Raw genomic sequence first — 72,089 nt, 5'->3', positions numbered from 1 at the left:
TGTTTATCTTTGTTTTTAGTTCCATTTCTCTAGGAGGTGTGTCCAAAAGGATCTTGCTGTGATTTATGTCATAGAGTGTTCTACCTATGTTTTCCTCTAAGAGTTTGATAGTGTCTGGCCTTACATTTAGGTCTTTAATCCATTTTGAGCTTATTTTTGTGTATGGTGTTAGGGAATGATCTAATCTCATACTTTTACATGTCCCTGTCCAGTTTTCCCAGCACCAATTATTGAAGAGGCTGTCCTTTCTCCACTGTACATTCCTGCCTCCTTTATCAAAGATAAGTTGGCCATATGTGCGTGGGTTTATCTCTGGGCTTTCTATCCTGATCCACTGATCTATCTTTCTGTTTTTATGCCAGTACCACACTGTCTTAATTACTGTAGCTTTGTAGTATAGTCTGAAGTCAGGGAGCCTGATTCCTCCAGCTCCGTTTTTCGTTCTCAAGATTGCTTTGGCTATTCGGGGTCATTTGTTTTTCCAAACAAATTTTGAAATTTTTTTTTCTAGTTCTGTGAAAAATGCCAGTGGTAGTTTGATAGGGATTGCATTGAATCTGTAGATTGCTTTGGGTAGTAGAGTCACTTTCACAATATTGATTCTTCCAATCCAGGAGCATGGTATATCTCTCCATCTATTTGTATCCTCTTTAATTTCTTTCATCAGTGTCTTATAATTTTCTGCATACAGGTCTTTTGTCTCCTTAGGTAGGTTTATTCCTAGATATTTTATTCTTTTTGTTGCAATGGTAAATGGGAGTGTTTTCTTGATTTCATTTTCAGATTTTTCATCATTAGTGTACAGGAATGCCAGAGATTTCTGTGCATTAATTTTGTATCCTGCTACTTTACCAAATTCATTGATTAGCTCTAGTAGTTTTTCGGTAGCATCTTTAGGATTCTCTATGTATAGTATCATGTCATCTGCAAACAGTGACAGCTTTACTTCTTCTTATCCAATTTGGATTCCTTTTATTTCCTTTTCTTCTCTGATTGCTGTGGCTAAAACTTCCAAAACTATGTTGAATAAGAGTGGTGAGAGTGGGCAACCTTGTCTTGTTCCTGATCTTAGTGGAAATGGTTTCAGTTTTTCACCATTGAGGACAATGTTGGCTGTGGGTTTGTCATATATGGCCTTTATTATGTTGAGGAAAGTTCCCTCTATGCCTACTTTCTGCAGGGTTTTTATCATAAATGGGTGTTGAATTTTGTCGAAAACTTTCTCTGCATCTATTGAGATGATCATATGGTTTTTCTCCTTCAACTTGTTAATATGGTGTATCACATTGATTGATTTGCGTATATTGAAGAATCCTTGCATTCCTGGAATAAACCCCACTTGATCATGGTGTATGATCGTTTTAATGTGCTGTTGGATTCTGTTCGCTAGTATTTTGTGGAGGATTTTTGCATCTATGTTCATCAGTGATATTGGCCTGTAGTTTTCTTTCTTTGTGACATCCTTGCCTGGTTTTGGTATCATGGTGATGGTGGCCTCGTAGAATGAGTTTGGGAGTGTTCCTTCCTCTGATATTGTTTGGAAGAGTTTGAGAAGGATGGGTGTTAGCTCTTCTCTAAATGTTTGATAGAATTCGCCTGTGAAGCCATCTGGTCCTGGGCTTTTGTTTGATGGAAGATTTTTAATCACAGTTTCAATTTCAGTGCTTGTGATTGGTGTATTCATATTTTCTATTTCTTCCTGAGTCAGTCGTGGCAGGTCGTGCATTTCTAAGAATTTGTCCATTTCTTCCAGGTTGTCCATTTTATTGGCATAGAGTTGCTTGTAGTAATCTCTCATGATCTTTTGTATTTCTTCAGTGTCAGTTGATACTTCTCCTTTTTCATTTCTAATTCTATTGATTTGAGTCTTCTCCCTTCTTTTCTTGATGAGTCTGGCTAATGGTTTGTCAATTTTGTTTATCTTCTCAAAGAACCAGCTTTTAGTTTGGTTGATCTTTGCTATTGTTTCCTTCATTTCTTTTTCATTTATTTCTGATCTGATCTTTATGATTTCTTTCCTTCTGCTAACTTTGGGGGTTTTTTGTTCTTCTTTCTCTAATTGCTTTAGGTGCAGGGTCAGGTTGTTTACTCGAAATGTTTCCTGTTTCTTAATGTGGGATTGTATTGCTATAAACTTCCCCCTTAGAACTGCTTTTGCTGTGTCCCATAGGTTTTGGGTCATCGTGTCTCCATTTTCATTTGTTTCTAGGTATTTTTTAATTTCCTCTTTGATTTCTTTAGTGATCACTTCGTTATTGTGTAGTGTATTGTTTAGCCTCCATGTGTTTGTATTTTTTACAGATCTTTTCCTGTAATTGATGTCTAGTCTCCTAGCATTGTGGTCGGAAAAGATACTTGATACAATTTCAATTTTCTTAAATTTACCAAGGCTTGATTTGTGACCCAAGATATGATCTATCCTGGAGAATGTTCCATGAGCCCTTGAGAAAAATGTGTATTCTGTTGTTTTTGGATGGAATGTCCTATAAATATCAACTAAGTCCATCTTGTTTAATGTATCATTTAAAGCTTGTATTTCCTTATTTATTTTCATTTTGGATGATCTGTCCATTGGTGAAAGTGGGGTGTTAAAGTCCCCTACTATGATTGTGTTACTGTCGATTTCCCCTTTTATGGCTGTTAGTATTTGCCTTATGTATTGAGGTGCTCCTATGTTGGGTGCATAAATATTTACAATTGTTATATCTTCTTCTTGGATCGATCCCTTTATCGTTATGTAGTGTCCTTCTTGGTCTCTTCTAATAGTCTTTATTTTAATGTCTATTTTGTCTGATATAAGAATTGCTACTCCAGCTTTCTTTTGATTTCCATTTGCATGGAATATCTTTTTCCATCCCCTTACTTTCAATCTGTATGTGTCTCTAGGTCTGCAGTGGGTCTCTTGTAGACAGCATATATATGAGTCTTGTTTTTGTATCCATTCAGCCACTCTGTGTCTTTTGGTGGGAGCATTTAGTCCATTTACATTTAAGGTAATTATTGATATGTATGTTTCTATTCCCATTTCCTTAATTGCTTTGGGTTCATTATTGTAGGTCTTTTCCTTCTGTTGTGTTTCTTGCCTAGAGAAGTTCCTTTAGCATTTGTTGTAAAGCTGGTTTGGTGGTGCTGAACTCTCTCAGCTTTTGCTTGTCTGTAAACGTTTTAATTTCTCCATCAAATCTGAATGAGATCCTTGCTGGGTAGAGTAATCTTGGTTGCAGGTTTCTCTCCTTCATCACTTTAATTATGTCCTGCCACTCCCTTCTGGCTTGTAGAGTTTCTGCTGAGAGATCAGCTGTTAACCTGATGGGGATTCCCTTGTGTGTTATTTGTTGTTTTTCCCTTGCTGCTTTTAATATGATTTCTTTGTGTTTAATTTTTGACAGTTTGATTAATATGTGTCTTGGCGTATTTCTCCTTGGATTTATTCTGTATGGGACTCTCTGTGCCTCCTGGACTTGATTACCTATTTCCTTTCCCATATTAGGGACGTTTTCAACTATAATCTCTTCAAATATTTTCTCAGTCCCTTTCTTTTTCTCTTCTTCTTCTGGAACCCCTATAATTCGAATGTTGGTGCGTTTAATGTTGTCCCAGAGGTCTCTGAGACTGTCCTCTCTTCTTTTCAGTCTTTTTTCTTTATTTTTCTCTGCATCAGTTATTTCCACTATTTTATCTTCCACCTCACTTATCCGTTCTTCTGCCTCAGTTATTCTGCTATTGATCCCATCTAGAGTATTTTTCATTTCATTTATTGTGTTTTTAATCGATGCTTGATTCATCTTTAGTTCTTCTAGGTCCTTGTTAACTGTTTCTTGCATTTTGTCTATCCTATTTCCAAGATTTTGGATCATCTTTACTATTATTATTCTGAATTCTTTTTCAGGTAGACTGCCTATTACCTCTTCATTTGTTAGGTCTGTTAGTTTTTTATCTTGCTCCTTCACCTGCTGTGTGTTTTTCTGCTTTCTCATTTTGCTTATGTTACTGTGTTTAGGGTCTCCTTTTTGCAGGCTACAGATTCGTAGTTCCCGTTGTTTTTGGTATCTGTCCCCCGTGGCTAAGTTTGTTTCAGTAGGTTGTGTAGGCTTCCTGGTGGGGAGGACTAATGCCTGTGTTCTGGTGGTTGAGGCTCGATCTTGTCTTTCTGGTGGACAGGTCCACGTCTGGTGGTGTGTTTTGGGGTGCCTGTGGCCTTATTATGTTTTTAGGTAGCCTCTCTGCTAATGGGTGGGGTTGTGTTCCTGCCTTCCTAGTTGCTTGGCATAGGATGACCAGCACTGTAGCTTGCTGGTCGTTGACTGAAGCTGGGTGCTGGTGTTGAGATGGAGATCCCTGGGAGATTTTCGCTGCTTGATATTATGTGGAGCTGGGACGTCTCTTGTGGACCCGTGTCCTGAGGTTGGCTCTCCCACTTCAGAGGCACAGCACTGACTCCTGGCTGCAGCACCAAGAGCCTTTCATCCACCCGGCTCAGAATAACAGTGAGAAAAAGTAGAAAGAAAGAATTAGTAGAAGAAAGAAAGAGAGAGGGAAAGAAAGGAAGAAGGGAAGAAAGGAAGGAAGGAAGGACGAAAGAAAGAAAGGAGGGAGGGAGGGAGGAAGGATGGAAAGAAAGAAGGAAAGAAAGGAGAGAGGGAGGGAGGAATGAAAGCAAAAGGAAGAGTGAATGGAAGAAGGGAGGGAGGGAGGGAGGAAGGAAAGAAAGAAAGAAAGACAGGAGGGAGGGAGGGAGGAAGGAAAGAAAAAGAAAGTGGAAAGAAGAAGGGTGGGAGGGAGGGAGGGAGGAAAGAAAAAGAAAGAAGGAAAGGAGGAGCAGAGGGAGGGAGGGAGGAAAGGCAGGTAGGAAAAAAAGAAAGAGCAGGTAAAGTAAAATAGAATAAAGTATGAAATATAGTAGCGTTATTAAAATTAAAAAGTAATTATTGAAAAAAAAAACACGGACCGATAGAACCCTGGGACATATGGTGGAAGCAAAGCTATACAGAGAGAATCTTACACAGAAGATTACAAATACACATTCACAAAAAGAGAGCAGGGGGAAAAATCAAAAATCTTCCTATCCAAGTCCACCTCCTCGATTTGGGATAATTCGTTGTAAAAAGAGGAAAAGGGCGAAAAGTCTGAAATCTTGCTAAGTCCACCTCCTTAATTTGGGATAATTCGTTGTATAAAGGGGGGGAAAGTCTTAAATCTTGTCCTCAAAGTCCACTTCCTCAATTTGGGATGATTCGCTGTCCATTCATACACTCCACAGATGCAGGGCACATCAAATGGACCGTGGAGCTTTAATCAACTGCCTCCGAGGCTGCCCAGAGAGATTTCCCTGTCTCTGCTCTCACAACTCCCGGGTCTCAGCCTTGGACCTGGCCCCGCCTCTGCGCGTAGGTCGCCGGAAGGCGTCCGTTCTTCGCTCAGACAGGACGGGTTTAAAGGAGCCGCTGATTCGGGGGCTCTGGCTCACTCAGGCAGAGGGGAGGGAGGGGACTGCCCTCCCCACGCGCACCAGGCAACAAAAGGGAAAAAAGTCTCTTGCCTCTCCGGTAGCTCCAGACCCTTTCCCCGGACTCCCTCTGGGCTAGCACTAACCCCTTCAGGCTCTCTTCCTGCCGCCAGCCCCAGTCCTCTCCCTGCGCTCTGACTGAAAGCCGATACCCGAGCCTCAGCTCCAAGCTCCGCCCGCCCCGGCGGCGAGCAGACAAGCCTCTCGGGCTGGTGTGTGCCTGAGGGCACCGATCCTCTGTGCCAAAATCTCTCCGCTTTGCCCTCCGCACCCCTGTTGCTGTGCTCTCCTCCGCTACTCCGAAGCTTTCCCCCTCCGCCACCTGCAGTCTCCGCCCGCGAAGGGGCTTGTAGTGTGTAGAAACCTTCCCTCCTCACGGCTCCCTCCCACTGGTGCAGGTCCCGTCCATATCCTATTGTCTCTGTTTATTCTTTTTTCTTTTGACCTACCCAGGTATGTGGGTAGTTTCTTGCCTTTTGGGGGGTCTGAGGTCTTCTGTCAGCGTTCAGTAGGTGTTCTGTTGGAGTTGTTCCACGTGTAGATGAATTTCTGATGTATCTGTGGGGAGGAAGGTGATCTCCGCCTCTTACTCTTCCGCCATCTTCCTCCGGCTCCAGTCGCCAACTTTTTAAACTGAATAATGAACCTTGAAGCCCCAAAAACTCTCAGGCAAGGAGACTGCGGCTTCCGAGAGGCCCTGGTTTTAGGGTTCCGAGCCTGCCCCGAACGGAGGACCCCCGAGCCTCCCACAGTCAGCCTTAGGGCTCCCACACTGACCGCAGAGTCCTCGGATCCACAGCTATGCCCCCGAGTGCAGGGGTCGCCCCTTGATTTCATTTTCTGATTTTTCATCATTAGTGTACAGGAATGCTAGAGATTTCTCTACATTAATTTTGTATCCTGCTACTTTACTGAATTCATTGATTAGTTCTAGTAGTTTTCTGGTAGCAAGTTTAGGATTCTCTATGTATAGTATCATGTCATCTGCAAACAGTGACAGCTTTACTTCTTCTTTTCCAATTTGGATTCCTGTTATTTCCTTTTCTTCTCTGATTGCTGTAGCTAAAACTTCCAAAACTAAGTTGAATAAGAGTGGTGAGAGTGGGCAGCCTTGTCTTGTTCCTGATCTTAGTGGAAATGGTTTCAGTTTTCCACCATTGAGGATGATGTTGGCTTTGGTTTTGTCATATATGGCCTTTATTATGTTGAGGAAAGTTCCCTCTATACCTACTTTCTGCAGGGTTTTTACCATAAATTGGTGTTGAATTTTGTCGAAAGCTTTCTCTGTATCTATTGAGATGATCATATGGTTTTTCTTCTTCAATTTGTTAACATGGTGTATCACATTGATTGATTTGTGTAGATTGAAGAACCCTTGCATTCCTGGAACAAACCCCACTTCATCATGGTGTATGATCCTTTTAATCTGCTGTTGGATTCTGTTTGCTACTATTTTGTTGAGGATTTTTGCATCTATGTTCATCAGTGATATTGGCCTGTAGTTTTCTTTCTTTGTGACATCCTTGCCTTGTTTTGGTATCAACGTGATGGTGGCCTCTTAGAATGAGTTTGGGAGTGTTCCTCCCTCTGCTATATTTTGGAAGAGTTTGAGAAGGATGGGTGTTAGCTCTTCTCTAAATGTTTGATAGAATTCGCCTGTGAAGCCATCTGGTCCTGGGCTTTTGTTTGTTGGAAGATTTTTAATCACAGTTTCAATTTCAGTGCTTGTGATTGGTCTATTCATATTTTCTATTTCTTCCTGATTCAGTCTTGGCAGGTTGTGCATTTCTAAGAATTTATCCATTTCTTCCAGGTTGTCCATCTTTTTGGCATAGAGTTTCTTGTAGTAATCTCTCATGATCTTTTGTATTTCTGCAGTGTCAGTTGTTACTTCTCCTTTTTCATTTCTAATTCTATTGATTTGTGTCTTCTCCCTTTTTTTCTTGATGAGTCTGGCTAATGGTTTATCAGTTTTGTTTATCTTCTCAAAGAACCAGCCTTTAGTTTTATTGATCTTTGCTATCATTTCCTTCATTTCTTTTTCATTTATTTCTGATCTGATCTTTATGTTTTCTTTCCTTCTGCTAACTTTGGGGGTTTTTTGTTCTTCTTTCTCTAATTGCTTTAGGTGCAGGGTCAGGTTGTTTACTCGAGATGTTTCCTGTTTCTTAAGGTGGGATTGTATTGCTATAAACTTCCCCCTTAGAACTGCTTTTGCTGCGTCCCATAGGTTTTGTGTCATCATGTCTCCATTGTCATTTCTTTCTAGGTATTTTTTTATTTCCTCTTTGATTTCTTCAGTGATCACATCTTTATTGAGTAGTGTATTGTATAGCCTCCATGTGTTTGTATTTTTTACAGCTCTTTTCCTGTAATTGATATCTAGTCTCATAGCATTGTGGTCGGAAAAGATACTTGATACAATTTCAATTTTCTTAAATTTACCAAGGCTTGATTTGTGACCCAAGATATGATCTATCCTGGAGAATGTTCCATGAGCACTTGAGAAAAATGTGTATTCTGTTTTTTTTGGATGGAATGTCCTATAAATATCAATTAAGTCCATCTTGTTTAATGTATCATTTAAAGCTTGTGTTTCCTTATTTATTTTCATTTTGGATGATCTGTCCATTGGTGAAAGTGGGGTGTTAAAGTCCCCTAATATGAGTGTGTTACTGTCGATTTCCCCTTTTATGGCTGTTAGTATTTGCCTTATGTATTGAGGTGCTCCTATGTTTGGTGCATAAATATTTACAATTGTTATATCTTCTTCTTGGATCGAAACCTTGATCATTATGTAGTGTCCTTCTTTGTCTCTTCTAATAGTCTTTATTTTAAAGTCTATTTTGTCTAATATAAGAATTGCTACTCCAGCTTTCTTTTGATTTCCATTTGCATGGAATATCTTTTCCCATCCCCTCACTTTCAGGCTGTATGTGTCTCTAGGTCTGAAGTGGGTCTCTTGTAGACAGCATATATATGGGTCTTGTTTTTGAATCCATTCAGCCACTCTGTGTCTTTTGATGGGAGCATTTAGTCCATTTACATTTAAGGTAATTATTGATATGTATGTTCCTATTCCCATTTCCTCATTGTTTTGGGTTCTTTATTGTAGGTATTTTCCTCCTTTGTGTTTCTTGCCTAGAGAAGTTCCTTTAGCATTTGTTGTAAAGCTGGTTTGGTGGTGCTGAACTCTCTCAGCTTTTGCTTTTCTGTAAACGTTTTAATTTCTCCATCAAATCTCAATGAGATCCTTGCTGGGTAGAGTAATCTTGGTTGCAGGTTTTTCTCCTTCATCAATTTATTTATGTCCTGCCACTCCCTTCTGGCTTGTAGAGTTTCTGCTGAGAGATCAGCTGTTAACCTGATGGGGATTCCCTTGTGTGTTATTTGTTGTTTTTCCCTTGATGCTTTTAATATGATTTCTTTGTGTTTAATTTTGACAGTTTGATTAATATATGTCTTGGCGTATTTCTTCTTGGATTTATTCTGTATGGGACTCTCTGTGCCTCCTGGACTTGATTAACTATTTCCTTTCCTATATTAGGGAAGTTTTCAACTATAATCTCTTCAAATATTTTCTCAGTCCCTTTCTTTTTCTCTTCTTCTTCTGGAACCCCTATAATTCGAATGTTGGTGCGTTTAATGTTGCCCCAGCGGTCTCTGAGACTGTCCTCTGTTCTTTTCATTCTTTTTTCTTTATTTTGCTCTGCATCAGTTATTTCCACTATTTTATCTTCCACCTCACTTATCTGTTCTTCTGTCTCAATTATTCTGCTATTGATCCTATCTAGAGTATTTTTCGTTTCGTTTATTGTGTTTTTAATCGATGCTTGATTCATCTTTAGTTCTTCTAGGTCCTTGTTAACTGTTTCTTGCATTTTGTCTATTCTATTTCCAAGATTTTGGATCATGGAAATAGAATCTTGGATCATCTTTAGTATCATTATTCTGAATTCTTTTTCAGGTAGACTGCCTATTACCTCTTCATTTGTTAGATCTGGTAGGTTTTTATCTTGCTCCTTCACCTGCTCTGTGTTTTTCTGTCTTCTCATTTTGCTTATGTTACTGTGTTTGGGGTCTCCTTTTTGCAGGCTGCAGATTCGTAGTTCCCGTTGTTTTTGGTGTCTGTCCTCAGTGGCTAAGGTTGTTTCAGTAGGTTGTGTAGGCTTCCTGGTGGGGGGTACTAGTGCCTGTGTTCTGTGTTCTGGTGGTTGAGGCTCGATCTTGTCTTTCTGGTGGACAGGTCCACGTCTGGTGGTGTGTTTTGGGGTGCCTGTGGCCTTATTATGTTTTTAGGCAGCCTCTCTGCTAATGGCTGGGGTTGTGTTCCTGTCTTGCTAGTTGCTTGGCATAGGGTGACCAGCACTGTAGCTTGCTGGTCGTTGACTGAAGCTGGGTGCTGGTGTTGAGATGAAGATCTCTGGGAGATTTTCACTGCTTAATATTGTGTGGAGCTGGGAGGTCTCTTGTGGACCCGTGTCCTGAATTTGGTTCTCCCACCTCAGAGGCACAGCACTTACTCCTGGCTGCAGCACCAAGAGCCTTTCATCTACCTGGCCCAGAATAAAAGGGAGAAAATATAGAAAGAAGGAATTAGTAGAAGAAAGAAAGAGAGAGAGAAAGAAAGGAAGAAGGAAAGAAAGGAAGGAAGGAAGGAAGGAAGGAAGGAAGAAAGAAAGAAAGAAAGAGAGGGAGGGAGGTAGGGAGGGAGGACGGAAAGAAAGAAAAAAAGGGGAGGAGGGAGGGACGGAGGAAGGGAAGGTAGGAAAAAAGAAAGAGTAGATAAAGTAAAATAAAATAAACTATAAAATATAGTAGCGTTATTAAAAATATAAAAGTAATTAAAAAACGGACTGATAGAACTCTGCGACCTATGGTGGAAGCAAAGCTATACAGAGAAAATCTCACACAGAAACATACACATACACATTCACAAAAAGAGAACAGGGGGGAAAAATCGGAAATCTTGCTCTCAAAGTCCACCTCCTCAATTTGGGATAATTCGTTGTAAAAAGAGGAAAAAGGGGAAAAGTCTGAAATCTTGCTCTCAAAGTCCACCTCCTTAATTTGGGATAATTCGTTGTAAAAAGAGGAAAAGTGAGGAAAGTCTTAAATCTTGTCCTCAAAAGTCCACTTCCTCAATTTGGGATGATTTGCTGTCCATTCATGCACTCCACAGACGCAGGGCACATCAAGCCGACCGTGGAGCTTTAATCCACTGCCTCCGAGGCTGCACAGAGAGATTTCCTGTCTCTTCTCTGCTCTCACAGCTCCCGGGTCTCAGCCTTGGAACTGGCCCCGCCTCTGCGTGTAGGTCACTGGAGGGCATCCATTCTTTGCTCAGACAGGACGGGTTTAAAAGAGCCACTGATTCATGGGCTCTGGCTCACTCAGGCCGATGGGAGGGAGGGGCACGCAGTGCAGGTCGGGCCTGCGACGGCAAAGGCTGGCATGACGTTGCACCAGCCCAAGGCGCTCCGTGTGCTTTCCCGGGGAATCCGTCCCTGGGTCCCGGGACCCCGGCAGTGGCGGGCTGCACAGCCTCCTCGGAAGGGGCGGTGGAAAGTGACCTGCACTCGCACACAGGCCTGTGGCAGCGGCGGCAGCAGCAGCCCCAGCGTCCCACGCCTGTCTCCGGGGTCCGCACCTTCAGCCGCAACTCTCGCCCGTCTCCAGAGCTTCTTTAAGCAGTGCTCTTAATGCTCTCTCCTCGCACACCAGGAAACAAAAGGGAGGAAAAAGTCTCTTGCCTCTTCGGCAGCTCCAGACTTTTTCCCCGGACTCCCTCCGGGCTAGCTGAGGCGCACCAACCCCTTCAGGCCCTCTTCCCGCCACCAGCCCCAGTCCTCTCCCTGCGCTCTGACCAAAACCCAATACCCGAGCCTCAGCTCCCAGCCCCGCCCGCCCCGGCGTCCCGAGCAGACAAGCCTCTCGGGCTGGTGTGTGCCTGAGGGCACCGATCCTCTGTGCAGGAATATCTCCGCCTTGCCCTCCGCACCCCTGTTGCTGTGCTCTCCTCAACTACTCCAAAGATTTCCCCCTCCACTACCCGCAGTCTCCGCCTGTGAAGGGGCTTCTAGTGTGTGGAAACCTTTCCTCCTTGACGGCTCCCTCCCACTGGTGCAGGTCCCGTCCCTATCCTTTTGTGTCTGTTTATTCTTTTTTCTTTTGCCCTACCCATGTATGTGGGGAGTTTCTTGCCTTTTGTGGGGTTTGAGGTCTTCTGTCAGCGTTCAGTAGGTGTTCTGTAGGAATTGCTCCACGTGTAGATGAATTTCTGATGTATCTGTGGGGAGGAAGGTGATCTCCGCGTCTTACTCTTCCGCCATTTTCCTCCGGATCCTGTTGAACATTTCTTGCATCTTCTCAATCTTTGTCTCCATTCTTTTTCCGAGGTCCTGGATCAACTTCACTGTCATTATTTTGAAATCTTTTTCTGGATGGTTGCCTATCTACACTTCATTTAGTTGTTTTTCTGTGGTTTTACCTTGTTCCTTCATCTGGTACATAGCCCTCTGCTTTTTCATCTTTTCTATCTTTTTGTGAATGTGGTTTTTGTTCCATAAACTGCAAGATTGTAGTTCTTCTTGCTTCTGCTGTCTGCCCTCCAGTGGATGAGGCTATCTACGAGGTTTGTGTAAGTTTCCTAATGGAAGGATCTGGTGGTGGGTAGATTTGCCTGTTGCTATGGTGAGCAGAGCTCAGTAAAACTTTAATCCACTTGACTGCTGATGGGTGGGGTTGAGTTCCCTCCCTGTTGGTTGTTTGGCCTGTGGTAACCCAACATTGAATCCTACCTGGTCTCTTTGGTGGGGCTAATGACAGACTCTGTGAGGGCTCATGCCAAGGAGTATTTCCCATACTGCTGCTAGTGTCCTTGTCCCCATGGTGAGCCACAGTCTCCTCCACCCCACCTCTGTAGGGGACCCTCCAACACTCACAGGTAGGTCTGGTTCAGTCTCCCTTGGGGTCACTGCTCCTTCCCCTGGGTCCCGATGCACACCCCACTTTGTGTGTGCCCTCCAAGAGTGGAGTCTCTGTCTCCCCCAATTCTTTCAAAGTCCTGCAATCAATTCCCACTAGGCTTCAAAGTCTGTTTCTCTAGGAATTCCTCCTCCCGTTGCTGGGCCCCCAGGTTGGGAAGCCTGACATGGGGCTCTGAACCTTCACTCCAGTGTGTGGACTTCTGTCGTATAAGTGTTCTCCTGTCTGTGAGTCACCCACTCAGCAGTTATGAGATTTGATTTTACTGTGATTGTGCCCCTCGTACCCTCTCATTGTGGCTTCTCCTTTGTCTTTGGATGTGTGGTATCTTTTTTGGTGAGTTCCAGTGTCTTCCTGTTGATGATTGTCCAGCAGCTAGTTGTGACTCTGGTGTTCTTTCAAGAGGGACTGAGAGCATGTCCTTCTACACCACCATCTTGTTTCCTGGGAGTGACCAGTTTTTAAGGTGACCTGTGGATTGGGCTGACCCCGCAGCAGAGGATTTTTCAGGGAGGATGTGAGGGCTGCTATCGAAGAATGTTTCTTGTGATTCTGCCTCCAATCATTTCTATGTCCTATGGATCTCAGTATGGTCCTTCTGTAGAAGTAATTTTCTGGCCTGATTAAATTACTGCCTTTCCCCATAACATAATACAGCTACCATGAGGCTCCCTGGCACACAGGTGGAAAGACTACAACTTCTGTCTCTTTTCTCTGTTGTAACAGTCAAATGAAATTGGACTTCTGTTTGAAAACCACTTCTAAACTCGTCTCTTACTCTTTGGGACTTATAAGCAGTGAGTTCTCTAATTCAACATGATTTTGAATTTCTGGGCTGTATTTTTTTTCTTTTCATTGTTTTCATTTCTGGCCTGCCAACCAGAAAGTTTTTCCTGAACATATGTCTACTGACATACCCTGGGTAAATCAACAAATGACCAACCTTTGGTCTTCCTCTAAAGATACCATGGACAACAATTACTACACACGTTTTGCCATTGAATATCATGCAGCACCATATTTATGGTTTCCAATATCAGATTACTTTCCAACCACCTCCAGACCTATAAGCCAATGTCACAATATTAAAATTTTTTATAGGAGCAGTCCACCTCAAAGAACTAATTTCTCTTTGAGGTCAAATAACACTCGCTACAGTAGAGGCAACTCCCAAATATCAGTGTTGATTTTTCACACATGTCATAGTCTGATGAGGGTTGAGTGGTAATCTGGGCATCTTTTTCCTTCCACAGTTATAGCATCTTAGACTCCTTTACTTCTAGGACCACAAGAAGAGATATTCTTACATAACACATCCCTTTTCGTGGTTTATTGGACCAGTAAATTAACCACTTAGAAAACAGGCTGCATAACAACAGTCATATTGTAAATCAAGATAAACATTGTAATCCCCAGTGTACTTCAAAGTTGAGGTCAAAACAATGAAGAAAGTAATTTTAGAAGTGAAAAAAATGTAGTAAGACCTGAGGTTGTTTAGTTTTGGAGTAAGAAGTGCATGTTGTAAACATGTAGAGCAAGCAGCACTTTGCCTTGTAAGGACCCTTTAAACTTCCCTTTCTTTTGTACTAGCCATGTTTTCAGAACTACTATAGTTTTATGCAGAATATCCCAATAATATCCCAAGGCATTTGATGTGTTATATCACATTAAAAATACTGTTAAGTTGGAAAAGAAAAAGAACACAGAATATGAATGTGTAATAGTCTTTAAGAATTTCCTTGTTTGGTATGTCTGAGCCACGCTCCTGCTGAAGGAAACATGGTTGTGGTGATGCTGGTGGTGACAGTGATGATGATAGAGACAATGATGACTGGCCACATCACATAGTGCCAATTAAGTGCCCACATTTTCCCAACTGAATTACACACATTCATGTAATTTTATGCCTAAACAATTTGGCACTGTAAATGTGATTTTCGTCATATTTAGTAAAGGGATTGAAATCATGAGGAGTTAAATAATTTGTCCCTGAAATCAATCAAGCAATAATTAAGAAAATAATGTGGATCAGAAATTATATAGAAATAATCACCGATATGACTCAAAATTCAGATAACAGTGATTGTGTAAGCCTGGAACTTGGGATAGATGATGTATAGAAATCAACCAAAATTATGATATGATATTGCTAAAGGTGGGTTTTAAGAGAAAGAAAATATTCTTCCTATCACATAAAAAATTATATTTTATTCAGGAAGTGGAGGATAAGTAACAGTTGCTCAGCTGGTAGAAAACCCTGCCCAGGTGACAGACACAGCAGACAGCAAGAGAATCCTCAGAGGACACCCAGGAGGACAGTTGGGCACCCAAGAGCAGCCTCTTCTTTCTAAGGCTCTGTGATGCTTTCTCGGGTACCTCCCAGGGGGAAGCTGTATAGCAGCCTCAGATAGGAAACCTCTGGCTGTCAGGAATCACCACACACATGCTGCAGGCTGAAGTGTGGAGAATTTTCTTCTGTATCCATGATAGGATTTGAAGAGAAGGTGAAGGTGGAGCTGTGGAACTAGTTGAGCCAATTGTCCTTATCCTTTCCTAATGCAGATAAAAACTCAAGCTGTTACATGCTCTTGGGTGGGCACTTCTGCTAGCAATATTGGGGAGGTGGCACCGGAGGTCATTTCTGCTGCCACAGCTGAGGCAGGCATGGTTCAGGGTACTTTATAGGCTCTTGACATTTGGAAGGTGTGCAAGGCTCTGGATACTTGGGAGGTGGGCAAGGCTCAGCGTACTTAGCGTTACAAGGCTCAGGGCACTTAGGTACGCACATTGGAGGTGGCTGTCAGGGCTGCTTACACTGCTGCTGTTTAGAGAACAACATTCTGGAGTGTTAATATCTGAAAGAAAGTATATGACAGTGTTCACATGAAGGAATTCCTACAGAGGGAAGAGCAAAACCTTGTTAAGAAGAGATAGCATCTCGCCAGTCTCTTGCTTTAATCTCTTTAATACCTTTTAATGAATTTATGACTTCTCTCTCGCTCTTTAGAAATCGTTTCATCAGCCCATAGAAAACCTTCCCTTTTCTCATACAACTTTTCCAGTAAAAATATCTTTGTTTGAAAGAAACGACTGATGTTTTCTGTTTTGGTTTCGTTTTATCTTTTTTTTTTTATGAAAACAACATCTTCAAAAATGGCCATCACCAGTTCTGAATTCTGGGCAAGTTCACAAGCAATTCCTATGATCATTTTCTCTCATGAGGTCCCGACAAGATGACTCATGTACAGAGCAAAGGGCAATCAGGAAGAAGGTAAGGGCCTCACACCTTCTAAGATAAATGCCTCTGACATGACAGCAGTGTGACACCAAAAAGGTATCGAAAAAGGGAAAATACTTTGTACTTTATCTCTTCATGACAAAATTTCCTCTTAATTCCTTTTTCGATAGAGAAATTCAAACTAGGTAGCAGAAATCTATTAAATACAATATAACATTGTGCTCAAATGCCAAGCTCCCATCCACTAAGTACCATTAGATCCATGATCATAACTTTGAACCCATCAGATTTGCTGTCTCCAGCATAAACTCAACATTCAGGGGCCCGAGAACAAGGTTGAACAGAAGAATCAGGGTCTCCATACGCAATCGGGACTCAAGTAGCAGGAGGATGGCCGTCTTGCCAGAGAGGACCATAATATTTGGGCTTGCTGCCCCGCCCAGGGGTAAGTGGAGCTGCCAAAACTGGCCTGGTCCAAACATTTCCCAACCAAAATGCAAATCCATCCATAACTGGCTTGGCAGGGACTCTGAAACCAGGAAATGTCCTGCTCAGGATCCCCTCACTGGATTATGGTCTCATGACTCACAGAGTCCCTGCCTTGGCTCTCTGTTTCAATGGTTTATGGTAGTGGGAGGGTTTTAGGGCTCTCTAACTTGTAGTCAAAATCTCCCTTTCTTGATTGAGGAAGATGACCCTTTTTTATCTTTCACCATCCTAGACTTCTAAAACTGCCTGCCTAGTTGCACTTGATCTGGTGACTATTTTATTGTACATACTGGTTTGAAAAGGGCCTGGCTACCTGGTGAAACATGTCTCTTTACCTCAAGTCTTTCTTACAATGCATTTCCCCTTGATTCATGGTTTGCTAAGCAAAGTCTCCTTTCTTCTTTGAAAATGCAGTGAGGGAAATTTGAAGATCATGTCATATGACTTCTCTTCATGATACTTAGACACGGTTAGTAAAGTGTTGACCTCTAGGGTCACTGCTTTGTTCCTTCAAATAAAGAACATCCAGCAGTCAGATTCCTGTGACCTTTATAAATCTGTTTTACATTCGGCCACAGGAATTCACTAGTACCGTAGCAACACCTAACATAACTCAGATGACCTGGCAGCTCAGACCCTAGACTTACAACAGAAATGAAGCTTTTTGCTCATACCTCCCAAAAGTGACATACAACCTGCTCCTACCTAATTTCTCCCAACTAAGCTCTTTGGATTTCTTCAACTTTGAAGGAAACAAGATTGTTCAAATTTTCTGGCTTCCTGTTCCTTTGAAATTATTGGAAAACCCAATTTAATATGCAATGCCAATCAAGCAACTAATTTTATATGCATTTAATAATTATGAACTATTTAAACACATTTTGTTTCACATCAAATCTAGGGGTAAATTCAACAGAAAGTTGAGATCACTTTATTAAAAATGCAGCCACTGAAGTTCATTGTCATTCATATACAACTTCTTAATCATTAATAATAATTTTGTTATAATTTAAACGATTTTTTTCATTTCCCATTTGGGTCACAGCAGAACATATGTCAAATAAACCTATTTCCTGCTCTATTTTCTTCATACAATTTGTCAAGGTGCTGGAAGGAATGTGTGATGGATAATTTATGGGTAAGATTCACTGGCGCAGTGTCCCTGCTTATCTGGTCAAGCATTATTCTGGGTGTTTCTATAAGGATTCTTTTGGATGGGAGTATTATTTGAACCAGTGGCATGAGTAATGGCAGTTGCCCTCTATATGGTGGGAACCCCTCATCCAATACACTGACAGCCTAGAAAGAACAAGGCTGATGCTCTCCCGGTTAAAAGATCATTCCCCTGTCGGTTGGACTTCCAGTAGTGTTTCAGCTCTGCAGACTTTGAGTGTTCCAGGCTTTGTAATGTCTCTCTCTCTCTGTCCTAGTCCCTCTCTTTCTGTAATATATTTCTGTATGTATATATGTATATATATATATATATATAGTAATATATAATTTGAATATTTCATCTGTCATTTCATGTACATGATTACCTATAGCCAATTAAATTTAAAAATTTGAAAGTTATTAAGAAGTGAATTTAAAGTAAAACATTTAATGTTATATGACACATGTGATGTGGAATTATGACAAATATAATCAGCTTTTAGCGAATAACTGAAGTTCAGGAAACAGTGCCCTAACATGTTGTCCAAAGATTTCATTTTTGCCTTTTCAGAGATTTACCTGTCAAAAGTTCTTTGACAGTTCCTCTCTTCTATCGTGGACCTGAACACTACTCTTTTCTATGCTGTCCCCTTGGACACTGAAGCTTCTCGCTATGGGCCATGGCTGGTGAAGGGCCCTGTCTGGTTTAGGATTAATGTTGAGACTCTCACTTTATATTACTGTAGAATGTGGGAACACATGTTTAATGGAATTAAGATGTCCCATTTCACCTGACGTGAACACTTCCGTAGACTGCTGTCTTGTGCTTAAAATTCCTTTATCAGGAAATAAATCTCTTATATTCCATAAGTAAATATCAGGTTTCAATTGTGTGAAACCAAATATAGATATAAGATACTTATAAGACTCATAGCATCAAGTATAAGTGATTGGGCATGGGGTTGGTAGAGGAGAGAGGATCAGAGAACTAAAGGTCTGTAATCTAGATGAAATATGAAGTTAGGGCTCATCTGATATATTTGCTTTCTTCTACTGTTTCCAAACATATTTTTGGTCTTTGAAGACAGTAATTAAAAATTTTTTTCACTGTTTTTTCTCTATCTTCTTTCAACAGCCCACAATGCTCAACCTGCCATATTACCTCATTACCCAATATCTACCCCTTAACAGTCCAATTTAGTACTTTGACATGTTGCCTATGCATTTAGTAATAGTCCTTTCATATCTTTCATAACTCTTCCTGCAGTCAGAAGGAAGAAATGGCCTAGTAGCTTGTTTTGGTCAAATAATCAGGAAGTTTTTCAGGAATGTGGTTTTATAATGAGAAAGGAGGAAGAAGAGGAGAATGAGGAGGAGAGGAAGAGAAAGAGGAGATATTTGAAACCTGTGAAAGAGTCCCCAGCTAGGCATGTGCCAGAAGGCCAGGACATAACCTTTCCCTGAAGTGCAGCCACATCTTCACTCACTACTATATATTTTTAAAATATTATGATAAATTGTTATAAAAATGAAGTTACATCATATAATACATAATGGGGAAAACATAAAGATGTTCAAAAATGAGCACGTCTATTAAATTGCCAAAAATAATCAGTTTATATTTTGCTGTATTTAGTGTTAGGAGTTTTCAATTTTCATAAACCCACACACATGCATACATGCCTGTGAGGTTACTGATTTGAGATCTTTCGTCTATCGTAATATGTATACCTCTAGCCGTAAGTTGCTCTCTTTGAGCTGCACTACATTTATCCCTAAGGTTCTTTTATGTTTTTTTTCATTTTCATTCATCCCAAAGTCTTTTCTATTTACTTGTTATTTCTTCTTCACACCATTGGTTATTGAGGAATGTGTTGCAAAACTCCCAGTTGTCAGAGAAACAGAGAGTAGAATGGTGGTCAGCAGGGGTTGAAGGTTGGGGCAAAACTGGATATTTTGGGCAAATGGTACGAGCCTACAGTCATACAATGAATAAGCTCTAGGAGTCTATGGTACAGCATGGTGAGTCCAGTTAATAACACTCAGTTTTGTACTTAAAACTTGCTGAGAAAGTAGACCTTAAGCATTATCAACACACACACACACACACAAACACAAACACAGAGGCATAAACACATTTAAATGGTTACTGATGAAGTAATTAATGTATTAAGTGACCGATGGTCATAACCACTGTACAAAATAGACATCTGTGAAATCATCACATTATACACCACAAATAGGTACAATTTAGTTTGTCAATTATACCTCAATAAACCCGGAGGGGAAAGATGAAAGAATAACCATCATACAAAAGAGTAACAACATTTGAGAATCTCTGTGTTCCTTCACCTCCTAGCCTCTCTTAGGCTCTGATACTATTCTCTGAGACAGCTTTCCTTATCCTTTGTTCTCTGAGGGCCTTGTATACACCTCACAGTGGATAATCCCTTTTAGTCACCTGTACTGACCACTTATGCAGTGGGTAGGGTGGAAGTGGGGAAAATAGTGCTGGAAAGTTGTTACTATTCCTGAAAAATCATCCTTTTTTGTTATGGCACATAGTTTATTTAGTTCTCAATTCCCTCAAAAACTTATTAGGCACCTGGAATAATTCAGTCCTCTAATCATTTCTATGTCCTAGGGATCTCACTAAGGTCCTTTTCTAGTAGTAATTTTCTGGTGTGATTAAATTGCTGCCTTTCCATCTGAACATAATACAGCTACCATGAGCTTCCCTGACACACAGGTGGAAAGACTACAAGTTTTATCTCTTTTCTCTGTTGTAACAGTTAGCTGAAATTAGACTTCAAATTCAAAATTAGACTTCTAATCTCATCTCTTTCTCTTTAGGGCTTACAAATTGTGAGTTTTCTAATTCAACAAGGTTTTGAGTTTCTGGGCTGTATTTTTTTGTTTGTTTTCATTTTTTTCATTTCTGGCGTGCCAACCAGAAAGTTTTTCCTGAACATATGTCTACTGAAATACCTTGGTCAAATCAACAAATGACCAACATTCGGTCTGCCTCTAAAGATACCATGGACAAACATTACTGCAAATATTTTGCCATTGAATAAAATGTATCACCACATTTATGGCTTCCAATATCAGATTCCTTGCCAGACACCCCCAGACTCCTAAGCCAATGCCACAATTTTAAGTTTTGCTATAGGGGCATCCCACCTCAAATAACTAATTTCTGTGTCAGGTCAAATAACAGTAGCTACAGTAGAGACAACTCCCAAATATCAGTGTTGATTTCTCTCATTTCAATGTCTGATGAGGGTTGAGCAGTAATCTAGGCATCTTTTTGCTTCTGCAGTTGTAGCATCTTGGACTCCTTTAATTCTAGGACCAAAAGAAGAGATATGCCTAAAGAAAACATCCTTTTTCATGGCTTGCTGCATTAGCAAGCTATGCACTTAGATAACAAGCTACATAGCAACAGTCATTTTGTAAATCTAGATCAACAATGGAAACCCCAGTGTACCTCAAAGTTGGGTCAAAATAATCAAGAAAGCAATTTCAGAGGTGACAAAATGTAATAAGACCCTGAGGTTGTTGAGTTTTGGAGTAAGAAGAGCACGTTGTACACAAGGAGAGCAGGCAGCACTTTGCCTGGTTAGGACTGTTTAAAATTCCTTCTATTGGGCTTCCCTGGTGGCGCAGTGGTTGAGAGTCCGCCTTCCGATGCAGGAGACACGGGTTCGTACCCCGGTCTGGGAAGATCCCACATGCTGCGGAGCGGCTGGGCCCGTGAGCCATGGCCGCGGAGCCTGTGCTCCACAATGGGAGATGCCACAGCAGTGAGAGGCCCGCGTACCTCAAAAAAAAAAAATCCCTTTCTTTTGTATTACCCATGTTTTCAGAAGTAATATTATTTTATGCAGAATATCCCAATAAGTTCCCAAAGTGTTTTATCTGTGATGTCACATTAAAAATACTGTTAAATTGGGGAAGAAAAAGGACACAGAATATGAACGGGTAATAGAATTTAAGAATCTCCTTGTTTGCTGTACTAGGTATGTCTAGCTACTTTCCTGCTGGAGCAAACATGGTGGCGGTGGTGATGGTAACAATGGGAGAGACAATGATGATCAGCCACATCACAAAGTGCCAATTATGTGCCCGGCATTGTGGCAACTGAATCACACACATTCATGTAAATTTTATGCCTAAGAAATTTTCCACTGTAAATGTGATTTCCCCACATTTCAGCAAGGTATTGAAATCCTGAGGAGTTAAATAATGTGTTCCTCAAATCAACCAAGCAATTATTAAGAAAATAAACTGCATTTAAAATTATATAGAAATAATCATCGATATGACTCAAAATTAAGATAACACTGATTGTGAGAGTCTAAAACTTGGGATCAAAGAAGGAGAGAAGCCAACCAGAATTATGATATGATACTGCTAAAAGCAGGTTTTAAAAGACAGAAAAATTTTTTTCCCATCACACGAAAGAATTGTATTTTATTCAGGAAGTGGAAGATAAGTAGCAATTGCTCAGCTGGTAGCAACTCCTGCCCAGGTGACAGACAGACACAGAAGACAGTGAGAGAATCCTCAGAGGTTGTCAGGAGGAGAGCTGCTGCTCTTCCTTCTGAGGCTCTGTGATGCTTTCTCGGGCACTTCCCAGAGGGAATCAGTATAGCAGCCTCTGATAGGAAACTTCTGGCTGTCAGGAATCACCACACACATACTGCATGTTGAAAAGTGGAGAAGCTTCTTCTGTATCCATAATAGGCTTTGAAGCGAAGATGAAGGTGGAGCTCTGGAACTAGTTGAGCCAATTGCCCTTATCCTTTCCTGATTCAGATAAAAGCTCAAGCTCTTACATGCTCTTGGGTGGACACTTCTTCTAGCAATGATGGGGAAGTGGCACAGGAAGGCATTTCTGCTGGCACTGCTAAGGCAAGCATGGCTCAGGGAAGTTTATAAGTGGGCAAGGTTCTGGACACTTGGGAGGTGGGCAAGGCTCATGACATTTAGATGGGCAAGGCTCAGGGCACTTATGTGGGCACACTGGTAGTGGATGTTAAGGTTGCTTGCACTGCTGCTGTTGAGAAGACATCTTTCTGGAGTCTTAATATCTGAAAGAAAGTATATGACAGTTTTCACAAGAAGGAATTCCTACAGAGAGAAGAGCAAAAGTTTGTGTGATACCAACCGACAGTATCTCTCCAATCTGTGCTTTAATCTTTTTAATACCTTTTAATGAATTTCTCACTTCTCTCTTACTCTTTTGCAAATTGTTTCATCAGCCCAGAGAAATCTTCTCTTTTCTCATAACTTTTCCAATGAAAATATCTTCTTTGAAGTGATGTTTTTTGTTTTTGCTCTTTTTATTTATGAAAACAACATTTTCAAAGAGGCCGTCCCAAGTTCTAAAATCCTAAGCAAGCTCACAAGCAATTCCTATCTTCATTTTCTCTCATGAGTTCCCAACAGGATGACTTATGTACAGAGCATAGGGCAATCAGGAAGAATGCAAGGGCCTCACACCTTCTAAGACAAATACCTGTGACATAACAGTAGAGGGACATCAAAAAGGTATAGAAAAAAATAATACTTTTTTCTTTATCTCTTCATGTCAAAATTTCCTGTTAATTTCTTTTTCAGTAGAGGAATTCAAACTAGGTATCATAAGTCTAATAAATCAGTATACCAGTTTGCTCAAATGCCATGTTCCCATACATTAAGTAGCATTAAACCCATGATCATGACTTTGGACCCATAAAATTTGCTGTCCCCAACATAAATTCAACATTTTGGGCACAAAGAATAAAGCTGAACTGAAGAAGCTGAGTCACCAGCTTCTCCAAAGTCAATTGGGACTCAAGCATCAGGATGATGGCAGTCATGCAGCAGAGAACCTTTATATTGGGGCTTCTTGCCCCACTCAGGGGGAAGTGAAGCTGCCAAAACGGGCATGACCCAATCATTTCACAACCAAAATTCAAATCCATCCATAACTGGCTTGGCAGGGACTCTGAGAACAGGAAATGTCCTGTTCCAGTTTCTCCTCACTGGATTATGTTCTCATGACTCACAGAGTCCCTGCCTTAGCTCTCAGTTTTGGTGGTTTATGGCAGTGGGAGGATTTGTGGGGTTCTCTTACTTATAGTCAAAGGCTCCCTTTTTTTATTGGGAAGATGATCATTTTCTCTCTTTCACCTTCCTTGAATTCTAAAACAGCCTGCCTAGTTGCAATTGAACTGTTGGCCATTTTGTTGTACATATTGGTTTGAAAAAATCGTGACTACCTGGTGACACCTTTCTCTTTACCTCAAGTCCTTCTCATAATGCATTTCCCCTTGATCCACGGCTTGCTACTCTAAGTCTCCTTTATTCTTCTAAACTGGATCGAGGGCATGTTGCAGCTCAGCTTAGCTGCCTTCCCATCATGTAACTTAGATACCTTCAGAAAAGTGGTGGTCTCTAAGGTCCTTATATCATTTATTTGCTCCTTCAAATGAAGGACATCAAGCAGATTCCTATTACTCTCATAAACCTGTTTCTCTTCCAGCCACAGAGATTAACTAGTAGTGTAGCATCACCTACCATAATTTGATATTCTGGCAGCTCAGACCCTAGACCTACAACCGAAAGAAAGCTTTTTCTCATAACTCCCTAACATGACATATCACCTGCTCTTACATAATTTCTCCCGACTGACCTCTTTCTACTTCTTCACCTTTGAAGAAAGCTCAGAGGATTATTCAAATTTTCTGTCTTCCTGCTCCTGTGAAATTATTGGAAAACCCATTTAATAAGCAATGCCATTCAAACAACTATTTTTATATGAAAGTTGGAATCACTTTATTAACAATTCAGTCACTGAAGTTAAGTGCCATTCATACAGAACCTCTTAATCATTAATCATAATTTTATTACTATTTTAACACATTTTTTAGATTTTCCATATTGGTCACATGGAACATAAGTCAAGTAAACCTCTTTCCTTCTCTGCTTGCTTCATACAATTTGTCAGTGTGCTGGAAGGAAGGTTTGATGGTTAATTTATGGCTCAACTTGACTGGAACTGGATACCGAGATATCTGGTCAAACGTTATTCTGGATGAATTTCTAAGGATCTTTTCAGATCAGATTAATATTTAAATCAGTGGCGTGAGTAAAGGAAGTTGCCCTCGATATGGTGGGTTGTCCTCATCCAACCCTCTGAAGGCCTGAATGGAACAAAATTCTGACCGTCCCCTGGTTAAGAGATAACTCCCCTGCCTGATTGTCTTCCAGCAGTGTTTTGGCTTTGCAGATTTTGTATTTGCCAGACTTTATAATCTCTCTCTCTCTGTCTCTGTCTAATATATATATATATATATATATATATATATATACACTTATATATGTATTGTAATATATAATTTGAATATTTCATCTACCATTTCATGTACATGATTGCCTATGTCTAATTAAGTTAAAAATTCAGTTAGTATAAAGTGAAGGTAAAAAATATTAATCTTAAATGATACATGTGATGTGTAATTATGACAAATATAGTGAGCCTTTAGGGAAGAACTAAAGTTCTGGAAACAATGCCCTATTATGTTCTCCCACCCTGTCGAAAGATTTCACTTCTGCCTTTTCAGAGATTTGGCTCTCAACAGTTCTTCATAGTTCCTCTGTTCTTTCCTTTTCAGTTCTTATCCTTGGGTGCTGAAGCTTTTTGTTATGGACCATGGCTGGTGGGAGGTTATGCCTTGTTTAGGAATAAAGTTACAACTCTCACTTTATGTTACTCTAGGATGTGGGAACACACTTTTAATGGGATCAGGATGTCCATCTCACCTGACCCCAACACTTCTCTAGACTGCTGTCATGTGGTTAAAATTCTTTTATCAGGAAATAGATCCCTTTAATTCCATAAGTAAATATCAGGTTTAAATTGTATGAAACCAAAAATAAATATAAGATACAATTTAAGATTCACATCATCACATACAAGTGATCAAGGGTAAGTTTGGGAGGGGGAGAGGATCCGAGCACTAAATGTCTGAAATCTAGATGAAATATGAACTTAGGGCTGATATGGTATGTTTTCTTCTACATTATCCCAACATGTTTTAGGTCTTTAAAAGAGAGTAATTTAAAATTTTTATTTCAATGTTTATTCTCTGTCTTCTCCTTCAAACCTCCAGAACCCTCAACCTTCCATGTAACATTCACTCCCAATGTATGCCTCTTAACTGTTCAATTTGGTACATTGACATGTGTCAATGCATTTAGTAATAGCCCTTTCATATCTTTTTTAATTCTTCCTGTAGTCTGGAGGAAGAATTGGCCTAGTAACTTGTCTTGACCAAATAATCAGGAAGCTTTTCAGGAATGTGGTTTTATAATGGGAAAGGAGGAAGAAGAGGAGAATGAAGAGGAGAAGAAGAGAAATAGGAGACACTTGAAACTGTGAAACAGCCACCAGCTAGGCATTTGCCAGAAGTCCAGGACATAATCTTTCCCTGCAGCTCGGCCACATCTTCACTGACTACTATATATTTTTTTAAAATATTATAATAAATAGTTATAAAAATGAAATTATATTACATATAATAGGGAACATAAAGCTCTTAAAAATGAGCATCAATATTAAACTGCCGGAAATAATCATTGTTTATATTTTGCTGTATTTAGTGTTATGATTTTTTAAATGTTTTAATAAATCCACATGCATGCATGCATGTATATCAGTTTACTTATTAGAGATCTTTCAGCTTTTGTAATATAGATGTCTCCAGAAGTAAATTTCTCTCTAAACACTGCATTACATGTATTACTAAAGTTCTAGTATGTTGTTTTCGTTTTCATTCCTCCCAAAGTATTTTCTAATTTTATTTGTTATTTCTTGTTTGAGCCATCGGTTATTTAGGAAAGTATTGCTGAGCTCACAGATATCACAGAAACAAAGAATAGAATGGCGGTCAGCAGGGACTGAGGGGTGGGGCAAAAGTGGAGATTTTGGGCAAAGGTTACAAGCCTTCAGTCATAAGAGGAATAAGCTCTAGGAGACAATGTACAGCATAATGACTATAGGTAACAAAACTGTGTTGTTTGCTTGAAACTTACTAAGAGATTAGACCTTAAGCAGTCTCACCACATGCACACACACACACACACAAACACACAATTAAAGGGTTACTATTGAGGTGATTAATGTGCTAAGTAACCCGATGGTGGTAATCATTGCACAAAATATACATATATCAAGTCATCACATTATACACTGTAAATATATACAACTTAATTTGTCAATTATACCTCAATAAAGCTGGAGGGGAAAAGATGAAAGTATAACCATGATACAAAAGAGTAACAATGTTTGAGAATCTCTGTGTTCCTTCTCCTCCTTGCCTCCCTTAGGCTATGATAATATTCTCTGACAGAGCTTCCCTCATCCATTATTCCCTGTGGGCCTTGTATCCATCTCACAGTTGTTATTCCCTTTTAGTCACCTGTACTGACCACATATGAAGGAGGTAGTATGGAAAGTGGGGGAAATGAGGGCTAGAAAGTCATTTCTATTATTGAAAAATCAAGGTCTTTTTAGTATTGGCACACAGTTTATTTTGTCATCAATTCTCTCAAAAACTTATTAGGCACCTGATATATTTCATTCCTCCAATCATTTGTATGTTCTAGGATCCCCACTTAGGTCCTTTCCTAGAAGTGATTTTCTGGCCTGATTTATTTTGCTGCCTTTATCCCTGAACATAAGAGAGCTCACTGGCACACAGGTGGAAAGACTACAACTTCTGTCTCTTTTCTCTGCTGCTACATACAATTGAAAGTGGACATAAAGTTCAAAACCACTTCTAATCTCATCTCTTCCTCTTTGGGGCTTACAAGTGGTGAGTTTTCTAGTTTAACAAGGTTTTGAATTTCTAGACTACATTTTTTTTCTTTCATTTCTGGCTTGAAAATCAGACAGTAATTTCCTGAACATATGTTTATAGCTTGGTGAACACAACAAATAACCAATATTTGGTCTGCCTCCCAAGTTATATGGACAACCATTATATGAAACGTTTTGCCATTGAATAACATGTATCACAACATTTTTGGTTTCCAATATCAGTTTCCTTGCAAACTACCTCCAGACTCGTAAGACAAGGCCACAGTTTTCAGATTTGTTACAATAGCAACCCACTTGATGAACTAATTTCTGTGTTAAGTCAAATAACACTAGTTACAGTAGAGACAGCTCCCAAATGCCTGTGTTTATATCTCACTCATGTTATAGTCTGATGAAAGTTGAGCAGTAATCTGGGAATCTTTTTCCTTTTGCAGTTCTATCATCTTATATTCCTTTATTTCTAGCATTGTGAGTAAATAATGTAGTTAGAGAAACATCCTCTAAATCCTGTGTATGTTTATGTATAGTATGATTTAATATGAAGACTTTGTTGCTTTTAAAAATAATGCTATTTTAGTGTGTGTGTGTGTGTGTGTGTGTGTGTGTGTGTGTGTGTGGTTTGAATTAACTATTCTGTTTGTGGACACTTAGGACCTCAAGAAGAGGTATGCTTAATGATAAAAGAAATTACCTCAAGATGATGCAGTAGAAGGATGTTCTCTCACCCTTTCTTACGAGAACACTGGAATGACAACTGCTGAACAACCATTGACAAAAAAGTGCTGGAGCCTACCAAAAAAGATACCCTACATCCAAAGACAAAAAGAAGCCACAACAAGGTGGTAGGAAAGGTGCAATCACAATAAAATAAAATTCCATACCTACGACATGGGTGACCCACAAACTGGAAAACAATTATATCACAGAAGTTCTCCCACTGGAGTGAAAGTTCTGAGCCCCACATTAGGTTTCCCAGCCTGGGAGTCCAGCAATGGGAGAAGGAGTCCCCAGTGAATCTGGCTTTGAAGACCAGGAAGATTTGATTGCAGCACTTCCACAGGACTGGGGTAAAACAGAGTCTCCACTCTTGGAGGACATGCACAGAGACTTGTGTGCATCAGGACTCAGGGGTAAAAATCAGTGAACCAATAAGAGACTGGGCCAGATCTACTTGCTAGTATTGGAGCATCTCCTGCAGATGCGGAAGGTGGCTGTGGCTCACTCTAGGGACAAAGACACTGGTGGCAACAGTTCTAGGAAGTCCTCCTTGGTGTGAACCCTCCTGGAGACCACCATTAACCCCACCAAACAGCATGTAGACTCTAGTGCTGGGTCTCCTCATGCCAAAGAATGAACGGGGAGTGGAACACAGCCCCACCCATCAGCAGACAAGTGGATTAAAGTCTTACTGAGCAGAACTCTGCCCACCAGAGGGACAAGGTTCAGCTCTACCCACCACCAGTCCCTCCCATCAGGAAGCTTGTACAAGCCTCTTAAGTAGACTCATCCACCAGAGGACAGACAGCAGAAGAAAGAAGAACTACAGTACTGCAGCCTGCAGGATGGAAACCACATCACAAAAAATTAGACAAAATGAAATGTCAGAGGGATATATCCCAGATAAAGAAACAAGATAAAATCCCAGAAAAACAACGAAGTTGAGTGCAGATAGACAACTTTCTGGAAAAGGAAATTGGAATAATGATAGTGAAGATGATCCAGGATCTCAGAAAATGAATGGAGGCAAAGATCAAGAAGATGCAAGAAATGTTTAACAAAGACCTAGAAGAACTAAAAAACAGACAAACAGAGATGAATAATACAATAAGTGAGATGAAAAATACACTAGAAGTAATCATAGCAGAATAACTGAGGCAGAAGAACAGATAAGTGACCTGGAAGTCAAAATGATGGGAAATCTCTGCTGTGGAACAAAATAAAGAAAAAAGAATGAAAAGAAATAAAGATAGTCGCAGAGACCTCTGGGACAACATTAAACGCACCAATATTCACATTATAGGGGTCCCAGAAGGAGAAGAGAGAGAGAAAGGACCTGAGAAAATATTTGAAGATATAATAGCTGAAAACTTTCCTAACATGGGAAAGGAAACAGTCACCCAAGTCCAGGAAGTGCAGAGAGTCCCAGGCAGGATAAACCCAAGGAGGAACATGTCAAGGCACATAATAATCAAATTGACAAAAATTAAAGACAAAGAAAAAATATTAAAAGCAACAGGGAAAAGTGACAAATAACATACAAGGGAACTCCCATAAGGTTATCAGCTGACTGCTCACCTGAAACTCTGCAGGTCAGAAGGGAGAGGCACGGTATATTTAACGTGTTGAAAGGGAAGAATCTACAACCAAGAATAATCTACCCAGCAAGGCTCTCATTCAGATTTGACAGAGAAGTCAAAAGCTTTACAGACAATCAAAAGCTAAGAGAATTCAGCACCACCAGACCAGCTTTAAAACAAATGCTAAAGAACTTCTCTAGGCGGGAAAAAGAACAGGAAAGTAAAACAACCTTGTACATATATACACTGCTATATCAAAACCTCATGAGAACAGCAAACCCAAAACTACAATAGATACACACATAAAAGATAAAGCAATGCAAAAACAACACTAAAGATGATCATCAGGGAGGAGTTGAGGAAGATGGCGGAAGAGTAAGACACGGAGATCACCTTCCTCCCCACAGATACATCAGAAATACATTTACACGTGGAACTGCTCCTATAGAACACCCACTGAATGCTGGCAGAAGACCTCACACCTCCAAAAAGGCAAGAAAATCCCCCACGTACCTCGGTAGGGCAAAAGAAAAAAGAAAAAACAGAGACAAAACAATAGGGACGGGACCTGCACAAGTGGGAGGGAGCTGTGAAGGAGGAAAGGTTTCCACACACTAGAAAGGCCCATCGTGGGCAGACACTGTGGGTGGCGGAGGGGGGAAGTTTCAGAGCCACGGAGAAGAGCGCAGCAACAGAGGTGTAGAGGGCAAACCGGAGAGATTCCCGCACAGAGGATTGGTGCCGACCTGCACTCACCAGCCCGAGGGGCTTGTCTGCTCACATGCTGGGGCAGGCGGGGGCTGGGAGCTGAGGCTCGGGTTTCAGTTGGAGCACAGGGAGAGCACTGGGGTTGGCGGTGTGAACACAGCCTGAAGGGGTTAGTGCACCACGGCTGGCCAGGAGGGAGTCCGGGGAACAAGTCTGGACTTGCCGAAGACGCAAGAGAATTTTTCTTCCCTCTTTGTTTCCTGGTGCGCAAGGAGAGGGGATTAAGAGCGCTGCTTAAAGGAGCTCCAGAGACAGGCGTGAGCCACGGCTAACAGCGAGGACCCAGGGACAGACATGAGATGATAAAACTGCTGCTGCCACCACCAAGAAGCCTGAGTGCGAGCACAGATCACTATCCACACCTCCCCTCCTGGGAGCCTGTGTAGCCCGCCACTGCCAGGGTCCCAGGATCCAGGGCCAAATTCCCAAGGAGAACGCACGGCGCACCTCAGGCTGGTGGAACGGCACGCCGACCTCTGCCTCTGCAGGCTCGCCCTGCATCCGTATCCCTCCCACTCCCCAGCCTGAGTGAGCCAGAGCAGGTGAATCAGCTGCTCCTTTAACCCCGACCTGTCTGAGCAAAGAACAGACACCCTCAAGCGACATACATGCAGAGGCGGGGCCACATCCAAGCTGAAACCCGGGAGCTGTGCAAACAAAGAAAAGGGGAAATTTCTCACAGCAGCCTCAGGAGCAGCAGATTAAATATCCACAGTCAACCTGATGTACCCTGCAACTGTGGAATACCTGAATAGACAACGAATCAACCCAAACTGAGGAGGTGGACTTTGAGAGCAAGATATATTATTTTTTCCCCTTTTCCTCTTTTTGTGAGTGTGTATGTGTATGCTTCTGTGTGAGATTTGGTCTGTAAAGCTTTGCTTTCACCATTTGTCCTAAGGTTCTGTCCGTCGTTTTTTTTTTTTTTTTTTTTACTTAAAAATTTTTTTTCTTAATAATTATTTTTATTTTAATAACTTTATTTTACCTTTATTTTATTTTATCCTCTTTCTTTCATTCTTTCTATTGTTTGGCCCTTTTATTCTGAGCCGTGTGGATGAAAGGCTCTTGGTGCTCCAGCCAGGAGTCACTGCTGTGCCTCTGAGGTGGGAGAGCCAACTTCAGGACACTGGTCCACAAGAAACCTCACAGCTCCATGTAATATCAAATGGCGAAAATCTCCCAGAGATCTCCATATCAACGCCAACCCAGCTTTACTCAAGGACCAGCAAGCTACAGTGCTAGACACCCTATGCCAAACAACTAGCAAGACAGGAACACAACCCCACCCATTAGCAGAGAGGCTCCCTAAAATCATAAGAAGGCCACAGACACCCCAAAACACACCACCAGACATAGACCTGCCCACCAGAAAGACAAGATCCAGCCTCATCCACCAGAACACAGGCACTAGTCCCCCCACTAGGAACACTACACAACCCACTGAACCAACTTTAGCCACTGAGGACAGACACCAAAAACAAGGGGAACAACGAACCTGCTGCCTGCAAAAAGGAGACCCCAAACACAGTAACATAAGCAAAATGAGAAGACACAGAAACACACAGCAGATGAAGGAGTAAGGTAAAAACCCACCAGACCTAACAAATGAAGAGGAAATAGGCAGTCTACCTGAAAAACAAATCCGAATAATGATAGTAAAAATGATCAAAAATCTTGGAAATAGAATAGAGAAAATGCAAGAAACATTTAACAAGGACCTTGAAGAACTAAAGAGGAAACAAGCAACAATAAATAACACAATAAATGAAATTAAAAATACTCTAGAAGGGATCAGTAGCAGAATAACTGAGGCAGAAGAACGGATAAGTGAACTGGAAGATAAAATAGTGGAAATAAATACTGCAGAGCAAAATAAAGAAAAAAGAATGAAAAGAACAGAGGACAGTCTCAGAGACAACTGGGAAAACATTAAAAGCACCAACATTCGAATTATTGGGGTCCCAGAAGAAGAAGAGGAAAAGAAAGGGACTGAGAACATATTGGAAGAGATTACAGTGGAAAACGTCCATAATATGGGAAAGGAAATAGTTAATCAAGTCCAGGAAGCACAGAGAGTCCCATACAGGATAAATCCAAGGAGAAACATGCAAGACACATATCAATCAAACTATGAAAAATTAAATACAATGAAAACATATTAAAAGCAACAAGGGAAATACAACAAATAACACACAAGGGAATCCCCATAAGGTTAACAGCTGATCTTTCAGCAGAAACTCTGCAAGCCAGAAAGGACTGACAGGACATATTTCAAGTGATGAAGGAGAAGAAACTACAACCATGATTACTGTACCCCAGCAAGGAACTCATTCAGATTTGATGGAGAAATTAAAACCTTTAGAGACAAGGAAAAGCTGAGAGAGTTCAGCACCACAAAACCAGCTTTACAACAAATGCTAAAGGAACTTCTCTAGGCAAGAAACACAAGAGAATGGAAAGACCTGCAATAACGAACCCAAAACAATTAAGAAAATGGGAATAGTAACATAAATATCAATAATTACCTTCAATTTAAATGGATTAAATGCTTCCACCAAAAGACACAGACTGGCTGAATGGATACAAAGACAAGACCCACGTATATGCTGTCTACAAGAGACCCACTTCAGGCCTAGGGACACATACAGCCTGAAAGTGAGGGGATGGAAAAAGCTTTTCTATGGAAATGGAAATCAAAAGAAAGCTGGAATATCAATTCTCATGTCAGACAAAATAGACTTTAAAATAGAGACTATTAGAAGAGACAAAGAAGGACACTACATAATGATCAAGGGATCGATCCAAGAAGAAGATATAATAATTGTAAATATTTATGCACCCAACATAGGAGCACCTCAATACATAAGGCAAATACTAACAGCCATAAAAGGGGAAATCGAAAGTAACACAATCATATTAGGGGACTTTAAAACTGCACTTTCACCAATGGACACATCATCCAAAATGAAAATAAATAAGGAAACACAAGCTTTAAATGATACATTAAACAAGATGGACTTAATTGATATTTATAGGACATTCCATCCCAAAACAAGAGAACACACATTTTTCTCAAGTGCTCATAGAACATTCTCCAGGATAGATCCTATCTTGGGTCACAATTCAAGCCTTGGTAAACATAAGAAAATTGAAATTGTATCAAGTATCTTTTCAACCACAACACTATGAGACTAGCATACAATTAGAGGAAAAGATCTGTAAAAAATACAAACACATAGAGGCTGAACAATACAGTACTTATTAACGAAGTGATCACTGAAGAAATAAAAGAGGAAATCAAACTATACCTAGAAACAAAGACAATGGGGACAAGATGACCCAAAACCTATGGGATGCAGGAAAAGCAGTTCCATGAGGGAAGTTTATAGAAATACAATCCTACCTTAAAACAGGAAACCTCTCAAATAAACAACCTAACCTTGCACCTAGAGCAATTAGAGAAAGAAGAGCAAAGAAACCCCAAAGTTAGCAGAAGGAAAGAAATCATAAAAATCAGATCAGGAATAAATGAAAAAGAAATGAAGGAAATGATAGCAAAGATCAATAAAACTAAAAGCTGGTTCTTTGAGAAGATAAACAAAATTGATAAACCATTAGCCAGACTCATCAAGAAAAAAAGGGAGAAAGCTCATATCAATAGAATTAGAAATGAAAAAGGAGAAATAACAAATCATACTGCAGAAATACAAAGGATCATGAGAGATTATTACAAGCAACTCTATGCCAATAAAATGGAGAACCTGGAAGAAATGGACAAATTCTTAGAATTGAACAACGTGCTGGGACTGAACCAGGAAAAAGTAGAAAATATGAACAGACCAATGACGGGCACTGAATTTGAAACTGTGAGTAAAAATCTTCCAACAAACAAAAGCCCAGGATCAGATCGCTTCACGGGTGAATTCTATCAAACATTTAGGGAAGAGCTAATACCTATCCTTCTCAAACTCCTCCAAAATATAGCAGAGGGAGGAATACTCCAAAACTCATTCTATGAAGCGACCATCACCCTGATACCAAAACCAGACAAAGATGTCACAAAGAAAGAAAACTATAGGCCAATATCACTGATGACCATAAATGCAAATATCCTCAACAAAATACTAGCAAACAGAATCCAGCAGCACATTAAAAGGATCATACACCATGATCAAGTGGGGTTTATTCCAGGAATGCAAAGATTCTTTAATATATGCAAATCAATCAGTGTGATACACCATATAGACAAATTGAAGGAAAAAAAATATGATCATCTCAAACGTTTCACAGAAGTCTTTCAACAGAATTCAACACAAATTTATGATAAAAACAATGTAGGGCTTCCCTGATGGCACAGTGGTTGAGAGTCCGCCTGCCGATGCAGGGGATATGGGTTCGTGCCCTGGTCCAGGAAGATCCCACGTGCCGCAGAGTAGCTGGGCCCGTGAGCCATGGCCGCTGAGCCTGCGCTTCTGGAGCCTGTGCTCCGCAATAGGAGAGGCCACAAGAGTGAGAGGCCCGAGTACCGTAAAGGAAAAAAAAAAAGAAAAAGAAAAAAAAATGCAGAGAGTAGGCATAGAGGGAACTTTCCACAACACAAGAAAGGCCATATATGACAAAGCCAGCATCAGCCTCAATGGTGAAAAACTGAAACCGTTTCCACTAAGATCAGGAGGAAGGCAAGGTTGCTCACTCTCACTACTATTATTCAACACAGTTTTGGAAGTTTTATCCACAGCAATCACAGAAGAAAAAGAAATAAAACGAATCCAAATTGGAAAAGAAGTAAAGCTGTCACTGTTTGCAGATGACATGATACTATACATAGAGAATCCTAAAGATGCTACCAGAAAACTACTAGAACTAATCAATGAATTTGGTAAAGTAGAAGGATAAAAAGTTAATGCACAGAAATCTCTGGCATTCCTATACACTAATGATGAAAAATCTTAAAATGAAATTAAGAAAACACTCCCATTTACCACTGCAACAAAAAGAATAAAATATCTTGGAACAAACCTACTTAAGGAGACAAAAGACCTTTATGCGGAAAATTATAAGACACTGATGAAAGAAATTAAAGATGATACAAATAGATGGAGAAATATATCATGTTCTTGGATTGGAAAAATCAACATTGTGAAAATGACTCTATTACCCAAAGCAATCTACAGATTCAATGCAATCCCTCTCAAACTACCACTGGCATTTTTCACAGAACTAGAACAAAATATTTCACAATTTGTATGGAAACACAAAAGACCCTGAATAGCCAAAGCAATATTGAGAACATAAAATGGAACTGGAAGAATCATGCTCCCTGACTTCAGAACATACTACAAAGCTACAATAATCAAGAGAGTATGGTACTGGCACAGAAACAGAAATATAGATCAATGGAACAGGATAGAAATCCCAGAGATAAACCCATACACATATGGTCACCTTATCTTTGATAAAGGAGGCAAGAATATACAGTGGAGAAAAGACAGCCTGTTCAATAAGTGGTGCTGGGAAAACTGGACAGGTACATATAAAAGTATGAAATTAGAACACTCCCTAACACCATACACAAAAATAAACTCAAAATGGATTAAAGACCTAAATGTAAGGCCAGACACTATCAAACTCTTAGAGGAAAACTTAGGCAGAACATTCTGTGACATAAATCACAGAAAAATCCTTTTTGACACACCTCCTAGAGAAATGGAAATAAAAACAAAAATAAACAAATGAGACCTAATGAAACTTAAAAGCTTTTGTATAGCAAAGGAAGCCATAAACAAGACCAAAAGACAACTGTCAGAATGGGAGAAAATATTTGCCAATGAAGCAACTAACAAAGGATTAATCTCCAAGATTTACAAGCAGTTCATGCAGCTCAATAACAAAAAAACAAACAACCCAATCCAAAAATGGGCAAAGACCTAAATAGACATTTCTCCAAAGATGATATACAGATTGCCAACAAACACATGAAAGGATGCTCAACATCACTAATCATTAGAGAAATGCAAATCAAAACTACAATGAGGTATCATCTCAGAGTGGTCAGAATGGCCATCACCAAAAAATCTAGAAACAATAAATGTTGGAGAGTGGGTGGAGAAAAGGGAAACCTCTTGCAATGTTGGTGGGAATGTAAATTGATACAGCCACTATGGAGAACAGTATGGAGGTTCCTTAAAAAAACTGCAAATAGAACTCCCATATAACCCAGCAATACCACAACTGGGCATATACCCTGAGAAAACCATAATCCAAAAAGAGTCATGTACAAAAATGTTCATTGTGGCTCTATTTACAATAGCCAGGAGATGGAAGCAGCCTAAGTGTCCATCATTGGATGAATGGATAAAGAAGATGTGGCACATATATACAATGGAATATTACTCAACCATAGAAAGAAACGAAATTGAGATATTTGTAATGAGTTGGATGGACCTAGAGTCTCTCATACAGAGTGAAGTATGTCAGAAAGAAAAACAAATACTGTATGCTGACACATATATATGGAATCTAAGGGGGGAAAAAAGGTCATGAATAACCTAGGGGTAAGACACGAATAAAGACACAGACCTACTCTGGACTTGAGGATATGGGGAGGGGGAAGGGTAAGCTGTGACAAAGCGAAAGAGTGGCATGGACATATATACACTACCCAATGTAAAAGAGATAGCTAGTGGGAAGGAGCCACATAGCACTGGGAGATCAGCTCGGTGGTTTGTGAACACCTAGAGGGGTGGGATAGGGAGGATGGGAGGGAGGGAGACACTAGAGGGAAGAGATATGGGAACATATGTATATGTATAAGTGATTCACTTTGTTATAAAGCAGAAACTAACACACCATTATAAAGCAATTATACTCCAATAAAGATGTTTTAAAAAAAAAGAATCTTTCCGACCACAATGCTATGAGATTAGAAATAAACTGCAAGAAAAAAAGAATTGTAAACAACACTAACATGTGGAGGCTAAACCATATGTACTAAACAGCCAATGGATCACTGAAGAAATCAAGAAGAAATCAAAAAATACCTGGAGACAAAAGAAAATGAAAGCACAATGATCCAAACCTATGAAATGCAGCAGAAGCAGTTCTAAGTACAAGGTTTATAGTAATACAGTCCTAACTCAGGAAACAAGAAAAATCTCAAAAATAAAACCTAACCTTACACCTAAAGCAACTAGAGAAAGAAGAAGAAACAAAACCTAAAGTTAGTAGAAGGAAAGAAATCATAAAGATTAGAGCAGAAATGAATGAAATAGAGACAAAGAAAACAATAGCAAAGATAAATGAAACTAAAAGTTTGTTCTTTGAAAAGATAAACAAAATTGGTAGACCTTTATCCAGATACATCAAGAAAAAAATAGAGTGGACTCAAATTAATAAAATTAGAAGTGAGAAAGGAGAAGATACAAAAGACACCACAGAAATACAAACTATCATAAGACATAACTACAAGCAACTCTATGATAAAAAAAAAATGAGCAACCTGGAAGAAATGGACAAATTCTTAGAAACGTACAATCTTCCAAGATGGAACGAGGAAGAAATAGAAAATGTGAGCAGAAAAACCACAAGTACTGTAATTGAATCTGTGATTTTAAAAAGACTCCCAACAAACAAGAGTCCACAACCTGATGGCTTCACAGGCAAATTCTATCAAATATTTAGAGAAGAGCTAACTCTCATCCTTCTGAAACTGTTCCAAAAAATTGTAGAAGGGAGGCACGGAGGAAGATGGCAGAAGAGTAAGACGCAGAGATCACCTTCCTCCCCACAGATACATCAGAAATTCATCTACACGTGGAACAACTCCTACAGAACACATACTGAACGCTGACAGAAGACCTCAGACCCCACAAAAGGCAAGAAACTCCCCACATACCTGGGTAGGGCAAAAGAAAAAAGAATAAACAGACACAAAAGGATAGGGACGGGACCTGCACCAGTGGGAGGGAGCTGTGAAGGAGGAAAGGTTTCCACACACTAGAAGCCCCTTTGCAGGCGGAGACTGCGGGGGCCGGAGGGGGAAATCTTCGGAGCAGCAGAGGAGAGCACAGCAACAGGGGTGTGGAGGGCAAAGCGGAGAGATTCCAGCACAGAGGATCAGTGCCCTCAGGCACACACCAGCCCGAGAGGCTTGTCTGCTCGGGACGCCGGGGCGGGCGGGGCTGGGAGCTGAGGCTCGGGTATCGGGTTTCAGTCGGAGCACAGGGAGAGGACTGGGGCTGGCGGCAGGAAGAGACCCTGAAGGGGTTAGTGAACCACGGCTAGCCCGGAGGGAGTCCGGAGAAAAAGTCTGGAGCTGCCGAAGAGGCAAGAGACTTTTTCTTCCCTTTTGTTTCCTAGTGCGCAAGAAGAGGGCATTAAGAGCACTGCTTAAAGAAGCTCCAGAAATGAGCGTGAGCCGCGGCTGAAGGCGTGGACCCGGGAGACGGGCATGGGATGCTGGGGCTGCTGCTGCCGCCACCACAAGGCCTGTGTGCGAGCTCAGGTCACTGTCCACCGCCCCTTCCGGGGAGCCTGTGCACCCCGCCACTGCTGGGGTCCCGGGACCCAGGGACGGCTTTCCCGGGAAAGCGCACAGAGCGCCTCGGGCTGGTGCAATGTCACACCAGCCTCTGCCACCGCAGGCCCGCCCCACACTGCATTCCCCTCCCTCCCATCGGCCTGAGTGAGCCAGAGTCACCGAATCAGCGGCTCCTTTAAACCCGTCCTCTCTGAGCGAAGAACGGATGCCCTCCAGCGACATACACACAGAGGCGGGGCCAGGTCCAAGGCTGAGACCCGGGAGCTGTGAGAGCAGAGAAGAGACAGGGAAATCTCTCTGTGCAGCCTCGGAGGCAGCGGATTAAAGCTCCACGATCCGCTTGATGTGCCCTGCGTCTGTGGAGTGCATGAATAGACAGCGAATCATCCCAAATTGAGGAGGTGGACTTTGAGGACAAGATTTAAGGTTTTTTCCCCTTTTCCTCTTTTTACAACGAATTATCCCAAATTAAGGAGGTGGACTTTGAGAGCAAGTTTTCAGACTTTTTCCCCTTTTCCTCTTTTTACAATGAATTATCCCAAATTGAGGAGGTGGACTTTGAGAGCAAGATTTTCGATTTTTTCCGCCTGTTCTCTTTTAGTGAATGTGTATGTGTATGCTTCTGTGTGAGATTTTCTCTGTATAGCTTTGCTTCCACCATAGGTCGCAGGGTTCTATCCGTCTGTTTTTTTTTTTCAATACTTACTTTTTTATTTTTAATAACACCACTATATTTTATAGTTTATTCTATTTTACTTTATCTTCTCTCTTTCTTTTTTTTCCTACCTTCCCTTCCTCCCTCCCTCCCTCCACCCCTTTCTATCTTTCTTTCTTTCTTTCTGTCCTCCCTCCCTCCCTCCTTTCTTTCTTTCTTTCTTTCTTCCTTCCTTCCTTCCTTTCTTTCCTTATTCCTTTCTTTCTCCCTCTCCTTCTTTCTTCTACTAATTCTTTCTTTCTACATTTTCTCCCTTTTATTCTGGGCCAGGTAGATGAAAGGCTCTTGGTGCTGCAGCCAGGAATCAGTGCTGTGCCTCTGAAGTGGGAGAGCCAACTTCAGGACACGGGTCCACAAAAGACCTCCCAGCTCCACATAATATCAAGCGGTGAAAATCTCCCAGAGATCTCCATCTCAACACCAGCACCCAGCTTCAGTCAACGACCAGCAAGCTACAGTGCTGGTCACCCTATGCCAAGCAACTAGCAAGACAGGAACACAACCCCAGCCATTAGCAGAGACGCTGCCTAAAAACATAATAAGGCCACAGGCACCCCAAAACACACCACCAGACGTGGACCTGTCCACCAGAAAGACAAGATCGAGCCTCAACCACCAGAACACAGAACACAGGCACTAGTACCCCCCACCAGGAAGCCTACACAACCTACTGAAACAACCTTAGCCACTGGGGACAGACACCAAAAACAACGGGAACTACGAATCTGCAGCCTGCAAAAAGGAGACCCCAAACACAGTAACATAAGCAAAATGAGAAGACAGAAAAACACAGAGCAGGTGAAGGAGCAAGATGAAAACCTACCAGATCTAACAAATGAAGAGGTAATAGGCAGTCTACCTGAAAAAGAATTCAGAATAATGATAGTAAAGATGATCCAAGATTCTATTTCCATGATCCAAAATCTTGGAAATAGAATAGACAAAATGCAAGAAACAGTTAACAAGGACCTAGAACAACTAAAGAAGAATCAAGCATCGATTAAAAACACAATAAATGAAATAAAAAATACTCTAGATGGGATCAATAGCAGAATAATTGAGACAGAAGAACAGATAAGTGAGGTGGAAGATAAAATAGTGGAAATAACTGATGCAGAGCAAAATAAAGAAAAAAGACTGAAAAGAAGAGAGGACAGTCTCAGAGACCTCTGGGACAACATTAAACACACCAACATTCGAATTATAGGGGTTCCAGAAGAAGAAGAGAAAGAGAAAGGGACTGAGAAAATATTTGAAGAGATTATAGTTGGAAACTTCCCTAATATAGGAAAGGAAATAGTTAATCAAGTCCAGGAGGCACAGAGAGTCCCATACAGAATAAATCCAAGGAGAAATACGCCAAGACACATAATAATCAAACTGTCAAAAATTAAACACAAAGAAATCATATTAAAAGCATCAAGGGAAAAACAACAAATAACACACAAGGGAATCCCCATCAGATTAACAGCTGATCTCTCAGCAGAAACTCTACAAGCCAGAAGGGAGTGGCAGGACATAATTAAAGTGATGAAGGAGAAAAACCTGCAACCAAGATTACTCTACCCAGCAAGGATCTCATTGAGATTTGATGGAGAAATTAAAACATTTACAGACAAGCAAAAGCTGAGAGAGTTCAGCACCACCAAACCACCTTTACAACAAATGCTAAAGGAACTTCTCTAGGCAAGAAACACAACAGGAGGAAAATACCTACAATAACAAACACAAAACCATTAAGGAAATGGGAATAGGAACATACATATCAATAATTACCTTAAATGTAAATGGACTAAATGCTCCCACCAAAAGACACAGATTGGTTGAATGGATACAAAAACAAGACCCATATATATGCTGTCTACAAGAGACCCACTTCAGAACTAGAGACACATACAGCCTGAAAGTGAGGGGATGGGAAAAGATATTCCATGCAAATGGAAACCAAAAGAAAGCTGGAGTAGCAATTCTTATATCAGACAAAATAGACTTTAAAATAAAGACTATTAGAAGAGACAAAGAAGGACACTACATAATGATAAAGGGATCGATTTAGGAAGAAGATATAACAATTGTAAATATTTATGCACCCAACATAGGAGCACCTCAATACATAAGGCAAATACTAACAGCCATAAAAGGGGAAATCGACAGTAACACACTCATAGTAGGGGACTTTAACGCCCCACTTTCACCAATGGACAGATCATCCAAAATGAAAATAAATAAGGAAACACAAGCTTTAAATGATACATTAAACAAGATGGACTTAATTGATATTTATAGGACATTCCATCCAAAAAAAACAGAATACACATTTTTCTCAAGTGCTCATGGAACATTCTCCATTACAGATCATATCTTGGGTCACAAATCAAGCCTTGGTAAATTTAAGAAAATTGAAATTGTATCAAGTATCTTTTCTGACCACAATGCTATGAGACTAGACATTAATTACAGGAAAAGATCTGTAAAAAATACAAACACATGGAGGCTATACAATACACTACTCAATAACGAAGTGATCACTGAAGAAATCAAAGAGGAAATTAAAAAATACCTAGAAACAAATGACAATGGAGACACAATGACCCAAAACCTATGGGACGCAGCAAAAGCAGTTCTAAGGGGGAAGTTTATAGCAATACAATCCCACCTTAAGAAACAGGAAACATCTCGAGTAAACAACCTGACCCTGCACCTAAAGCAATTAGAGAAAGAAGAACAAAAAACCCCCAAAGTTAGCAGAAGGAAAGAAATCATAAAGATCAGATCAGAAATAAATGAAAAAGAAATGAAGGAAATGATAGCATAGATCAATAAAACTAAAAGCTGGTTCTTTGAGAAGATAAACAAAATTAATAAACCATTAGCCAGACTCATCAAGAAAAAAAGGGAGAAGACTCAAATCAATAGAATTAGAAATGAAAAAGGAGAAGTAACAACTGACACTGCAGAGATACAAAAGATCATGAGAGATTACTTCAAGAAGCTCTATGCCATTAAGATGGACAACCTGGAAGAAATGGACAAATTGTTAGAAATGCACAACCTGCCAAGACTGAATCAGGAAGAAATAGAAAATATGAATAGACCAATCACAAGCACTGAAATTGAAACTGTGATTAAAAATCTTCCATCAAACAAAAGCCCAGGACCAGATGGCTTCACAGGCGAATTCTATCAAACATGTAGAGAAGAGCTAACACCTATGCTTCTCAAACTCCTCCAAAATATAGCAGAGGGAGGAACACTCCCAAACTCATTCTACAAGGCCACCATCACCTTGATACCAAAACCAGACAAGGATGTCACAAAGAAAGAAAACTACAGGCCAATATCACTGATGAACATAGATGCAAAAATCCTCAACAAAATGCTAGCAAACAGAATCCAACAGCACATTAAAAGGATCATACACCATGATCAAGTGGGGTTTGTTCCAGGAATGCAAGGATTCTTCAATATACACAAATCAATCAATGTGATACACCATGTTAACAAATTGAAGAAGAAAAACCATATGATCATCTCAAGAGATGCAGAGAAAGCTTTCGACAAAATTCAACACCCATTTATGATAAAAACCCTGCAGAAAGTAGGCATAGAGGGAACTTTCCTCAACATAATAAAGGCCATATATGACAAACCTACAGCCAACATCATCCTCAATGGTGGAAAACTGAAACCATTTCCACTAAGATCAGGAACAAGACAAGGCTGCCCACTCTCACCACTCTTATTCAACTTAGTTTTGGAAGTTTTAGCTACAGCAATCAGAGAAGAAAAGGAAATAACAGGAATCCAAATTGGAAAAGAAGAAGTAAAGCTGTCACTGTTTGCAGATGACATGATACTATATATTGAGAATCCTAAAGATGCTACCAGAAAACTACTAGAGCTAATCAATGAATTCAGTAAAGTAGCAGATACAAAATTAATGCACAGAAATCTCTGGCATTCCTGTACACTAATGATTAAAAATCTGAAAGTGAAATAAAGAAAACACTCCCATTTACCATTGCAACAAAAAGAATAAAATATCTAGGAATAAACCTACCTAAGGAGACAAAAGACCTGTATGCAGAAAATTATAAGACACTGATGAAAGAAATTAAAGATGGTACAAATAGATGCAGAGATATACCATGCTCCTGGGTTGGAAGAATCAATATTGTGAAAATGACTCTACTACTCAAAGCAATCTACAGATTCAATGCAATCCCTCTCAAACCACCACTGGCATTTTTCACAGAACTAGAACAAAAAATTTCAAAATTTGTTTGGAAAAACAAAAGACGCTGAATAGCGAAAGCAATCTTGAGAACGAAAAATGGAGCTGGAGGAATCAGGCTCCCTGACTTCAGACTACACTACAAAGCTACAGTCATCAAGACAGTGTGGTACTAGCACAAAAACAGAAAGATAGATCATTGGAACAGGATAGAAAGCCCAGAGATAAACCCAGGCACATATGGTCAACTTATCTTTGATAAAGGAGGCAGGAATGTACAGTGGAGAAAGGACAGCCTCTTCAGTAAGTGGTGCTGGGGAAACTGGACAGGGACATGTAAAAGTATGAGATTAGATCATTCCCTAACACCATACACAAAAATAAGCTCAACATGGATTAAAGACCTAAATGTGAGGCCAGAAACTATCAAACTCTTAGAGGAAAACATAGGCAGAACACTCTATGACATAAATCACAGCAAGATCCTTTTGGACCCACCTCCTACAAAAATGGAAATAAAAACAAAGATAAACAAATGGGACCCAATGAAACTTAAAAGCTTTTTCACAGCAAAGGAAACCATAAACAAGACCAAAAGACAACCCTCAGAATGGGACAAAATATTTGCAAATGAAGCAACTGACAAAGGATTAATCTCCAAAATTTATAAGCATCTCATGCAGCTCAATAGCAAAAAAACAAAAAACCCAAACCAAAAATGGGCAGAAGACTTAAATAGGCATTTCTCCAAAGAAGATATACAGACTGCCAACAAACACATGAAAGAATGCTCAGCATCATTAATCATCAGAGAAATGCAAACAAAAACTACAATGAGATGTCATCTCACACCAGTCAGAATGGCCATGATCAAGAAATCTAGAAACAATAAATGCTGAAGAGGGTGTGGAGAAAAGGGAACACTCTTGCACTGCTGGTGGGAATGTGAATTGGTACAGCCACTATGGAGAACAGTATGGAGGTTCCTTAAAAAACTACAAATAGAACTACCATATGACCCAGCAATCCCACTACTAGGCATATACCCTGAAAAAACCATAATTCAAAAAGAGACATGTACCAAAATGTTCATTGCAGCTCTATTCACAATAGCCCATATCTGGAAACAACCTAAGTGTCCATCATCGGATGAATGGATAAAGAAGATGTGACGCATATATACAATGGAATATTACTCAGCCATAAAAAGAAACGAAACTGAGCTATTTGTAATGAGGTGGATAGACCTAGAGTCTCTCATACAGAGTGAAGTAAGTCAGAAAGAGAAAGACAAATACCGTATGCTAACACATATATATGGAATTTAAGGAAAAATATGTCTTGAAGAACCTAGGGGTAAAACAGGAATAAAGACACAGACCTACTTGAAAATGGACTTGAGGATATGGGGAAGGGGAAGGGTCAGCTGTGGGTAAGGGTAAGTGACAAAGTGAAAGAGAGACATAGACATATATATAGTACCAAATGTAAGGTAGATAGATAGTGGGAAGCAGCTGCATAGCACAGGGAGATCAACTCGGTGCTTTGTGACCGCCTGGAGGGGTGGGATAGGGAGGGTGTGAGTGAGGGAGACGCAAGAGGGAAGGGATGTGGGAACAGATGTATATGTATGACTGATTCACTTTTTTATAAAGCAGAAACTAATAAAAAAAATTGTAGAGGTAGGAAAACTCCCAAACTCATTCTGAGGCTATCATCACCCTGATACCAAAACTAGACAAAGGTTCCACAAAAAAAGAAAATTACAGGCCAATATCACTGATGAACATAGATGCAAAAATCCTCAACAAAGTACTAACAATCTGCATCCAACAATACATTAAAAGGATAATACTCCATGATCATGGGATTTATCCCAGGGTTGCAATGATTTTTCAATGTCCACAAATCAATCATTGTGATACATCACATCAACAAATTGAAGAATAAAAACCATAGGATAATCTCAATAGATGCAGAAAAAGCTTTTGACAAAATTCAGCACCCATTTATGATAAAAAACTCTCCAGAAAGTGGGCATAGAGAGGACATACCTCAACATAATAAAGGTCATACACGATAAACCTACAGTTAACATCATACTCAATGGTGAAAAACTGAAAGCATTTCCTTCAAGATCAGGAACAAGACAAGTATGTCCACTCTCGCCACTTTCATTCAACATAGTTTTGGAAGTCCTAGCTATGGCATTCAGAGAAGAAAAACAAATTAAACGAATACAGATTGGAAAAGAAGACGTCAAACTGTCACTGTTTGCAGATGACATGTTACTATACATAGTATCATACTGGCATAAAGACAGACTTACAGACCAATGGAATAGAATAGAGAGCCCAGAAATAAATTCATAAGTATACCGTCAACCAATCTTTGACAAAGGTGATAAGAATACATAATGCGGAAATAACAGTCTCTTCAGCAAATGGTGTTTGGAAAACTGGCCATTCACATGCAAAAAAAAAAAAAAAGAATTGGACCCTTACCTTCCACTATTTACAAGAATCAACTCAAAATCAATTAAAGACTTAAATGTAAGACCTCAAACTATAAAACTCCTAGAAAGAAAACATAGGGGAAAACATTTGTGACACTAGTATTGACAATGATTTCATGGATATGAAACCAAAAGCACAGGCAACAAAAGCAAAAGTAGTCACTCGAAACCATACCAAACTAAAAAGCTTCTGCACAGTAAAGGAAAGGATCAACAGAGTGAAAAAGAAACCTACAGAATAGAAACCATATGTCTGATAAGGGTTTAATTTCCAAAATATATAACGAATTCCTACAATTCAACAGCAAAACAAAAACAAAAAAAAAAATAACCCAATTAAAAAATAAGCAAAGGGCTTCCCTGGTGGCTTAGTGTTTGAGAGTCCGCCTGCCGATGCAGGGGACACGGGTTCGTGCCCCGGTCTGGGAGGATCCCACATGCCGTGGAGCGTCTGGGCCCGTGAACCATGGCCACTGGGCCTGCGCGTCTGGAGCCTGTGCTCTGCAACGGGAGAGGCCACAACAGTGAGAGGCCCACATACAGAAAAATAAAAATAAAAAATAAAAATAAGCAAAGAACTTGAACAGACATTTCTGCAAAGAAGACATACAAATAGCCAACTGGTATGTAAAAGATCCTCAACATCATTAATTAACAGGCAAATGCAAATCAGAAAAAATTATCAGGGAAGTGCCCTTGGTGGTTGTCTACTTTGTAACATATTCTTTGTAACAAATTTTTCTTTTCTTTTGCCTAGTTTCACTCCTCCTTAATCCCTTCTTCCTCCTCCCTAGATTACATTCCTGAAGCAGAAATTAGTTGCACATAAGGCTTTGTTGTAGACTCTGTTCTGGGGGGATCCAGGCTGGGACATGTCATGAAACACATGCTCTATTTGGAATGAAGAAATAGAAACACAACTGCCCAATGATGGAAATCAGTGCCTGGGTCAGAGAAATCATGTGATGGTTCCGTGTAGGAGACTTGGAATTGATCTAAGATTCCTTGTTGGAGGCTCTGGAACTGGCTCTGGATCTAGGCCATTCATTAGAGTAGCCACTAGTCATATATAGCTATTTAAATTTAACTGTAAGCATCTGGGACCCAGAATGTGGAAGAGCAGCATGGTGAGACAGAATCTTGCTCATGGCTGAGCAATTGGAAGTCTGGTGCAGACCCTACATTGGCATATTTATGCATGCTTCTCTACACAAAGATTCTGTTCCTGATTTATTTTTGTGGGATTTTAAACCCTCGGGTCGGCCCGAGGCTGTCTCAGTGAACAAGGCATTGGCTCTGGCACTCCAGGAGCATGCTCTTGTGTTCTAAGATCACTATCTCTGTTACCGTCACCATCCTGCTACTGTTCCTAGCTAACTTGGCCACTACCACCTAGTAGGATTCCACTCAACAAATTACTGGCCCACAATAATGGTAATACCGCCTTCATGAGATGATATGTTTACAGGATTTCACATTTCAAAACTTAGTAGAACTTGAATAGCATGCGCTTAGTGGATTATACCAATCACTTGAATGCTTCTCTTACTTCTTACTCTGTAGGGTTTATAAATCAGATATGAATGAAATAACCTCCTACATTATTTACTAGTACAGCTTGGTGCCACTGCCTTGATTCTTGCTAAAATGCCAGGAATTTTACTCTTTTTTCCCCATTCATATTGAACCATCTGTATAATAATAGTACAGTAAAAAGACAAACTATCTTATTATTTTGTTATCAGTCTTGACATCACAGACTCCCTAATAAGGTCTCAGGGACCCCCAGGGACCTGCAGGTCATACTTTGAGGATTGTTGGTCTAACATATTATCCATAATGTGCCTAGATTTGCAAAACTAAGACAACTCCTACTTTTGGTCCAGCCACATTGGTCCCTGAGGCAAGGCAACCATACAAAGCCTTGAGATGCGGAGGACCTAAAATCTCACAAATTACTATCTCAATAAAAGTAGCCTCCCAGGGCTGTCATATGCTGGGGAAGGGTCAGGTTGAAGGAGGGTTAAACAGCTCCTGTGGATTTGAGAAATAAGATCAAACTATTAAAAGAAAAAATTTCAACTTACTACCCATTTGTGTGCCCTATTCTCACAGAAATTGGAAAATTGGTTATTTATGTGTAAGGTGTTTTATTTTTTAATGCAAATATCTGATATTTACATAGGGGTATATCTTTAAATAGGGAAGGCTGTCTCCAAAAAGTTTTGGGTCTCAGAACCACAGAGTACCGGAGGTGAGAGACTCCTTATTCTTTGTGTAAATTACTCACTCTGTCCAATCTTCTGACTTGCCTTCTCTGAAAAGGAGTAATCATTGCATTCTTCACCTATCACCCATTTGAAGATAACAATGCCAGTTCCACTTAAGAAAATCCTTTAAATACATCTCCACCCTTCAGTATATACTTTTTTTTTTGAAATTCTATGTGAAAAAATAGGAAATATACATAAATCACTTCTGCTGCCTTTCAAAGCATGATGATTATCTCAAGAAAAAGCCTTTGTGCCACTGAATTTTGATCTGATCTTCATGAAGCATAAACTTAATTTTTACTTGAAAGAATGACTGATGAGCAAACTGTGGTTAGTCAGACTTGGGTATTAGGCAGACATTTCTTGAACAATGAATTAACTGAGCCTGTCACTTAAAGGAAAACAGCTCACAGTATTTGTGGCAGTCAGACCCCACACAGTTCCCTTCCTGGCATTTATGCTTTATGTAATCCCCTCCCCTTGAGTGTGGACCTGTGATCTGTTACTTGCTTCTGACCAATGGATTACAGAAAAGGAGATGGGATACCACTCTTGTGATTTTGTCGTGTATGTGACTCTGACTAGCAGACTGGAACTAGACACTCCCTTTGCAAGCTTGATGAATCAAGAGCCCATGTGCCCATGTTGGAGAAGGTCACTTGGCAAGGAATTTCAGGCAGCTTCTAGGAACTGCAAGTGGATTCTAGGACCTGAGAGAGGATTCCATTGGACAGCCAGCAAAAAGCTGGAGCCACGAGGAAATCAATCCTGCCAACAATCTGAATGAGCTTGGAAGTTGGTCACAGCCTGGCTAATATCTTTATGGCAACCTATGAGACACTGAGCAGAGGACCCAGCTAAGGCATGCCTCAGACTCCTAACCCCTGGAAGCCATGAGATAACAAATATGCGTTATTTTAAGATGCTAAGTTTGTTGTCACTTGTTAAACAACAATAGAAAATTAAGCAGCATTTATTGCCGATGATAAAATGTGAACTTTTAAGCAAAATTATAATTTTGGAAAACATACCGTCTTGGTCACTTGATTAAACTATGAGCTTCACAACTTCCAACACTTTTTTTTAACACCTTTATTGGAATATAATTGCTTTACAGTGGTGTGTTGGTTTCTGCTGTATAACAAAGTGAATCAGCTATACGTACACATATATCCCCATATCCTCTCCTTCTTGTGTCTCCCTCCCACCCTCCCTATCCCACCCATCTAGGCAGTCACAAAGCACCGAGCTGATCTCCCTGTTCTATGCAGCTGCTTCCCACTAGCTATCTATTTTAAATTTGGTAGTGTATATATGTCAATGTTACTCTCTCCTTCGTCCCAGCTTACGCTTCCCCCTCCTTGTGTCCTCAAGTCCATTCTCTACGTCTGCGTCTTTATTTCTGTCCTGCCCCAAGGTTCTTCAGAACCATTTTTTTTAATTCCATATATATGTGTTAGCATACGGTATTTGTTTTTCTCTTTCTGACTTACTTCATTCTGTATGACAGTCTCTAAGTCCATCCACCTCACTGCAAATAACTCAATTTCGTTTCTTCTTCTTTTTTTTTTAACATCTTTATTGGAGTTTAATGGCTTTACAATGGTGTGTTAGCTTCTGCTTTATAACAAAGTGAATCAGCTATACATATACATATATCCCCATATCTCTTCCCTCTTGCATATCTCTCCCTCCCACCCTCCTTATCCCACCCCTCTAGGTGGTCACAAAGCACCGAGCTGATCTCCCTGTGCTATGCGACTGCTTCCCACTAGCTATCTATTTTACATTTGGTAGTATATATAAGTCCATGCCACTCTCTCACTTCATCCCAGCTTACCCTTCCCCCTCCCCGTGTCCTCAAGTCCATTCTCTAGTAGGTCTGTGTCTTTATTCCCGTCCTGCCCCTAGGTTCTTCATAACTTTCCCTTTATTTTTTTTAATTGAAGTATAATTGACATACAATATATTAGTTTCAGGTGTACAACATAGTGATTCAACTTTAATATATACATTACAAGCTGATCATCAGTGTCTAGTAACCATCTGCCACCATGAAGTTATTGCAATATTATTGACAATATTTGCTCAGCTGTTCATTACATCCCTGTGACATTTATTTTATAACTGGAAGTTTGTACCTCTTAATTCCCTTCACATATTTTGCCTATCCCCTCAAACCCTTCCCTTTGGCGACCCCCAGTTTGTTCTCTGTATCTATGAATCTTTCTGTTTTCTTTTTTTGTTTTTTCAGATTCCACATATAAGTGAAATCATACAGTATTCGTCTTTCTCTGTGTGACTTATCTCAAGATAATACCCTCTATGTCCATCCATGTTGCCGAAAATGGCAAGATTTCATTCTTTATTATGGCGGAGTAATATTCCATTGTATATGTATACACCACATCTTCTCTATCCATTCATCTATCGGTGGACACTTAGGTTGCATTTTATCAATATATCTTAATGATCTGCTCTCCCTCAACTTTATGGTGACTTTTTGTCTCATATGGATTAACACCTTTCCCTTCTGAAACCTGCCTAAAATTTTCTTTCTCTTTTTTATTTGCTGCATTTACTTTCATGTTCTACTGTTAGAGGTACCGTGTGTGTGTGTGTGTGTGTGTGTGTGTGTGTGTGTAGAAAGAAAGGGAGAGAGAGAGAAGGTGTATGTGTGCCTCTGTGTCAGCGCGTATTTGTGTGAGTGTATTTTCATATGGGAGAGGGTGTGAAGATCACCCTCTCAGGTTCCTCCTAGGGCACACATGTGGATGCTACTCTCCTTCCTGCTACAGCATTGGGGTCTTCATATTGAGGATTCAGTGAAAGAAAAAAAATAAAGACTAAATTGATTGAATCAGTGTGTGTGTGTGTGTGTGTGTGTGTGTGTGTGTGTGTGCCTTTTGTAATTTTGGGGATCTGTGTGTGTCTCTCTGTGTGTGAGTGTGTGGGTAGGTATGTGTTTGTGGATGTAGATATGTGTGTCTCTGTCTGTGAGTGTGAGTGTTTAAGAGCTTGGCTCTATGTGATGGGGCATCAGGAAGGGAGGATGAGTGAAGAATAGATAATCATGTTGGAACAGGAATAATAATAATAATAATAAATAAGAACAGAATAAAGGCGATTTGGGTGCATGGACTCAGAGTCAGAGATGGCATGATACAGCCACCATCTACACTCAGATATGAAGAATATACTCAAGGGCAAGAAGACAGCCCTGCTCTAGCTCAGGCTGCTCAAAGTAACAGGCTCTGATGGCCTTGCCTGCTTTCCCAGTGCCAACCCAGCAATGCCTATGAGTACAACCATCATACACACACACACACACACACACACACACATACACACACGTTTCTAGTGCTGAGATCAGGCACTTTCTGATTGCAGCCCTCACAACCAGCCCTCACTGTGTACCGTTCCTGCTTCAGGTGAAAGAAAATTGAAGAAAACTGAGTAGGCCAATGACGCACATAGCCAGCTATGGAGTTAAAAGTGATTTAATGGGGACAGAGCAGGAAAGATTCACTTGATTCCCCTGACCCCAATATCCCTCTTCAGATGAGCCCTGAGCAGCCAGAAGACTAGCTCAGCCAATGAGACTTTCAGCCTTATTCAAAGGCTCAGGAGCCCTCCAGACTGAGTGTGAGGAAAATTTTTTAGAGGGTGCAAAGAGGGAGGGGTTATGACTCAGGGTGACAGCACGTTAATTGTAAATGGGATACAGAAGTAGAATGGGAGAGGAGATTCAGCATCTGGTGGTTGGCTCCTCAAGGGCTTGGCTGTGGACCACATTACTTCTGCTTGGTCTTCTGCTGGGCTGGCCCCGGGATAACTGGTGAAGGACATGGCTCTGGAACTTTGGGGTGGCAGGGCTCTGGAACTTTGGGGTGGCAAGGCTCTGGAACTTTGGGGTGGCAGGGCTCTGGAACTTTGGGGTGGCAGGGCCCTGGAAACTTGGGTTCGCATGGCTCAGGAACCTTGGGGTGACAGGGCTCTGGCATTTTGGTGTGGCATGGCTCCTTGGTTTCGGAGACACATGATTCCTGGAGTGGAGGCTGACAGGGTTGTTTCACCTGCTGCTGCTGAGGGTCGGGTGTTGGGATGCAGGGCTGCTTCTGCTGGTGGGAACTCATGCTTCAAAGTAGACTAGACCTAGAGACAGAAAAACTGATTCAATGATTTGATTAAACAGAGAAGAAACCAAGTTAAATACCAAATATATTTCATTTCAGTTCCCTTTAGATGAGAGAGCCTCTCCTACCCCCTAGCTATACATGAGAGTTAAAATATGCTTTGAAATTTCAGGGTCGTTTCAAGAGGAGGAGCTTAAAGACAATTCGTTCTGCTCCATTTCAGTGGGATTCATTGACTCATTCCTTGGCTCTGTTTCTTCCCAGACATGTCATATCCCTCACTGACACGTACCCAAGACCACATATTAAGTCTTTTGAAAAGTGATAATGTAGAAACAACCACAGCATACACACCCCTAGTACCACACAGGACACCTTGCGACTTATAGGATGACTCTATGTGAATCTGAGCTCCTACGACTTCACTCTGGTCTTTGCGTTCACCGTCCTCTCTGAAATGCTTCCCTTCCTATCTCTGTCTAAATACTCCTCCATCATAGCTCACTCATGTGCCATCACTGGGAGCTCTTCTTGAGCACAGCTCCCCCAAACTGCCACCACACTTCCCTGCACCCCCCACACCTGTCTTATCTACTTTGCAGTTCATCTATGTGTGTGTACATGCGTTACCTTCCCTGCTAGGTTGTAAGTTTAAGTAAGTTCTGTGACCATCTGATTCCTCCACAGTGCTTAGCATCATGCCTTAAATATAATAAATGTTGAGTAGAGGTCCATCTTATGAATTAAAATTTTTATAATAAGTTATCATAAACAGAGAGAATAATGGTGTTGATGAGTGTTTCCTGAGTCTGAGTTCTAGTTGTAACACTGTTACTAATTTACTATGGGAACTTGCACAGATCTGTCCCCTTCCCTGACCCCTACTTCCACAGCTGTCCACTGAGGTGGCTGGCTTCACCAGTTCTAAGGTCCCTTCAAGCCCAAATTGTACTTCATTTAAAATAAAGATGCCCCAATATTCTCTCTCTAATTAATACCCTGCTTCAGGGTATTATTAATTATTAATGACTCTTAATTCATCTTTGTCTTTGTCCATTTTCCAACAGTGAAAAAATAAAAATTTCAAATGAATTCCAATCAGAGACTCACCTGGTACACAGAGAAGAACTGGTTGTCTGGTTGCTACTGTCTGATGTGAAGTCAACAGCCAGCAGGCTTTTTACGAAATGAATGAGCTCTGCCTCAAGGAAATACAATCACCCAGGGCCCCTCTGTTTTCATTCCTTACCTGTCAAACATGAGTCACCCTATTCCTCTCAATTACAAGATGGCTCAGCTTTTGTGATGAAAACCACCCACTTGGCTGTCTGACAATGATGTCACCTGGGCCTGATTCCCACTGCCACCCTCCCTCTTAGACCCAAATATAGGGCTTGTGTTGGGGGATGGGTTAGCCATAGGGTTCCTGGAGGGTTTAATGAGTTAACTCTGCAGGAAGAGCTGAGTCCTTTTGTGGTCTTGCCACCTTCCTGCTCTCTTTTTCCCTGAGTTGGTTGTTCCTCAAGTTCTGTGGGATGAATACATTTGAGCACATGAATAAGTGGGAAGGGAAGAGGAGCACAGGAACTGAGGTGGGCACGAGTTGTCTGCCTTATAAAGGCAGGTGCTAGAGATCATGGAATTGACTGGTTATAGACTCCTTGTCTGGAATATCCTAGGCCCTTATATCAATTCCTGACATCTTTCTCCTAACTCCACTGAACTACACACATTTGGAATTACTTAATTATCACTCCCCCACCAACCCCACCCTTCTCTGACTAGTTGCTAATCTGGGTAAACCTGCTTTGCTTTCACCAACCACACCCTCACCCCTCTCTTTCTTCAGAGATTTTCAAGAGCTAATTCCTCTTCTGGGATAAACTTTTCCCTCCACTCCACCCAGCCTTCTGGTCATGGCCCTTCCCTCTTTCCTAACCCAACCCTCTCTCCTCACCCCCACCTGAAAACCTGCAAGGCTTTTCTAACCACCTTCACCCGAAGCCCATCCATGGAGACCTCAGGGATGAATTCTCCCCCACCTCTTGCCCACTTCCAACTCCAGACCCAACACCTGAGGATCTTGCTGGCTGCAATGTTTTTCTCCTCTCTCTCGCTTTGTATATTTTGGGAGCTTTCTGAGCATCAAAGCTGTGTCTGTTCAAAACAGCGGTGTTCCCATGGTAATATTTGTATCCTCATTTATTCAACAAACATTAATCAAGTCCTTAATATACACCAGTCATCTCATTCTAGGAGCTATCTCAGTATGAAGACCCCTTCCCCTCAGCAGAGAAGGAACTCCCTAGGGCAAGGTACGCAGCTTAGGTCACAGTCACTAGTTTGACAGATCTCAGAGACCCTCGCTCAGTCCACACTCCTCAAGTGATAACTGAGTTTGAGGACACGAGAGGTGAAATAACTCACCCAAGATCAAACAATGGACCCCATGAGAAAAGGATTTCTACACAGAAATCCTATGTTCACCTTTGTCCTAACCCACCGTTGCTCCTAATGCCTACAGAGGAAATTAAGTCCAGGCAGGAAAATGATTAAAGGTGGAAAGGGGCAGCTCAACCTTCCTGGCTTGGAGCTCGGCCCACTCACAGGCCTGGGAAAGCATTGTGTGAGTGGCAATGTGAGGTCAGAAAGAGCCCTGCCTTTTGGGTAAGCCCTTAATATTTTGCTAAGATGAATCCCCTTAAGTGAGAATAAAGCTGCTTAATGTTTGAAGTGGCTCTGGGGATAAAGAGAAGGTATTTCCAGCACTGCTGAAAATAGGAGGGGGCATGAGTTAGCATACATGGAAATAAAGGACTCATTTAGTTTATCATCACTCAGTGGATAAGGGTCTGAAAGAGGAAGGGAAAGGCTGAAATGTTAAAATGCTTGTTTTGAACCAGATTGCTTTCACTCTGGAGGGGGTCCAGGGTGGCATAGTGACAGAGCTTGGGTACCCTGGGCAGTAATAGCATTCAGGATGGCAGAAGGTGAGTAGCCTCTGAGCACCTGCCCAGGTACACCTTCCCTCCATAATGGTTGGATCCTGAAGAGTCTCATTGCCATGGACTTTTCTGGGGACATAAGAATGGGGATCCCCTCAGTCCTTACACTGACATTTTCCTCTGATCAACAACATGAAACTGAAGTAACTGCTTCAGAGTTGTCCTCAAAACACAATATGTTACTAGGTGTGGCCTTGGAAAATCCTAATCACCCTTAAAACCCAGGTGTGTGGATAATTCCTCCTTCCCCTGCCCCCAGACACTTACTTAAATGTTTATAGAGCACCTGCTGGTTCCACAGGTGGTCACCTCTTATGACCTTGAGTCCTGGATGAGCCTCCCACTGTGTCCCTATAGCCATTGGTCCACATCCATCCTTACATGGCGCCTGGTATGTAGTAGCTGCTCAGTGCTTGGCGATTGTAGAATGACTGACTGACTAAATGAATTAATGAATGAATAGGTGAATGAATGGCATTATTTGATTTCTGAGAAGTCTCTCTCTTTTGGGAGGAGTTAAGAGGAACAGTAAGGCTCAGCAAAGGACAGACAGCTTCTGCTGCCCTCTCCACCCAATGTTCATTGTCAGTCAATTTAATGACTTGCCTCCCTCTGGACTACTACTAGCACCATGACCACAGCTGAGTTCCAAGCCTCTTGCCTCAGTTTAGCTCCCCTCTGGGCTTGGACCAGTTCCCTCTCTTCACCCAAACTCCCTCTCTAAAGCTCCTGATAGAGGCAGCTCCGGGCAGAACCTGCTGCTGTATCTGGTAGGATTCTCAGCCTCAAGGAACTTGCTTCCTCCTCTCTGTCCTGTGGTGTCACTCAGCTTGTCTCAGGCCCTGTAGGATCTGAACTTAGCTCTGAAGCTGGGGTACTCTGTGCCCTCCCTGGGCCTTGGCCCTTGATGCAAAGGAATTTCCCTCTCACGCACTACCTCGTACTGTCCAGACTCTCCTGCCTGCCTCGACTTGTGCTTCCTGTACCCAACCCCACACTGTTCTGGATCCCGACTCTGGAATTTTCCCTTGACCCCTGACATCATTCTCCCCGTTTGTTCATCTGAATCTCACCCAGTGGGTGGTGATAAGTATACTCTCCCTTTCAGAGAAACTCAGTTTCTTCACCATCAGGGTTGGGTTACCTGGTGAATCTGGCCCTACAAACTCCTTACATAAAGAAAGGGGAAACTGGGTGGCTTCTGATGGTAAGCACATCTCCCAGAATTTCTCAACATTTCACAGAATCCCCTTTTGTTAAAACACAGGAGGCTGCTGCTCTTCCTCAGTCAAAACCTGGCTCCCCTCTGGGCCAGCTGGGGGAATCTTCCCTCTACTAGCTCTGAGTGTGCCTGAAGTTCATCACTCATGTACAGAGCAGGAAAGAGGGAGCCCTGAGCCTATGAACACAGTGGTCATGCCCTTCCTTTTCTGACTTAGGACACTCCCTCCTCCTTTACTTCTCCAAGGCCCAGAGCATGCAGAGACTGTCACGCTGAATTCGAAACCCAGTCATTTTACCATAGGAACCCATATTTAATATATGGTAGCATCTGGAAACAAGTGAGAGTTTTACTGTCACCCTCACCCCGGACCGCTGTGAGGAGCTCAGGAGACCAGAATGTTGGCTGCACATTTCAGGCTAGGATGGTTAAAGGAAAACAAAGTCTCTATAACACACATTGTCCCCCATCTGAAAAAGATGAGGAGAAAAAGAAGAAACACCAGATCCCAGGTGTTTAGAAGCCTCCTGAACACTTTGGCACAGCAGGCAGGAGAAGCGATGTTTGCCAGCGTGGATGCTGAAGTGGAGAGAGCACTGAAGTCTTAGCTCTGGAGAGCCCCTACCCAACACTGTCCTCGGGGGCAAGAGACAAAAGGGGTAGAGAAGAAACTCAGTCCAGGCTTCATAGCTGCTTTTTTTTTTTTTAATTGGAGTGAAATTGATTCAAAATGTTCTGTTAGAGGAGCTTCAAGTTGGCGGAAGAGTAAGACGAGGAGATCACCTTCCTCCCCACAGATACATCAGAAATACATCTACACGTGGAACTCTCCTACAGAACACCTACTGAACGCTGACACAGGACCTCAGACCTCCCAAAAGGCAAGAAACTCCCCCACGTACCTGGGTAGGGCAAAAGAAAAAAGAATAAGCAGAGACAAAAGGATAGGGATGGGACCTGCACCAGTGGGAGGGAGCTGTGAAGAAGGAAAGGTGTCCACACACTAGGAAGCCCCTTCGCGGGTGGAGACTGCAGGTGGCGGAGGGGGGAAGCATCAGAGCCACAGAGGAGAGCGCAGCAACAGGGGTGCAGAGGGCAAAGTGGAAAGATTCCCACACAGAGTATCAGTGCCGACCAGCACTCACCAGCCCGAGAGGATTGTCTGCTCGCCCGCCGGGGTGGGCGGGGGCTGGGAGCTGATGCTAAGGCTTTGGTCAGATTGCACGGAGAGGACTGGGGTTGGCAGCGTGAACAGAGCCTGAAGGGGGCCAGTGCGCCACGGCTAGCCGGGAGGGAGTTCGGGAAGAGGTCTGGAACTGCTGAAGAGGCAGAAGATGTTTTCTTCCCTCTTTGTTTCCTGGTGCACGAGGAGAGGGGATTAAGAGCGCTGCTTAAAGGAGCTCCAGAGATGGGCGCGAGCTGCGGCTCTCAGCATGGACAACAGAGACGGGCATGAGACGCTAAGGCTCTGCTGCCGTGACCAAGAAGCTTGTGTGCGACCACAGGTCACTATCCACACATCCCCTCCCGGAAGCCTGTGCAGCCCGCCACTGCCAGGGTCCTGTGATCCAGTGACAACTTCCCTGGGAGAATGCAGGGCACGCCTCAGGCTGCTGAAACGTCACACCAGCCTCTGCCGCCACAGTCTCACCCCACATCCGTACCCCTCCCTCCCCTCTGGCCTGAGTGAGCCTGAGCCCCCGAATCAGCTGCTCCTTTAACCCCATCCTGTCTGAGCGAAGAAAAGATGCCCTCAGGCAATGTACACACAGAAGCGGGTCCAAATCCAAAGCTGAGCCCTGGGAGCTGTGTGAACATAGAGAGAAAGGGAAATCTTTCCCAGCAGCCTCAGGAGCAGCGGATTAAAGCTCCACAATCAACTTGATGTACCCTGCATCTGTGGAATACCTGAATAGACAATGAAACATCCCAGACTGAGGAGGTGGACTTTGGGAGCTGAGATATATATATATTTTTCCCCTTTTTCTGTTTTTGTACGTGAGTATGTGTATGCTTCTGTGTGTGATTTTGTCAGTGTAGCTTTGCTTTTACCATTTGTCCTAGGGTTCTATCTCTCCTTTTTTTACTTTGTAAAATTTCTTTCTTAATAATTATTTTTTATTTTAATAACTTTTTGTTTTATTTTATTTCATCTTCTTTCTTTCTTTCTTTCTTTCTTTCTTTCTACTTTTTATCCCTTTTACTCTGAGCTGTGTTGATGAAAGGCTCTTGGTACTCCAGCCAGGCGTCAGGGCTGTGCCTCTGAGGTGGGAGAACCAACTTCAGGACACTGGTCCACGAGAGACCTTCCAGCTCCATGTAATATCAAATGGCAAAAATCCTTCAGAGATCTCCATCTCACGCCAAGACCCAGCTTCACTCAAAGACCAGCAAGCTACAGTGCTGGACACCCTATGCCAAACAACTGGCAAGAAAGGAAGAAAACCCCATCCATTAGCAGAGAGGCTGCCTAAAATCATAATAAGGACACAGACACCTCAAAACACACCACCAGATGTGGACCTGCCCACCAGAAAGACAAGATCCAGCCTCATCCACCAGAACACAGGCACTAGTCTCCTCCACCAGGAAGCCTACACAACCCACTGAAGCAACCTGAGCCACTGGGGACAGACAACAAAAACAACGGGAACTACAAACCTGCAGCCTGAGAAAAGGAGACCCCAAACACAGTAAGTTAAGCAAAATGAGAAGACAGAAAATCACACAGCACATGAAGGAGCAAGGTAAAAACCACCTAGATGTAACAAATGAAGAGGAAATAGGCAGTCTACCTGAAAAATAATTCAGAATAATGATAGTAAAGATGATCCAAAATCTGGGAAATAGAATGGAAAAAATAAAAGAAAGGTTAAACAGGGACCTAGAAGACCTAAAGAGCAAACAAAAAGAGATGAACAACACAATATATGAAATTTAAAATTCTCTAGAAGGGATCAAGAGCAGAATAACGGATGCAGAAGAACAGATAAGTGACCTGGAAGATAAAATAGTGGAAATAACTACTGCAGAGCAGAATAAAGATAAAAGAATGAAAAGGACTGAGAACAGTCTCAGAGACCTCTGAGACAACATTAAACGCACCAACATTCAAATGATAGGGGTCCAAGAAGAAGAAGAGAAAAAGAAAGAGACTGAGAAAATATTGGAAGAGATTATAGTTGAAAACTTCCTTAAGATGGGAAAGGAAATAGTTAATCAAGTCCAGGAAGCACAGAGAGTCCATACAGGATATTTACAAGGAGAAACACACCAAGACACATATTAATCAAACTATCAAAAATTAAATACAAAGAAAAATATTAAAAGCAGCAAGAGAAAAATAACACACAAGGGAATCCCCATAAGGTTTACAGCTGATCTTTCAGCAGAAACTCTTCAAGCCAGAAGATAGTGGCAGGACATATTTAAAGTGATGAAGAAGAAGAACCTATAACCAAGATTACTCTACCCAGAAAGGATCTCATTCAGGTTTGATGGAGAAATTAAAAGCTTTACAGACAAGCAAAAGCTAAGAGAATTCAGCATCACCAAATCAGCTTTCCAACACTTGCTAAAGGAACTTTTCTAGACAGGAAACACAAGATAAGGAAAAGACCTATAATAACAAACCCAAAACAATTAAGAAAATGGGAATAGGAACATATTTCTTGATAATTACCTTAAATGTAAATGCATTAAATGCTCCAACCAAAAGACATAGACTGGCTGAATGGATACAAAGACAAGACTCATATATATGCTATCTACAAGAGACCCAGTTCAGACCTAGGGACACATACAGACTGAAAGTGAGGGGATGGAAAAAGGTATTCCATGCAAATGGAAATCAAAAGAAAGCTGGAGTAGAAATTCTCATATTAGACACAATAGACTTTAAAATAAAAACTGTTAAAAGAGCCACAGAAGCACTCTACATAATGATCAAGCTATCTATCCAAGAAGAAGATATAACAATTGTAAATACATATGCAACCAACATAGGAGGACCTCAATACATAAGGCAAGTAATAACAGCCATAAAAGGGGAAATCGACAGTAACACAATCATAGTAGGGGACTTTAACACCCCACTTTTACCAATGGACAGATCATCCAAAATGAAACTAAATAAGGAAACACAAGCTTTAAATGACACGTTAAAGAAGATGGACTTAATTGATATTTATAGGACATTCCACCTAAAAACAAGAGAATACACATTCTTCTCAAGTGCTCATGGAAATTTCTCCAGGATACATCATATCTTGGATCACAAACCAAGCCTAGGTAAATTTAAGAAAATTGAAATTGTATCAAGTATCTTTTCCAACCACAATGCTATGAGACTAGTAAGCAATTACAGGAAAAAAATCTGTGAAAAATACAAGGACATGGAGGCTAAGCTGTACACTAGTTAAGAACCAGGAGATCACTGAAGCAATCAAAAAGGAAATCAAAAAATACCTGGAAACAAATGACAATGAAAACACAATGACCCAAAACTTATGGGACGCAGCAAAAGCGGTTCTAAGAGGGAAGTTGATAGCAATACAATCCTACCTTAAGAAACAGGAAACATCTCAAATAAACAACCTAACCTTATACCAAAAGCAATTAGAGAAAGAAGAACAAAAGAACCCCAACGTTCACAGAAAGAAAGAAATAATAAAGATCAGATCAGAAATAAATGAAAAAGAAATGAAGGAAACGATAGCAAAGATCAATAAAACTAAAAGCTGGTTCTTTGAGAAGATAAACAAAATTGATAAACCATTAGCCAGACTCATCAAGAAAAAAAGGGAGAAGACTCAAATCAATAGAATTAGAAATGAAAAAGGAGAAGTAACAACTGACACTGCAGAAATACAAAGGATCATGAGAGATTATTACAAGCAACTCTATGCCAATAAAAAGGACAACCTGGAAGAAATGGACAAATTCTTAGAAATGCACAGCTTCTGAGACTGAACCAGGAAGAAATAGAAAATATGAACAGACCAATCACAAGCACTGAAATTGAAACTGTGATTAAAAAATCTTCCAACAAACAAAAGCCCAGGACCAGATGGCTTCACAGGCAAATTCTATCAAACATTTAGATAAGAGCTAACACATATCCTTCTCAAACTCTTCCAAAATATAGCAGAGGGAGGAACACTCCCAAACTCATTCTACGAAGCCACCATCACCCTGATACAAAACCCAGACAAAGATGTCACAAAGAAAGAAAACTACAGGCCAATATCACTGATGAACATAGATGCAAAAATCCTCAACAAAATACTAGCAAACAGAATCAAAAGCACATTAAAAGGATCATACACCATGATCAAGTGGGGTTTATTGCAAGAATGCAAGGATTCTTCAATATATGCAAATCAATCAATGTGATACACCATATAGACAAATTGAAGGAGAAAAACCATATGATCATCTCAATAGGTGCAGAGAAAGCTTTCGACAAAATTCAACACCTATTGATGATAAAAACTGTGCAAAGAGTAGGCATAGAGGGAACTTTCCTCAGTATACTCATGGCCATATATGACAAACCCACAGCCAACATTGTCCTCAATGGTGAGAAACTCAAACCATTTCCACTAAGATCAGGACCAAGACAAGGTTGCCCACTCTCACCACTCTTATTCAGCTTAGTTTTGGAAATTTTAGCCACAGCAATTAGAGAAGAAAAAGAAATAAAAGGAATCCAAATCAGGAAAAAAGAGGTAAAGTTGTCACTGTTTGCAGATGACATGATACTATACATAGAGTATCCTAAAGATGCTGCCAGATAACTACTACAGCTAATCAATGAATGTGGTAAAGAAGCAGGATACAAAATTAATGCAGAGAAATCTCTTGCATTCCTCTACACTAATGATGAAAAGTCTGAAAGTTAAATTAAAAAAAAACTCCCATTTTCCATTGCAACAAAAGGAATAAAATGTCTAGGAATAAACCTACCTAAGGAGACAAAAGACCTGTATGCAGAAAATTATAAGACACTGATGAAAGAAATTAAAGATGATACAAATAGATGGATATACCATGTTCTTGGATTGGAAGAATCTACCTTGTGAAAATGACTCTACTACCCAAAGCAATCTACAGATTCAATGCAATCCCTCTCAAACTACCACTGGCATTTTTCACAGAACTAGGACAAAAAATTCCACAATTTGAATGGTAACACAAAAGACCCCGAATAGCCAAAGCAATCTTGAGAACGAAAAATGGAGCTGGAGGAATCAGGCTCCCTGACTTCAGACTATACTACAAATCTACAGTAATGAAGACAGTATGGTACTGGCACAAAAACAGAAATATGGATCAATGGAACAGGATAGAAAGCCCAGAGATAAACCCACGCACATATGGTCATCTTATCTTTGATAAAGGATGCAAGAATATACAGTGGAGAAAAGACAACATCTTCAGTAAGTGGTGTTGTGAAACTGGACATATACATGTAAAAGTATGAAATTAGAATACTCCCTAACACCATACACAAAAATAAACTCAAAATTGAATAAAGACCTAAATGTAAGGCCAGACACCATCAAACTCTTAGAGGAAAACATAGGCAGAAAACCCTATGACATAAATCACAGCAAGGTCCTTTTTGACCCTTCTAGAGAAATGGAAAAAAACCAAAAATAAACAAATGGGCCCTAATGAAACTTGAAAGCTTTTGCACAGCAAAAGAAACCATAATCAAGACCAAAAACCACCCTCAGAATGGGAGAAAATATTTTCAAATGAAGCAACTGACAAAGGATTAATCTCCAAAATTTACAAGCAGGTCATGCAGCTCAATACGAAAAAAACAAACAACCCAATCCAAAAATGGGCAGAAGACCTAAATAGCCATTTGTCTAAAGAAGATATACAGATTGGCAACAAACATATGAAAGAATGCTCAACATCCTTAATCATTAGAGAAATCCTAATCAAAACTACAATGAGATGTCATCTCACACTCGTCAGAATGGCCATCATCCAAAAATCTAGAAACAATAAATGCTGGATAGGGTGTGGAGAAAAGCGAACCCTCTTGCACTGTTGGTGGAATGTAAATTGATATAGCCACTGTGGAGAACAGTATGAAGGTTCTTTAAAAACTACAAATAGAACTACCATACGACCCAGCAATCCCACTCCTGGGCATATACCCTAAGAAAACCATAATTCATAAAGAGTCACGTACCACAATATCGATTGCAGCTCTATTTACAATAGCCAGGATATGGAAGCAACCTAAGTGTCCATCAACAGATGAATGGATAAAGAAGATATGGCACATATATACAATGGAATATTACTCAGTCATAAAAAGAAACGAAATTGAGTTATTTGTAGTAAGGTGGATGGACCTAGAGTCTATCGTACAGAGTGAAGTAAGTCAGAAAGAGAAAAAATATTCCGGATGCTAACACATATATATGGAACCTAAGAAAAAGAAAAAAAAAAAGATTATGAAGAACCTAGGGGCAAGACGGGAATAAAGACAACAACCTACTAGAGAATGGACTTGAGGATATGGGGAGGGGAAGGGTAAGCTGTGATAAAGTGAGAGAATGGTATGGACATATATACACTACCAAACGTAAAACAGATAGCTAGTGGGAAGCAGCCTTATAGCACAAGGAGAACAACTCGGTGCTTGTGAGCACATAGAGGGGTTTGATAGGGAGGGTGGGAGGGAGGGAGACACAAGAGGGAAGAGATATGGGAACATATGTATATGTATAACTGATTTACTTTGTTATAAAGCAGAAACTAACACACCATAGTAAAGCAATTATACACCAAAAAAGATGTTAAAAAATAAAATAGGAGCCGGAGGAAGATGGCGGAAGAGTAAGACGCGGAGATCACCTTCCTCCCCACAGATACATCAGAAATTCATCTACACGTGGAACAACTCCAACAGAACACCTACTGAACGCTGACAGAAGACCTCAGACCCTCCAAAAGGCAAGAAACTCCCCACATACCTGGGTAGGTCAAAAGAAAAGAAGAATAAACAGAGACAATAGGATATGGACGGGACCTGCACCAGTGGGAGGGAGCCGTGAAGGAGGGAAGGTTTCTACACACTACAAGCCCCTTCGCGGGCGGAGACTGCAGGTGGCGGAGGGGGAAAGCTTCGGAGTAGCGGAGGAGAGCACAGCAACAGGGGTGCGGAGGGCAAAGCAGAGAGATTTTGGCACAGAGGATCGGTGCCCTCAGGCACACACCAGCCTGAGAGGCTTGTCTGCTCGCCGCCGGGGCGGGCGGGGCTGGGAGCTGAGGCTCGGGTATCGGCTTTCAGTCGGAGCGCAGGGAGAGGACTGGGGCTGGCGGCAGGAAGAGAGCCTGAAGGGGTTAGTGCTAGCCCGGAGGGAGTCCGAGGAAAGGGTCTGGAGCTACCGGAGAGGCAAGAGACTTTTTTCCCTTTTGTTGCCTGGTGCGCGAGGAGAGGGCATTCCCCTCCCTCCCCTCTGCCTGAGTGAGCCAGAGCCCCCGAATCAGCGGCTCCTTTAAACCCGTCCGGCCTGAGCGAAGAACGGACGCCCTCCGGCGACCTATGCGGAGAGGCGGGGCCAGGTCCAAGGCTGAGACCCGGGAGCTGTGAGAGCAGAGACAGGGAAATCTCTCTGGGCAGCCTCGGAGGCAGTGGATTAAATCTCCACGGTCCATTTGATGTGCCCTGCATCTGTGGAGTGTATGAATGGACAGCGAATCATCCCAAATTGAGGAAGTGGACTTTGAGGACAAGATTTAAGACTTTCCCCCCTTTTTACAACGAATTATCCCAAATTAAGGAGGTGGACTTAGCAAGATTTCAGACTTCTCGCCCTTTTCCTCTTTTTACAACGAATTATCCCAAATCGAGGAGGTGGACTTGAAGAGCAAGATTTTTGATTTTTCCCCCTGCTCTCTTTTTGTGAATGTGTATGTGTAATCTTCTGTGTAAGATTCTCTCTGTATAGCTTTGCTTCCACCATATGTCCCAGGGTTGTATCGGTCCGTGTTTTTTTTTTTTTCAATAATTACTTTTTAATTTTAATAACGCTACTATATTTCATACTTTATTCTATTTTACTTTACCTGCTCTTTCTTTTTTTCCTACCTTCCCTTCCTCCCTCCCTCCCTCCGCTTCTCCTTTCCTTCTTTCTTTTTCTTTCCTCCCTCCCTCCCTCCCACCCTTCTTCTTTCCACTTTCTTTTTCTTTCCTTCCTCCCTCCCTCCCTCCTGTCTTTCTTTCTTTCTTTCCTTCCTCCCTCCCTCCCTCCCTTCTTCCATTCACTCTTCCTTTTGCTTTCATTCCTCCCTCCCTCCCTCCTTTCTTTCCTTCTGTCTTTCCATCCTTCCTCCCTCCCCCCCTCCTTTCTTTCTTTCGTCCTTCCTTCCTTCCTTTCTTCCCTTCTTCCTTTCTTTCCCTCTCTCTTTCTTTCTTCTACTAATTCTTTCTTTCTACTTTTTCTCACTGTTATTCTGAGCCGGGTGGATGAAAGGCTCTTGGTGCTGCAGCCAGGAGTCAGTGCTGTGCCTCTGAAGTGGGAGAGCCAACCTCAGGACACGGGTCCACAAGAGACGTCCCAGCTCCACATAATATCAAGCAGCGAAAATCTCCCAGGGATCTCCATCTCAACACCAGCACCCAGCTTCAGTCAACGACCAGCAAGCTACAGTGCTGGTCACCCTATGCCAAGCAACTAGCAAGGCAGGAACACAACCCCACCCATTAGCAGAGAGGCTACCTAAAAACATAATAAGGCTACAGGCACCCCAAAACACACCACCAGACGTGGACCTGTCCACCAGAAAGACAAGATCGAGCCTCAACCACCAGAACACAGGCATTAGTCCCCCCCACCAGGAAGCCTACACAACCTACTGAAACAACCTTAGCCACGGGGGACAGATACCAAAAACAACGGGAACTACGAATCTGTAGCCTGCAAAAAGGAGACCCCAAACACAGTAACATAAGCAAAATGAGAAAGCAGAAAAACACACAGCAGGTGAAGGAGCAAAATAAAAACCTACCACACCTAACAAATGAAGAGGTAATAGGCAGTCTACCTGAAAAAGAATTCAGAATAATGATAGTAAAGATGATCCAAAATCTTGGAAATAGGATAGACAAAATGCAAGAAACAGTTAACAAGGACCTAGAAGAACTAAAGATGAATCAAGCATCGATTAAAAACACAATAAATGAAATGAAAAATACTCTAGATGGGATCAATAGCAGAATAACTGAGGCAGAAGAACGGATAAGTGAGGTGGAAGATAAAATAGTGGAAATAACTGATGCCGAGCAAAATAAAGAAAAAAGAATGAAAAGAATAGAGGACAGTCTCAGAGACCTCTGGGACAACATTAAACGCACCAACATTCGAATTATAGGGGTTCCAGAAGAAGAAGAGAAAAAGAAAGGGACTGAGAAAATATTTGAAGAGATTATAGTTGAAAACTTCCCTAATATGGGAAAGGAAATAGTTAATCAAGTCCAGGAGGCACAGAGAGTCCCATACAGAATAAATCCAAGGAGAAATACACCAAGACACATATTAATCAAACTGTCAAAAATTAAACACAAAGAAATCATATTAAAAGCAGCAAGGGAAAAACAACAAATAACACACAAGGGAATCCCCATCAGGATAACAGCTGATCTCTCAGCAGAAACTCTACAAGCCAGAAGGGAGTGGCAGGACATAATTAAAGTGATGAAGGAGAAAAACCTGCAACCAAGATTACTCTACCCAGCAAGGATCTCATTCAGATTTGATGGAGAAATTAAAACGTTTACAGACAAGCAAAAGCTGAGAGAGTTCAGCACCACCAAACCAGCTTTACAACAAATGCTAAAGGAACTTCTCTAGGCAAGAAACACAACAGAAGGAAAAGACCTACAATAACGAACCCAAAGCAATTAAGGAAATGGGAATAGAAACATACATATCAATAATTACCCTAAATGTAAATGGACTAAATGCTCCCACCAAAAGACACAGAGTGGCTGAATGGATACAAAAACAAGACCCATATATATGCTGTCTACAAGAGACCCACTTCAGACCTAGAGACACATACAGATTGAAAGTAAGGGGATGGAAAAAGATATTCCATGCAAATGGAAATCAAAAGAAAGCTGGAGTAGCAATTCTTATATCAGACAAAATAGACTTTAAAATAAAGACTATTAGAAGAGACCAAGAAGGACACTACATAACGATAAAGCGATCGATCCAAGAAGAAGATATAACAATTGTAAATATTTATGCACCCAACATAGGAGCACCTCAATACATAAGGCAAATACTAACAGCCATAAAAGGGGAAATCGACAGTAACACAATCATAGTAGGGGACTTTAACACCCCACTTTCACCAATGGGCAGATCATCCAAAATGAAAATAAATAAGGAAACACAAGCTTTAAATGATACATTAAACAAGATGGACTTAGTTGATATTTATAGGACATTCCATCCAAAAACAACAGAATACACATTTTTCTCAAGTGCTCATGGAACATTCTCCAGGATAGATCATATCTTGGGTCACAAATCAAGCCTTGGTAAATTTAAGAAAATTGAAGTTGTATCAAGTATCTTTTCCGACCACAATGCTATGAGACTAGACATCAATTACAGGAAAAGATCTGTAAAAAATACAAACACATGGAGGCTAAACAATACACTACTCAATAACGAAGTGATCACTGAAGAAATCAAAGAGGAAATTAAAAAATACCTAGAAACAAATGACAATGGAGACACAACGACGCAAAACCTATGGGACGCAGCAAAAGCAGTTCTAAGGGGGAAGTTTATAGCAATACAATCCCACCTTAAGAAACAGGAAACATTTCGAGTAAACAACCTGACCCTGCACCTAAAGCAATTAGAGAAAGAAGAACAAAAAACCCCCAAAGTTAGCAGAAGGAAAGAAATCATAAAGATCAGATCAGAAATAAATGAAAAAGAAATGAAGGAAACAATAGCAAAGATCAACCAAACTAAAAGCTGGTTCTTTGAGAAGATAAACAAAATTGACAAACCATTAGCCAGACTCATCAAGAAAAGAAGGGAGAAGACTCAAATCAACAGAATTAGAAATGAAAAAGGAGACGTAACAACTGACAATGCAGAAATACAAAAGATCATGAGAGATTGCTACAAGCAACTCTATGCCAATAAAATGGACAACCTGGAAGAAATGGACAAATTCTTAGAAATGCACAACCTACCAAGACTGACACAGGAAGAAATAGAAAATATGAATAGACCAATCACAAGCACTGAAATTGAAACTGTGATTAAAAATCTTCCATCAAACAAAAGCCCAGGACCAGATGGCTTCACAGGCGAATTCTATCAAACATTTAGAGAAGAGCTAACACCCATCCTTCTCAAACTCTTCCAAACAATATCAGAGGACGGAACACTCCCAAACTCATTCTATGAGGCCACCATCACCTTGATACCAAAACCAGGCAAGGATGTCACAAAGAAAGAAAACTACAGGCCAATATCACTGATGAACATAGATGCAAAAATCCTCAACAAAATACTAGCAAACAGAATCCAACAGCACATTAAAAGGATCATACACCATGATCAAGTGGGGTTTATTCCAGGAATGCAAGGATTCTTCAATATACGCAAATCAATCAATGTGATACACCATATTAACAAGTTGAAGGGGAAAAACCATATGATCATCTCAATAGGTGCAGAGAAAGCTTTCGACAAAATTCAACACCCATTTATGATAAAAACCCTGCAGAAAGTAGGCATAGAGGGAACTTTCCTCAACATAATAAAGGCCATATATGACAAACCCACAGCCAACATTGTCCTCAATGGTGAAAAACTGAAACCATTTCCACTAAGATCAGGAACAAGACAAGGCTGCCCACTCTCACCACTCTTATTCAACATAGTTTTGGAAGTTTTAGCCACAGCAATCAGAGAAGAAAAGGAAATAAAAGGAATCCAAATTGGATAAGAAGAAGTAAAGCTGTCACTGTTTGCAGATGACATGATACTATACATAGAGAATCCTAAAGATGCTACCAGAAAACTACTAGAGCTAATCAATGAATTTGGTAAAGTAGCAGGATACAAAATTAATGCACAGAAATCTCTGGCATTCCTGTACACTAATGATGAAAAATCTGAAAATGAAATCAAGAAAACACTCCCATTTACCATTGCAACAAAAAGAATAAAATATCTAGGAATAAACCTACCTAAGGAGACAAAAGACCTTTATGCAGAAAATTATAAGACACTGATGAAAGAAATTAAAGAGGATACAAATAGATGGAGAGATATACCATGCTCCTGGATTGGAAGAATCAATATTGTGAAAATGACTCTACTACCCAAAGCAATATACAGATTCAATGCAATCCCTATCAAACTACCACTGGCATTTTTCACAGAACTAGAACAAAAAATTTCAAAATTTGTTTGGAAAAACAAAAGACCCCGAATAGCCAAAGCAATCTTAAGAACGAAAAATGGAGCTGGAGGAATCAGGCTCCCTGACTTCAGACTATACTACAAAGCTACAGTAATTAAGACAGTGTGGTACTGGCATAAAAACAGAAAGATAGATCAGTGGATCAGGATAGAAAGCCCAGAGATAAACCCACGCACATATGGCCAACTTATCTTTGATAAAGGAGGCGGGAATGTACAGTGGAGAAAGGACAGCCTCTTCAATAAGTGGTGCTGGGAAAACTGGACAGGGACATGTAAAAGTATGAGATTAGATCATTCCCTAACACCATACACAAAAATAAGCTCAAAATGGATTAAAGACCTAAATGTAAGGCCAGAAACTATCAAACTCTTAGAGGAAAACATAGGTAGAACATTCTATGACATAAATCACAGCAAGATCCTTTTGGACCCACCTCCTAGAGAAATGGAACTAAAAACAAAGATAAACAAATGGGACCTAATGAAACTTCAAAGCTTTTGCACAGCAAAGGAAACCATAAACAAGACCAAAAGACAACCCTCAGAATGGGAGAAAATATTTGCAAATGAAGCAACTGACAAAGGATTAATCTCCAAAATTTATAAACAGCTCATGCAGCTCAATAGCAAAAAAACAAACAACCCAATCCAAAAATGGGCAGAAGACTTAAATAGGCATTTCTCCAAAGAAGATATACAGACTGCCAACAAACACATGAAAGAATGCTCAACATCATTAATCATTAGAGAAATGCAAATCAAAACTACAATGAGATATCATCTCACACCAGTCAGAATGGCCATCATCAAAAAATCTACAAACAATAAATGCTGGAGAGGGTGTGGAGAAAAGGGAACACTCTTGCACTGCTGGTGGGAATGTGAATTGGTACAGCCACTATGGAGAACAGTATGGAGGTTCCTTAAAAAACTAAAAATAGAACTACCATATGACCCAGCAATCCCACTACTAGGCATATACCCTGAGAAGCCCATAATTCAAAAAGAGACATGTACCAAAATGTTCATTGCAGCTCTATTCACAATAGCCCGGAGCTGGAAACAACCTAAGTGTCCATCATCGGATGAATGGATAAAGAAGATGTGGCACATATATACAATGGAATATTACTCAGCCATAAAAAGAAACGAAACTGAGCTATTTGTAATGAGGTGGATAGACCTAGAGTCTGTCATACAGAGTGAAGTAAGTCAGAAAGAGAAAGACAAATACCGTATGCTAACACATATATATGGAATTTAAAAAAAAAAAAGTCATAAAGAACCTAGGGGTAAAACGGGAATAAAGACACAGACCTACTTGAGAACGGACTTGAGGATATGGGGAGGGTGAAGGGTAAGCTGTGACAAAGTGAGAGAGAGGCATGGACATATATACACTACCAAACGTAAGGTGGATAGATAGTGGGAAGCAGCCGCAGAGCACAGGGAGATCAGCTCGGTGCTTTGTGACCGCCTGGAGGGGTGGGATAGGGAGGGTGGGAGGGAGGGAGACGCAATAGGGAAGGGATGTGGGAACAGATGTGTATGTATGACTGATTCACTTTGTTATAAAGCAGAAACTAATAAAAAATAAATAAATAAATTTAAAAAAAAAAACTGAGGCTAATACAATCAACTCATGC

The 72,089-nt window shown here is 40.9% G+C and overlaps 1 protein-coding gene and 1 pseudogene across 2 annotated transcripts; both read right to left on the bottom strand.

Annotated features, from left to right (window-relative positions):
* Positions 1 to 22,209: 22,209 nt before the first annotated feature.
* On the bottom strand, positions 22,210 to 22,449 carry LOC307065036 (annotated as a pseudogene). Its single transcript has one exon. The product of its transcript is annotated as an uncharacterized misc_RNA (transcript).
* Positions 22,450 to 52,071: 29,622 nt separating this feature from the next.
* Positions 52,072 to 53,901, bottom strand: LOC307063420 (uncharacterized protein). Its single transcript, XM_079719558.1, has 2 exons — positions 53,834 to 53,901; positions 52,072 to 52,742 (listed from the first exon to the last, which is right to left on the bottom strand). The coding sequence occupies exon 2, from the start codon at positions 52,721 to 52,723 to the stop codon at positions 52,382 to 52,384; it is 342 nt and encodes a 113-aa protein (XP_079575684.1). The 5' UTR covers positions 52,724 to 52,742; positions 53,834 to 53,901; the 3' UTR covers positions 52,072 to 52,381.
* Positions 53,902 to 72,089: the final 18,188 nt, after the last annotated feature.

This window comes from Hyperoodon ampullatus (genome assembly GCF_949752795.1).
Source record: "Hyperoodon ampullatus genome assembly, chromosome: 2".
NCBI lineage: Eukaryota > Metazoa > Chordata > Mammalia > Artiodactyla > Ziphiidae > Hyperoodon > Hyperoodon ampullatus.
The sequence above is the reverse complement of the archived record's forward strand: the minus strand, read 5'-3'. Positions and strand labels throughout refer to the sequence as shown.

Bases quoted from the DNA above. Each gene is read 5' to 3' on its own strand.
- LOC307063420 (XM_079719558.1), bottom strand. From the start codon at position 52,723: ATGAGTTCCCACCAGCAGAAGCAGCCCTGCATCCCAACACCCGACCCT.